The sequence below is a fragment of the Danio rerio genome, chromosome 7 (genome assembly GCF_049306965.1).
Source record: "Danio rerio strain Tuebingen ecotype United States chromosome 7, GRCz12tu, whole genome shotgun sequence".
Lineage (NCBI taxonomy): Eukaryota > Metazoa > Chordata > Actinopteri > Cypriniformes > Danionidae > Danio > Danio rerio.
In genome coordinates this window covers 3339816-3411356 of record NC_133182.1, presented here as the reverse complement: position 1 = coordinate 3411356, position 71541 = coordinate 3339816, and the positions used below count along the sequence as shown (strand labels likewise).

Here is a 71541-nt window from a genome sequence, read left to right as displayed (position 1 = left end):
TTCAAGACAATTCTGGAGGGAATAATACTAGAAGAATAACAATACTGAAGCACTGTGATGACAGACTAACAGCTGAGGCCTTCTACAATGAGGAAAACAGCATTTCAGTTATTATTTTATAATGCTGTCGGTCTGCTAGCATTCCAAAAATGTTGTCGCATGAAGTGTATTTTTGTTATCACATGATCTGTCACATGACTTTTTGATTTGCATGCAAAATGTACATATAGATAGGTGAATGGAAACAGCTATTGTTGTATGAGTTTTCATTTTTGGAGGAAGAATACATTTAAAATTTTATTTTTGGGGTGACATTAAATAACATTGCAATGACCAGTACACTGACCATCGCAAACCTTAGTAAATGCTGCTTGTGTCATTTCAGTGCTGTCCTGCCATAAATCTTTCACTTTCACTTCATGTCTTTAGAAAACCCTGTTTGTTTGTTTTTTTAAGACATGTCTGATCTGGGAGGGACTACAACCAGTTAGACTTGTTAAAGCAGCACTTCTTTTGGTGGATTTTGATCTTCAACCGGACTCTTGACAGAGCAAAGGCTGGAGTGTAAGAATTTATATTTAAAAGCAAAACTTCATTTGTCAATGAATAATATTTTTGGTCAAGTCAACATGTATTTCTAGAGCTCTTTATGCAATACAGATTTTGTTCAAGAAACAACAGAAGAATAGTCAAATTAATTATGTAATATATAATTAAAGACCTTTTTTTTTAAATACAGTGCTACTATTAATGTAAGGCATTGTTTTGCAGACTGGAGAGAGACAGTCAAGTTCTTCTGCTGAGGTCTTGCAGGCTACCATGAGTTCCAGGTGAGTTGGCACTTATGTATCTTCTACTGGATGATAATTTGTTATACAGTGCTCTACAATAATGCTTGTCTGCTTATTTGGGACAAATGAATCTTTGTGACATTGTGAAACATTTACTTGACCAATTGGACGAATTACTTGAATACAGTGATGTTTTTTTTTTTCTTTTTTCTTTTTTAAATGCTGGGTCCAATTAAAAAAATTCTAAATGCACTCAGCTGAAAGTCATTTTTTAAATCTTAATACTAGCCATGAAAGAACAGTAATACTACATTGAAAAAAAATATTCAAAGATGATTCCTTGGATTTACTAATTTTTTCTTTGGTTAAGAGGTTGTAAACAATTTAATTGTGTTGAATTTAAACAAACAAATTAAGTTGAACATTAAATATTTTAATTTGTTTGTTTAAATTCAACACAAATAAATAGTTTGCAACAGTTTTGCATGCAACACTTTTTTCAGTGTATATTATAAGCAGCAGAAACAAGTATAACACAGAAATGTCCTGTTGATGTATTATTTGAAGACGCTCTGCTTTTCTGGTTATGTTTTGTGCTTATGCAAACCTATCTGTAGTGACAGATAGCATCATAAAAAAAACAAACAAAAACATGGGTTGACATTTCCTCATGTTGGTTTAAAGTTGTCACACCGGTTTTGTTGTCATTCTGGAATGTATTATGCCAGGGTTGTAAACCTACACTCTTCTCGACTGAAACCTGTGAAAGATTGGTAATGTTTGTAGACAAATGATGTCCTGTGAAAGTCTAATGAAGTCTTCAGAGAAACTAGTGGTGTCCTTTTAGAGACTATTGAAAGTTTTTGAGAGAATAGTTATGTACAGTGAGAGACTAGTGATGTCCTGAGTTGGGGATTTGGGGGGAGGCCTAAATCTGCCACCTGCAGTGGGTGACTACAAATGCTCTGTGAGAGACTAATGATAACCTGATGAAGACTAGAGATGTCCTGAAAGAGACCGGTGATGTCTTCTGTGAGACTATTTATGTCCAGTGAGAAACTAGTGATGTCTTCTAAAATACTAGTGATGTCTTATGGGAGACTAGTGTTGTATGGTTGTCATGTGGTAGACTAGTGATGTCCAAGTGAGAGACAATATGAAGGGGTTTGTTGATCATGTCTTCAGAGAAACTAGTGATGTCCTGAGAGAGACTAACGATGACCTGTTAGAGACTACAGATGTTTTCTGAGAGACTAGTTATGTCTAGTAAGAGAGTAGTGATGTTCTTTCAGAGTTTGGTGATATCCCATGGGAGACTATTAATGTCTTCTTCGAGACTAGTGATGTGTTGTGGGAAATTGGTGATGTCCTTTGAGGGACTAGTGCTGCAAGGTTGTCATGTGGTAGACTAGTGATGCCCAAGTGAAAGACAATATAAAGGGGTTTTGTTAAAGATGTCTTCAGAAAAACCAGTAATATTCTGAGAGAGACTAACAATGACCTGTTAAGAGACTACAGACGTTTTCTGAAAGACTAGTTGTGTCTAGTAAGGGAGTAGTGATGTCTTTTCAGAGATTGGTGATGTCCAGTGGGAGACTATTGATGTCTTTTCCAAGACTAGAGATTTGTTGTGACAAAATAGGGATGTCCTTTAAAAGACTAGTGTTGTGAGGTTGTTATGTGGTAGACTAGTAATGTCCAACTGAGAGACAAAACAAAGGGGTTTTGTTGATGATGTCTTTAGAGAAACTAGTGATGTCCTGAGAGAGACTAACGATGACCTGTTAGACACTAAAGACGTTTTCTGAGAGACTAGTTCAATTAAATTAAATTCAGCTTTATTTGTATAGCGCTTTTACAATGTAGATTGTGTCAAAGCAGCTTCACATAAATGGTCATAGTAACTGGAACAGTGTGGTTCAGTTTTTAGTGTTTAAGTTCAGTTCAGTTCAGTTTAGCTCAGTTCAGTGTGATTTAATCATTACTGAGAGTTCAAACACTGAAGAGCAAATTCATCGATGCGTAGCTCCACCAATCCTGAACCATGAGAGCCAGTGGCGACAGCGGAGAGGGAAAAATAACTTCACCTGATGGGAGTGAAGAAAAAAAACCTTGAGAGAACCAGACTCAGTTGGGCACGACCATTTTAATTTCTCCGCTGGCCAAAAGTCTCGTGTAGAGCTTCAGTCGCCGTGGTGGAGGATGGAAGATAGCCTCAACGAAGACTCGTCTGTCCCTGGAGCGTCGCTGGTATCAGACACATGTTCTCAACTCCGCATGACCATCAGCGCAGCAGCAGCTCAGGATACGGCCTGGTCCCGGATATGGAATCCTTGGGATCATCTAGTCGCTGGTCTTGGATCCAATAAGTGACTCCGCATAATCTGAGGACCTCGGGATGAGTATCCCCAGGTGAAAATAGAGAATAAAGAGAATAATTAGCGTAGCTGCTGTTCATAGTGTACATAAACAAGATGCAGAAGCCTGTGTGGAACCCGCTAGGTGATGCATTGAGTGTATGCTTTACTAAACAGATAGGTCTTTAATCTAGTTTTGAACTGGGAGAGTGTGTCTGAGCCTCGGACGTTATCAGGAAGGCTATTCCAGAGTGTAGGAGCCATGAAAGAGAAGCCTCGACCTCCTTTACTTGATTTTGCTATTCTAGGTACTACCAGAAGCCCTGAGTTTTGAGATCTTAAAGTTATGTCTAGTAAGAGAGTAGTGATGTCCTTTCAGAGATTAGTGATGTCCAGTGGGAGACGATTGATGTCTTTTCCAAGACTAGAGAAATTGGAGATGTCCTTTGAGAGACTAGTGCTGTGGGGTTGCCATGTGGTAGAATAATGATGTTCACGTAAGAGAGAAAATAAAGGGTTTTTGTTGATGAAGTCTTCAGAGAAACTAGTGATGTCCTGAGAGAAACTAATGATGACCTGTTAGAGACTACATATGTTTTCTGAGAGAGACTAGTTATGTCCAGTAAGAGAGTAGAGATGTTCTTTCAGAGATTGGTGATGTCCAGTGGGAGACAATTGATGTCTTCTGTGAGACTAGTGATGTGTTGTGGGAAAATAGTGATGTCTTTTAAGAGACTAGTGTTGTGCGGTTGTCATGTGGTAGACTAGTGATGTCCGGTGAGAGACTACTGATGTCCTGAGATATACTATTGATACACCAGTGATGTCCAGTGGGTAACTAGAGATGTCCTTTGAGAGACTAGTGCAGGGGTGGCGAACCCTGTTCCTGGAGAGTCACCTTCCTGCAGATTTCAGTTGCTACCCATATCAAACACACCTGCCTGTAAGTATCATGTGGTGTTCAGGTCCTAATTAATTGGTTCAGGTGTGTTTGATATGGGTAGCAACTGAAATCTGCAGGAAGATGGCTCTCCAAGAACAGGGTTGGCCACCTTTGGACTAGTGATATTATAAACAGGTGATGTCCTGAGAGACTGTTTATGTCAAGTGAGAGACTAGTAGGGTTGTCATTTGGTAAACTAGGGATGTCGAAGCAAGAGACAAAATGAGGTGTTTTGTTGATGATGTCTTCAGAGAAACTAGTGATGTCTTGAGAGAGACTAATGATGTCCGTTAGAGCATAGGTCTCAATTCCTGGCAAGTTGTCTTTAACACACTGGTTAGTTGGATTAGCTGTGTTTGATTAGGGTTGGAGCAAAACTGTGCAAAGCTGCAGCTCTCCAGTAATTGATTTTCAGACCTCTGTGTTAGAGACTAATGGTGTTTTCTTAGAGACTAATGATGTGCTGTGAGAAAATAGTGATGCCCTGTCAGAGGCTAGTGATGTGGGGTTGTTATGAGGTAAACTAATGATGTCTAAGTGAGAGCAAATAAAGGTTTTTTGTTGAAGTGCCTTTGTTAATATCTATAATTCTATTAATCAATCATGTTCTCTTGTTTTACATTAAAATATTGTTTTAATATGTTCATCATGCAGATCAACTCTGATTAATCAAGGTCCTCCAAAACGATTCCGTCTACATACAGAGAGGAAAATACTTGATGATAATGGTAAAGTCAGAATATGGAGGTATGGTACAAAAGACGCCAGAAAACAAAACAAAATTATTCTGCTGGTGGGAGAGACCGGTGCTGGAAAGACCACCCTCATCAACTCTTTAGTGAACTACATACTGGGAGTGAAGTTTGAAGATGAAACATGGAATGAAATCACAGAAGAAGAAGGAGGAGATCAAACAGAATCCCAAACCTCTGAAATCACCATGTATGAGGTGTTTCCAGAGGACAGTGCCATTTCTCTCACCATCATTGATACTCCAGGTTACGGAGACACTAGAGGACTGGAGAAAGATCTGGAGGTTGCTGAAAATTTAGCTTATTTGTTTCAGAGCAATGATGGAGTTCGAGAAGTCGATGCTGTGTGTTTTGTGATTAAAGCATCTAATAATCGTCTCTCAGACAGACAACACTACATTATCAGCTCAGTTCTGTCTCTGTTTGGGAAAGACATTGTGAACAACATTGTGTTTTTAATCACACACTCTGATGGTCTTCCTCCTAAAAATGTCCTCGGTGCCATTAATAAAGCTAAAATCCCCTGCAGACGAGACAGAGGTGGCCAACCTGTTCATTTCATATTCAACAATCGTCAAGCTGATGCCCGTCACAATGAGAAGCGCTACATTCGTGCTCAAAGAGACGCCTGGGAAGACTGTATGGAAGAGACAAAGCAGTTCCTTCAATCTTTGAAAGCAAAGAACAGATGTAGTTTAGAGCTGACTTCAGATGTCTTGATTCAACGCATTCAGCTAGAAGCTTCCATCAGCAACTTAAAACTGAGAATTCAAGAAAAAGAGTCGAAGAAGTCTGAAAAAATTCAGATTCAGGAGGCAATGAGAAAAAACAAGGATAGGATTGAAAGAAGCACAAACTTTAGCATTAGATACAAAACGACTATCAAAACAAAGGTGCCCATTGTAAGTGCATCATGGAAGAACAGAAAAGCAACAACCTGCACGGTCTGTGAGGAAAACTGCCATGAGCTTGACTGCTGGTGGGTTTCCAGTCCCAAAAATTGTGAAGTCATGAGAGACGGCTTCTGCACCGTGTGCACAAGGAAGTGCCACTACAGCAAACACGTCAAAGACAACAAGAAATATGTTATTGACACTTCAGACGTTGTGACTAATTATAACGAATTAAAAAAAGGTTATGAAATCCCACAGAATAAGAGGTTTTCAGTTGCAATGGATGATCTTGATAAAGACCTGAAGGAGATTGAAGATCAAAAGTATGTGATTGTGTTCAAAGCTTACAAAACCATCAAGAATCTGTCTCAGGTGGCACTAAAACCAGACTCCGCCTTCACCCTCCAGCATCTGGACTTCTTCATCCCCAGAGTCAGGGAGGCTGGGAAAGAAGACTGGGCTCAGGAGCTGGAGGAAATGAGGAGACAAGCAACAGCCGAAGAAGCCAATAAAGACGTTCTGAGTTACCTGAAAGCTGGACTCATGAAACTGTTTCTTGGTGACAAATGAACAAATGCAGACCAGATTAATCAATGAGGATGAAGAACATTGTTCAAGATGAGATGAAATGGAGCAGGGGCTGATTTATATAAGTCAAATTAAGAAAATTATTTTAATCATTTTATCAAATAGTTCAAGTTTTCATTTTAAAGGCAAGCCACTCCGGACTAAACCACTGTTTGTAACACTTTGGGTCACTGGATGGTAGTTTGTAACAAAAAAATAAATGCTGCATCTGTGCATGTTGATGTGTTTTTTCTGGTGTTCATTCTGGCCGAAGGCTTCTACATGTTATCTTCAATTGTCTTTCAGTCTTTTTTTAATCAACTTGCACTATACATTATTTTCGGCTGATAATCTAATATTGTATTCTCCACACCAAACTTATTGTTGCATACCTTATATATGCATATAATCCCATCAAACCATCTACATCAAATGTATACAATTCTATGTGTTATATTTTACATATGTAAAAGAAAATAGTAATTGGATTATGCATTTCAACAATTAAACCATGATATTCTCATTCTCTCTTCTGCACATTCCTAACTTCTGCACCCTACTATACATAAACCTAATAAGTGCACACTACAAGAAAGTTCCAAACAACGTTCACACCCCTTCCACCTGTTTTATGAAAAAGTATATATATATATATATATATATATATATATATATATATATATATATATATATATATATATATACATACATACATACATATATATATATATATATATATATATATATATATATATATATATATACATACATACATATGTATATATATATATATATATATATATATATATATATATATATATATATATATATATATATATATACATACATACATACATACATATATATATATATATATATATATATATATATATTTTTTTTTTTTTTTTTTTTTGCATATTATTATTTGTTGTTAAGCCATCAGTGGCTAAAGTGTGCAATAGTACCTGGATGCAGCCTTTATGATGCAAGCTGAGATTGCATCACTCAGCGATGCAATGTCAGACACAATGCACTTAATGGAGTGAGTGACGTCAGAGGTGGGGTTAGGTGAGCGCATTAAAAATCATTGGATGCAGCTGAGATTGCACTGCAATTGAATTGACATGAGAATTCAGGTGCGGCAAGAACAGGTGCACAAGTAAGCAACAACTTAATGTTCTCAAAAGCCTGCTGGCATGCATCAGACCATACAAAATCAGCTTTTGGACTCAACAAGCTAGTCAAGGGACAAACAACAGACGGATAATTATGACAAAAACTCCTGTAATAGCAAGACATTCCTAAAAAGCGACGCAACTCGTGTCTTGTTGTAGGAACAGGAAGCTTAGGGTAGCTGTCACTTTTGCACTAACATGGCAAACTTGACCTTGACCTACTTCTTTGCCCAAATAAACCGCCCTGCTGCTTTACTGTAATGGACTCCTCACTGGCCTTCCCAAAAAGACAGTTAGACAGTTGCAGCTCATCCAGAATGCTGCAGCCAGAATTCTGACTAGAAGCAGGAAATCAGAGCACATCACACCTGTCCTCAGGTCTTTACACTGGCTGCCAGTTACATTCAGAATAGAGTTTAAAGTATTATTACTGGTCTATAAATCACTAAATGGCCTAGGACCTCAATACATTACAGATATGCTCACTGAATACAAACCTAACAGATCACTCAGATCTTTAGGATCATAAAAACTAGAAGTTCCAAGAGTCCAGTCAAAGCAGGGTGAATCGGCGTTTAGCCACTATGCCCCTCGCTGCTGGAATCAGCTTCCAGAAATGATCAGATGTGCTCCAACATTAGGCACATTCAAATCAAGACTGAAAACACATCTGTTTAGCTGTGCCTTTACTGAATGAGCACTGTGCTGCGTCCGACAGATTGCACTATCATGTTTTTCGTTTTCTTTTTCATTCTTTTATAACCTATTTTAACACATTTTAAATTGTTTTTATCTGTTTTTAATCATTTTTATTGTCTGCATTTTATGTCCTAAACTTGTCTTTTTTATTCCTGTTTATGTAAAGCACTTTGAATTGCCACTGTGTATGAAATGTGCTATATAAATAAACTTGCCTCACCTTGCCAAATAGGTAATTGTTGCTTTCCCAAGTTCACACTTGGCTAAACAAATAGTCAATGAAGTGTCAGATAACCATTTAAAACAGTATGAAGTGCAGACAAATGCTCCTCCCAGTCACAGGAATAAATTACCAAATCTTCGAGGTATGCATTGCAGTTTGGAACACCAGACAATACGATGTTTACGAGGCACTGGAAGGTTGCAGGAGCGTTTCCTAACCCGAAAGCCATTACCTTGTATTGTAGGAAGTTATCTGGTGTAGCGAACGCTGAAATTTGTGCAGCTCGCAGCGTTAATGGTATTTGCCAATATCCCTTGAGAAGATCTAATTTCGTGACAATTTTCGCCGAACCCAAATTTTTAATGCAGACTTCCATTCTGGGCAATGGATACCTATCTGGCACTGTTACGGAATTTACCTTTCGATAATACATTTCTTAGAAAACAGTATCTACACATTGTAAGCATGCACAATAGTCAACTCATTCTACAAAATGTGTGGAAACATTGAACAGAAGCAAGCAAGATATTAGCATTTCCTTGACATTATCCAATGCCATATTCAAATACATATTGTAATCTTTGTCAGAGGAGCACTGCTGGTTGCTGAAGCCATAAAAATCAAATGAGGAGAGATAATCATGTTGTTTCTGTTAACATTAAGCAGGTCTGGATATTTTCAAATGTATTCTAGTTGAATGATACTTGTGTACCTTCATATGCGCCAGACACTTTCTTATCCACACTTCATATTTCAGAAAAAAAACATCTTCCAATTCTGAGTGTGCTCCACACAGGTGAGTGGGCTTGACAAACCACCTGTAGGACAAACTCCTCTTCTTATGCTTAAGGGGGGAAAAGGACTTGTCATCTTAGCATTTCTATACCGCAGCTCTTTGATGAATTTAACTGCTTCTTTTATCCTCACTTGTAAAGTACTTTGGATAAAAGCATCCTCATCAAGCTTGAGCGCCTCCTACATATGTAAAGTTATTTGGATGTATGGAAATTCACAATAAATGTGCAATGTAAATGTGCATTACTTCCAAATGTTTTTTTATTTATATATATATATATATATATATATATATATATATATATATATATATATATATGTATTTTTTTCATCACTGACCCCATCCTACCCTAACACACAATCACTTAAGGTTGTTGTTTAGTTTCGCATATATGCAATTTTTATGGAAACACTTGACAGGCTCGTTCAAATAATATTTGTAATATTTAATGGAATATGGCAAGCTACTGCCCTTTAAATACAACCCTATTTAGAAAAAAAGTTGGGACAAGGCAAATGAATACTTTGACTTGTATTTTATTCCAGAAAATACAACAAACATTATTTAGGCCCAATCCCAATTCTATCCCTTAGGAAGCCCTTACTACTACCCCTTGTTTTGGTGGGGGAGTGGTAAGGGGAAGGGCTAGTGGTGTAATGGTGTCCCAATTCTCTTTAGATTGAAGGCGTAGAGCTAAGGTCAAGGGGTATACACCCCTTCAAACAAAGATTTTTCAGGACCACACTCAAAACCAAGGGGTAAGAAAAATATCCCAGAATACACCAGCTACAGCTGCACCTGGAAGTACGGAGATCCACTGATTATTATTTTTTTTTTTTTTGTGATTATTACGAATTTTTACAACAAATAAACACTTTTTAATATATTCATAACCTTGCTCGTGTTTTACCATCATGCTTTTTAAAAAAACGCTAAAGTACAAACCGCTAAATTTCTATTCGCGATCAATAATCCCTAATAATAATTTCTGTTCAGCAGTCCCACAACATTCTGACACTCAATGACACTGGAATACCCTGTCAGAAAAGTCAATTGGCTGGGAATGGGCTTTTTACAGTGTCTGCTATAATGTTATTGTTGTTTTTGGTGTGTTTACATTACTGAATATGGTGACTGTGTAAATGCACAGAATTACGATCTTATTGACACATTAGATCCTTATGATAACATAATATATGTCTTCAGTGATTTCCTGAAGATAAATACCAAAAAATAACACAACTGGATTCACTACAGCAGTCGCGATCATCTGAACTTACATGAAGCAAGAGATTGCGAGGACATATAAATATTAAAGCCCTTCATCTTAACCCTCGGTTGCAAGGGCTAAGGGGTAGGGGTACAGAAGTAGAATTGGGATCGGACCTTAATGTGTTCCTAATGATTTTTATTGTTTTTTTTCTAAATAAACAAATATTTCAGTGGTGGTTCTTGCAACACATTTCAGTAAAGCATTTATCACTTTGTAATGTTGCCAATCCTTTTTACAACAGGGACTGAAGACACCAAGTGATGAAGTGTTTCAGCTGTAATTAGGGGCCGAGCATCTATGGTGGGTAGGCCCTATTGGAACGAGCACCTACGGTGCGTAGGCCCTATTGGATTTTCTCTGTTTCTTTCTTATTATCACATGCAACAGTTCTGCAAAGCGTATAAATAAATAAAACCCATGCCTGAATGTATTGTCATACCAAGGGAATCATTGTTGAGCAGACAGGGGAAGGGTCCAGGGTGCAGCAGATGCTGAAGGACAGGGCCAGTAAAGACTCTGGAGATATAGAAGACCTGAACAGGACCAGCGTTTTTTGCTGTGTATTTTTCCAGAGAAGCTACTATGGAAATTCTTTATTATCAAACATACAGGCGTACTGATCTTTAACCACATTCAAATGATCACACTTGTAAACATGACAACATCAAAGATAAAGACAATACCTGAATGAGGAAAAAAGTTGGAATAATCACAGTCTGAAGCTGCAGACAGAAACATCAGACTGAGGACAGAAACACACCACCTCTGAGGTAAGAACAACTCACATATACATTACCCACACACAAACACACTTCTGACATCTGTTGATGAGCTTATTGATTGTTTACTCTGCATTTGTTCTTATTTACTACCTAAAACAAATCCAGAGATAATCTGATAGTTTGTCTTTATTCTCTTTATCAGAAATGGCTCAAACTCTATATTCCTCTCTTCTCCTCATTGGTGAGTGTGTTTGTAGTTTTATTCATGGTTTATAGTTTCATTAGATTTGACTCTGTACTAAAAAGCATTAAAGCAAAGTGTCTCTCTCACAGCTCTCTGCTCCATATCTGAATGTGTTCAGCGTCAATATTATTATATAAATGTGAACAAGACCTGGACTGAAGCTCAGCGATACTGCAGAGAGAATTACACAGATCTGGCTACCATTGACAACATGAATGAATTAAACAACATGAACAAGCTGGTGAAGAGTGAGAATAATGGAGCTACTAAATATGTCTGGACTGGTCTTCAGAGGATGAGTGTTTATAAATGGCATTGGTCTTCAGGTGATCCTGCGCTCTTTCTGAACTGGGCATCTGGACAACCAGCCGGCAGTGATGATTGTGCTGTTATGAGAAATGGACAGTTGTTTGTTGAGCCATGTAGTAAAACTTGGATGTTTATCTGCTATAACAGTGAGTACAAACACCTTAGAAACAAACAAACAAAAAATGTATATATAAATTACACAATAACTCCCATTTATGGTAAAGTAGAAAATTGGGGGGGTATATAAGTTCTTAGGGTTAGATTTATGCTAAAAGCATAAGAAGGAAGAAAACTGGGAAAATATGCTTTATTTAAATTATGAATTGATGTTTGATTAGTAACGTAAAACATTTAGATGTGTTTGTTCAATTAAATAACAAGTTACATGCTGTATCAGACAATATAAAATTATTGTGATCACAACATGTTTTGGGGTGACACAGTGGCTCAGGGGTTTGCACTCTGGCCGAGATATATCCAGCTGCAGGCCCGCAGCACACACGTTTTAGGCACACACAATCTAGGACACACGATTTAGGCAAACCATATATGGTCGCCACCTATTGAATTTCACAAATATGGTTTCCCATTTCAGTCATTATTATTATTATATCGTTACGATCATTTTAACATCTCTGCAGTTTCTAAACTCAAATTATGTAAATAAAACTAATTGGTTAAAGACAATTATGACTTTATTCATGTGTCCACAGACACAAAGAAATCATAGACCGTCTAATTGTAGGATTAAGTGTAATAAATTAATTCAAGATCTTAATCTTATCATACTTGGTTAAAATCACTTTGTTGTAAAATATAAAAAGCAAACAATAATATGTCACTTTAAAATAAATTAGCCTACTACAGTTAATCATTTAAACAATATATATATATATATATATATATATATATATATATATATATATATATATATATATATATATATATATATATATATATATATATAGTTATAAACTGATTATCTTATCTGACTATATATATAAACTATCTTTTACCAAACTGTCACAGCTGTTGGTTATATATATATATATATATATATATATATATATATATATATATATATATATATATATATATATATATATATATGTATATATATATATATATATATATATATATACTTATTATTTTTTTATTATTAATAGTTAATTTGTTCCTATAGCAAAATTTTGGTTTAAAAACAATTTATTGCTTACTGTAAATTACTACAGTATTAAATGTGGGAAATCATTAATTAAAAGATTATTAGAAAGTTAAGCAAATAAATAAACACTATTAAATCGCTTGAGTAAAATAATATAGTGTTATACATTTGTTACATGTAAAAATATTTTTACTACATATAATGTATTATTGCCTATATTAACTTGCTATTATTTCTTTCATCATAAATTAATGCATTATATAAATTAAATCTGTCCAAATTAGATCGTTCAGCAAGGCCAGCAAACGAGTATCTGCTATATTATTGTCAGATAATAATGACTGATCAGCTATCATGACTGATTAAAAACTGTTCAGTCTATTATATTGAATGGCGATTGGAAACAATGCTCCCCATTCGGCCGTCTCGATCGCAATGTTTGTGAAATAAAGTAAAGTAAACGCTATTGTTTATTGTGTACAATATTTATTAACCACATATCTCAAAATATATCGATGACGATGTTCAAAAAGACGTTAATAACATTAGCATCTGTCGTAACCATACATGGTTTGCCTAGATTGTACGTCCTAGATTGTGTGTGCCTAAAACGTGTGTGGTTCTGCGGGCCTGCAGCTGGATATTATTGCTCTGGCCTCACAGCAAGAAGGTCACTGGTTCAAGCCTCGGCTGGGTGAGTTGGTGTTTCTGTGTGGAGTTTGCATGTTCTCCGGGTGTTTGTGTGGGTTGTGGGGTGCTCCAGTTTCCCTCAAAGTCCAAACACATGCTATGGGGGAATTTGCAGGCTAAATTGTCCGTAGTGTATGTGTGTGAATGTGTGTGTGGATGTTTCCCAGTGATGGGTTGCAGCTGGAAACGAATACCCTGCGTAAAACATATGCTGGATGAGTTGCCTGTTCATTCCGGTGTGGCGACCCCTGATTTTCTTTTCTGACTAAGCCGAAAAGAAAATGAATGAATTATGTTCAATAGCACAATATATTGAACATGTTTATGATAGAGCAGATCTCATCTCACTTGTTTGTAACTATGAACAGAAGTAGAGGGGGAGATGTAACTATAATGTCTAGTTTAATGTAAGATCTTATAGTGATATTCACAAATATGTCACATCCAAAGTTTAAATCATAGGTATAGAATGATAAAAAAGATCATTCACTCATTTGTTCATTCATTCATTCTCAAGCAAACACAGGACTGATGTTCGTTGATCAGCTGATGAACTGGAGAGCCGCTCAGAGTTACTGCAGACAGAATCACATTGATCTGGTCAGTGTGAGGAACCAGAATGAGAATCAACAGCTGGAGAAGTTCATTAATGACAGAAACTCATCTGGATCTGCAGTCTGGATCGGTCTGTTCAGAGACACATGGCAGTGGTCAGATCAGAGCAACTCCTCATTCAGATACTGGAGAACTGCTGAACCAAACAATGCTGGAGGTATTCAAAACTGCGTCGGAATGAATCAGAATGCACAGGGACGATGGCATGACATCTCGTGCACCGGCTCATTTCCTTTTGTGTGTCATGAAGGTGAGCAGATCCTCCAAACACACTCAATCCATCATCAGCTCCAGATCTCTTAAAGTTGACTCAACATGTCTGACATGACAAATTCCTCCACAGTGTTTGTTCTGCATGTTGTTGTTGATCAGTCTCTCTCTAGTTTCTGCTTTGTTTTGTGTCCAGATAAACTGATTTTATCTGATCCAGCAGAATCTGTCGTGGTCTGAAGCTCTGAGATACTGCAGACAGAATCATGTGGATCTGGTCTCGGTTCAGTCAGTGGAGATGCAGCGTCGTGTGATGAACGTGGTTAAACTGGCGTCTACTGAGGCGGTGTGGTTGGGTTTACACAACTACTGCAGCATGAACATGTGGCTCTGGGTCAGTGGAGACATGGTGTGCTATCAGAACTGGGCTCCAGGGAACACAACACACACCAGCACACCCGAAAACTGCAAACTGGAGAAGAGAAGAGGAGCAGTTCAGTCTGGAGGAGATTATTGCTGGATCAGCCTTCCTGAATCCCACAGACTCAACTTCATCTGCACTAACTAGCAGAGAAAAGACCTGTAGTTACGTTCAGTGCTTAATTTGAGCTGGATCCTGTTTTGGGAAATGTCAGATATTCTTGTTTTTTTATTTTAATTGATCCAACTTGTGTGCAGTGAATTCCTGCATGTGTGTGTGTGAAAGAGAATTTGAATGAGTGCGAGCGAAGACTATGTGGTTTGTGTATGCGCACAATAGTCACCATGCGCATTACAGCAAAAGCCACATTTAACTATACAACAATTTTTTCAACCATCTTTCTTTTCATCTTTCTTAGGTTTACAATCAGTCTCATTGGTTGGTGATTATTGTTTCATACGCAGTGAGCAGTGAAAATAAATAATGCCATAGTGGCCTGCCTAAATAATATTAGCATGTTCAAAATGGCAAAGAGGCAGGCAAGCTTATTTTCATTTTATTAAAATCACAAGTACAATCATGATTTTATAGTTTACAGTTAAGTTAAAACACAAAGAAATAAACAGTAATTTAATGCTGTCACATATACAATAGGCTGTTCGTAATTTCATATAATATATAACCACAATTTGTTCAATCATTATAAATATAATCATGTTTATATAAACACTATAAATGAAGAGGACTTCTCTCCTCCTGAATCCTGGCTCTGAATGCAGACAACATGGATAGCAGTGCTGCAGGTCTCTTTTCCTATCTATTCCAACCATTAGCCCTGCCGGTAAACATAGGCAAACACAGCAGTACGGCTATAGGGGATAGTGTCTGAATGGTAACGAACTCAACCGATAAAAGACATAGTCTACTATTCTCCAATTCTCATATAGCGCTCTGACAAGAATGCTTGATGCACAGAAACAAGTTGGCTGTAAAGCCATGCAACAAAGCCCATAGATCATGGAAACAAACACATCCAAGCCTTTATATACAGCTAAATAATGTGGGTCATGTGCTGTTTTACAGCTTGGCGGGTCTGTGGTCTGTCCATATTAGTCTGTCATGAGAAATTGCGTGCTCTCATGAATAATTAAGAAGCAGGCTCTTCTTATAGGAGAAGAAAACTCTGCTATGAATAATCATAAGAAACTGATTTTGATCCCGCACCAAACATTATTTTAAACCTGGAAGATAAAATTAACTGACAAAAGCTCAAAATTGTTTAGTTTTCCCACAATTAAAGCTGACATGGGCTAATAATGTGTTAAATGATGCTCAACACACACAAATCTGTTAAAATCTAAATAAAAATTTAAAAAAAAGTACTCCAGGGTGTGTAAGGATGCTAAGTCTCTCTATAACAATAAACCCTGAGAACAGTTCTGGAACTTCACATGAGACAAGGCTCTGAGAATAGTCAGGCACTAAAACAATAAACTTTCTAATCTGTGAAGAAGATCAGCTAGAAAACCAGTTGTTTAGGTCAGTGGTTCCCAACCTTTTTCTTAGGGGCCCCCCATGAGCATATACAAACATTGGAGCCCCCCCACCATTAAAATACACACTCACGCACACACATATGTACTATATATATATATATATATATATATATATATATATATATATATATATATATATATATATATATATATATATATATATACTGTATGTGTGTGTTTGTGTAATATTAATATATAATATGTATAGAAAATATAAATTAATTAGTTTTAACTTGTCTTGGCCTTCAATAAAACCAAAATTTAGGTTGGCTTTGCCATACTGTTTAATCTTTTTCTTCGCCTCTGAAGAATCACTGCATTTACGTCTCTCTTTTGTTTTGATTTTGCCTTTACGACACGTTGACAAACACATTGCGTGAGTGAGCAAAATTTAAATAATTATTTAAAGTTATTTATTTTAATTATTTTTACTATTATGTTGGAATTGTAAGCATATGTTTTGATATATATATATATATATATATATATATATATATATATATATATATATATATATATATATATATATATATATATATATATATATATTTGGTACTTAAAAATACATATATAATAGTAGGGCTGCTCAATTTTGGGTAAAATCATAATCACGATTATTTTGGTCATAATTGTAATCACGATTATTTAAAACGATTATCAGTTAAAGTCAAAATTGTTAGTGCTCCTGAGAATTTTTTTAATATAAATATTTCCCAAATTATTTTTAACAGAGCAAGGAATTTTAACAGTGTTTCCTATAATATTTTTTCTTCTAGGCTTATTTGTTTTATTTTAGCTAGAATAAAAGCAGGTTTAAATATTTAATTTAAGGTCAATATTATTAGCCCCCTTAAGCAATAAATATTTTTGATTGTCTGCAGAAGAAACTACTGTTATAAAATGATTTGCCTAATTACCCTAATTAAGCCTTTGAACTGCACTTTAATCTAAATGCTTGTATTTTAAAAAATACCTAGTGAAATATTATGTGCTGTCATCATAGCAAAGATAAAAGAAATCCGTTATTAGAAATGAGATTTTAAAATTATTATGTTCAGGAAAAAAAAAAAAAAACTTCTTTCCATGAAACAGAAATTGGGAGGAAAAGGGTTGCTAATATTTAGGAAGGCTAATAATTCTGACTTCAAGTGTATAAATACAGTTATTATCCACTCTGCAAAGGAAAGAGAAATAAATACAATAGAATAAAAATATTAAACAAACTGTGCTTTAAGCATCTTCACTGTAAGAAAAACACTTTATCTACAAAAGTCCTTCAGTCAAGACTAGTGAGGGATTTTCTAGTTGTTTGATTAATAATCATAGAAATTTGACACATGTCACCCACTGCAGAAAATTCTAACTGGCAGGCCCATGTCATATTCAGTAAAGATACTTAATAAATAACCTACTATAAATTAAAAGAATTACCGTATGCTTTTTTTTCAAAAGATTTGGAGAAGTAACATAAATCCCGCTTTTAAATAGTAGCTTTCGCCATGAGGCTGTGTTCAAAATGACATCAATGTTTTCAAAGTGCACTGCGAAGAGAGCACAACTGTAAACATGAAGATCGCTAAAACTGAACTGTAAAAATAGTTTGAAAGCAAATTACACCTAAAAGAGATGACCTTAATGCTTGTTTACTTTTAATAATACCAACTTTGAATGTTGGAATGTTCTAAATGAATAGGGCATATAGGGGGGATAAGTGGGAATAGGACACAGCCAGGAACGTTTGAGGTTACTAAAGTAAAGTAACCAAAAAGCATCCTCAAAATCCTCTGCATTTACGGTGTTCATTGCGTTTCGTCTTCATCTTCTGAGGCGTTGTCACGATCACCAGTGATCTAGCAAGGTCGCTGCTTCGAGTCCTGACTAGGCCAGTTGGCATTTCTGTGGAAGAAAACTCCATACACACTCATTCACACACACACACACACAAATTTTGAAGTTTTATACTTAATCATTTATATTATTTATTCTCCAACATAAATCTTAACATGCACCGAGTTTAAAATGTTTGCATCCCTGACAATAAAATGGCTGATATCAAAACTTACTAGTGATGAATGAGCTTGAGAATGCACGTCAAGTGTGTTTGTATATTTATTTGTGTGTTGTAACCTAAATGAAGAGAGAGTGGCTGTATATTTACGTCTCTGTGTGTGTGTGTTAAAAGTTGTGATGAATTTTGCCATTATTAATTTGAGACGAAGAAGATCTAAACGCAAACCTCTCCAATACTCTTACATTCCAATACTTCAGAGCTCAACTTTATCTGAATCAGTCAAGTGTAAGCTAAGATCACGACATGACCAGAAGAGGGCGCGCAAGACTAATGAACAGAGAGAGAGGAAAATGTTACCTTTCTCTGACCCTCATCTGCTCTTACCTTCCCCTGACCTCTTTTTCTCTGAATGCATACGGCTAGCACTGCTGACCCTGAAGGCCTGAGACTCTCTGTCCATGGGACAGGGAACTCCCTGGCAATAGACCGATGACACTCTCTGGGCATGGAAGCCGGGAGCCTCAGTAGTCGTGGGTACCTCGGCAAGCGCTTTAATGGCTTAAACTGTCTAAATAATGTGCATGTAGTTGTTTGTATGTTGATTTGTGTTCTTAAATACACCTAGGGACAACTATAAATTTGTTTACATAAGACATGAACTATATGTTTTGCTGACTATTAGAATTCTTGACTGAGTGGTCAGACACATTATACCGTTGGTCTTCAGTGATTTATAAATTGTGCTTTGATGTAATAGGTAATACCCAAATGGTGTATGAGTACTTGTATCCCTGAGCATTAGAGATGCGCGGATGGGCTATTATTTCATCCGCAACCGCATGACAAAAATCATCATCCGTCCGCCATCCATCCGCACTAACATTTTTGACCAATTTTTAAAACCGCACCCGCCCGCCATCTGCTGATTGGGCTCTTTATTTGAATGGCTTATTCCTTTTTATTATTAAGTAAATGTTTCTTTATTGATCATTATAGAATAGAGAATGACTTTAATGTAGACATGCAGTTAATCCAAACGTGCAAGTCATTAATTGACGCTTTGAAGTGACGCTAAAGATACGAGGACGTGTCTTTTCACTTAATTCGATTCCTCAGTCCTTGAGTCTTTTCCTTGCGTCCTTCCCTCGTATCCCGGTGGGGTGGAAACACGAGGAAAGAAAGCAAGGAAAGGAAACGAGGATGCACAAATAAGAAATGAGAAGCACCCGAGCTCTCAGAATATCAGCAGTGAACTCTGTCTCCAATCGTCGCACAGGGAAAAAAATAAATAAATAGCCTAAATTAAACGCACTGTACTGTACAACGTTTTTTATTGTAGCCTAATAGAAAACGCATTGACACATCATTTCAACATGCTGCTATTTAGCCTACTACTAAATGCCTATTTCACTTTATTTTTTTAGTAAATAGATAGTATAATAAGTCATTTACATTATAGCCTAATAATGTTTATTTATAGTTGTCCATAGCAACCCCAAAAACGTAACTGCTTGCCTTGCACATCTAATTAATGGGCACAGTTTTTCGACTATTTATTTATTTAGGCTATTTATTTATTTTTTGCTGTGGATGTTATTGAGCTTGTAGAAATCGGAAGCAACACCAGTTCTGCGACACAGATGAACCTTTATTGATATCCCTATTAGACAATGCCTATTTTATATGCCAAAAGAAACAACAGGCAGTAAAAAAATCTTAACATAAATATCTTAATGTAGGCATAGGCTATAGTCGCATGCTTTGGCAAACAGTTGAAAAATTTTTTAATAAAAACGCCATATCGTGCCTCAGCCTTGTAGTCTCAGTCACCCCTACAATTAGAAATTAAATTAGAAAAATAGATATTCCATCCCTCTTTGAGTGAACATAAAGTCTGACCAGGCTAAAGTGCATGTATGACAAGTGCCCCAATAACCCATGGACTTAGAATCATCCCCATTCCCTTCACACTTGAAGCTTAACGAAATACTACGCCATTACAGTTGCGACAAAGAAATTCTGGCAAAATAACCTTAGCCTCGGAACGTAAAAGCGAGGCCAACATGTCTAGAATAGGCTAAACCAATATGAACCTAAAATTATCAGCTGAGAGCTGACCGAACTTAAAAGTTTATATTGAACATATGTGTAGCCTAAATAACATAGGCTAATTGGTTTAATATGCCTGACCTTAGGTCTAGTTTGATTTTTTTCTTGGCACAATGCAGGAATAAAATAGCATCTACAGTGTCAGGATTCAGACGGGAGCGCCTGCATATAGCCACTATAATGCGCCCTGCTGCACTGAAGGAGCGCTCGCTCGCAGCACTTGTTGCTGAAATGCATAGAATTCTCTTTGAAAGGTGCTGTAGTTGTGGGAATGACTGGCCTTATTTCTCCCAAAAGGAAAGTAGATTTTCCTCTGCTGATCCGTCTATACGGAAGTTTGTAGAGGAATACTTCTGTACTTCATCCAGAATTAGTGTATCCGATTCCTCCTCCCATTCTGTGAAGTCAGCTAGGCTTTTTTGTTGGTGCGCCAGCTATGCCTATAAAAACAGTACAACCGCCCGCCACCCGCCCGAATTTAATTAAAATATTATTTTTTCGTAACGTCATCCGCCCGATCCGCGGTTTATCCGCGGAGTCCGCGGCTATAACCGCCAACCGCGCATCTCTACTAAGCATAATTCAATATGTCAAGTCCTCATTGATGTGTGAGGTGTATCTGTGCATGACCTGATTTTGGAAGTATTATAGTTGGGCCATACTGGGGTGCGTTTTCCAAAACCATCATTAGCCAACTAAGGTCGCAAGTTTCGTCGTTACAAGCATAGTTTGTTGATATGCCGTTTCCCAAATCCATTGCTTCAACAAACATTCGCAAACTGCGTCGCAAACTTGAGCTCTCACAGCTACACCTCTGGAACTGTAGTTAGAAACATAGTTCCCCTTCGGGAGGAACTCCAGCACTATAAGTGGATTTGATGTTCTAAATCCACGTATAAGAGGATTCGGTTCAGAAGCCGCTCATCTGAAAGAGTATTGAACGGGCCAATTAAGAATGAATTGGCAGCGCAAGCCTGCGCAGGTGTGCTGCATAGCCAAATAACTGAGCATATAAGCACACCTGGCGCCAGCAGACGCTATCCTTTATAAGCTGAAGAGATTTTTAACAGCTAAGGGACAGTCATTATGGCGACAGAGTATAGTGCTTCCGTTCCCCTCCTCGGGGAACGAAGGGTTACTTTAGTAACCTCGAACGTTCCCCTTCGGGGGGAACTCCAGCACTATAAGTGGATTTGATGTTCTAAATCCACGTATGGGAGCCCATTGAAAGCGCCATAATGACTACACCTTACCAACACCCACCATGAGAGGGCAGACAGGCAAGCGTGACGCACCCAGATCATGAGAGGCGAGGTCCTCCAACGTGCCCTTGGCCCTAACTTATCCCACTTCAAAAGAAGCTTTACGGAATAGGTATATTTTTTTGGGAGTCGCTAGCGTCTAGATAATTCTAGGAATATACAACAGTACGTTGGGAAGCGTGCCATCCCAGTAGGGAGGACGCTGCGGAGACCATCCGCACCCAATAGGGAAACAAATGGAATTACATATGGACTAACCCTGAGAAGGGGGAGTGCGCATAACAAGGTGGTTAGCGGATAGGGAAAGCACGGGTCCACCCAGGGGGGGGAACTTAACCGTGGCGGAAAAGCATATGGGGATCACCAGCGGGTTCCAGAGGTGTAGCTGTGAGAGCTCAAGTTTGCGACGCAGTTTGCGAATGTTTGTTGAGGCAATGGATTTGGGAAACGGCATATCAACAAACTATGCTTGTAACGACGAAACTTGCGACCTTAGTTGGCTAATGATGGTTTTGGAAAACGCACCCCAGTATGGCCCAACTATAATACTTCCAAAATCAGGTCATGCACAGATACACCTCACACATCAATGAGGACTTGACATATTGAATTATGCTCAGGGATACAAGTACTCATACACCATTTGGGCATTACCTATTACATCAAAGCACAATTTATAAATCACTGAAGACCAACGGTATAATGTGTCTGACCACTCAGTCAAGAATTCTAATAGTCAGCAAAACATATAGTTCATGTCTTATGTAAACAAATTTATAGTTGTCCCTAGGTGTATTTAAGAACACAAATCAACATACAAACAACTACATGCACATTATTTAGACAGTTTAAGCCATTAAAGCGCTTGCCGAGGTACCCACGACTACTGAGGCTCCCGGCTTCCATGCCCAGAGAGTGTCATTGGTCTATTGCCAGGGAGTTCCCTGTCCCATGGACAGAGAGTCTCAGGCCTTCAGGGTCAGCAGTGCTAGCCGTATGCATTCAGAGAAAAAGAGGTCAGGGGAAGGTAAGAGCAGATGAGGGTCAGAGAAAGGTAACATTTTCCTCTCTCTCTGTTCATTAGTCTTGCGCGCCCTCTTCTGGTCATGTCGTGATCTTAGCTTACACTTGACTGATTCAGATAAAGTTGAGCTCTGAAGTATTGGAATGTAAGAGTATTGGAGAGGTTTGCGTTTAGATCTTCTTCGTCTCAAATTAATAATGGCAAAATTCATCACAACTTTTAACACACACACACACACAGACGTAAATATACAGCCACTCTCTCTTCATTTAGGTTACAACACACAAATAAATATACAAACACACTTGACGTGCATTCTCAAGCTCATTCATCACTAGTAAGTTTTGATATCAGCCATTTTATTGTCAGGGATGCAAACATTTTAAACTCGGTGCATGTTAAGATTTATGTTGGAGAATAAATAATATAAATGATTAAGTATAAAACTTCAAAATTTGTGTGTGTGTGTGTGTGAATGAGTGTGTATGGAGTTTTCTTCCACAGAAATGCCAACTTGCCTAGTCAGGACTCGAAGCAGCGACCTTGCTAGATCACTGGTGATCGTGACAACGCCTCAGAAGATGAAGACGAAACGCAATGAACACGGTAAATGCAGTGGATTTTGAAGATGCTTTTTGATAGCGCAGACTGATGCTCAAGACAATTCTGGAGGGAATGATACTAGAAGAACAACAATACTTAAGCACTGTGATGACAGACTAACAGCTGAAGCCTTCTACAATGAGGAAAACAGCATTTCAGTTATTATTTTATAATGTTGTCGGTCTGCTAGCATTCCAAAAATGTTCTCGCATGGAGTGTATTTTTATTATCACATGATCTGTCACATGACTTTTTGATTCATATGCAAAATGTGCATATAAATAGGTGAATGGAAACAGCTATTGTTGTATGAGTTTTCATTTTTGGTGGAAGAATACATTTAAAAATGCATTTTTGGGGTGGCATTAAATAACATTGCAATGACCAGTACACTGACCATCGCAAACCTTAGTAAATGCTGCTTGTGTCATTTCAGTGCTGTCCTGCCATAAATCTTTCACTTTCACTTCATGTCTTTAGAAAACCCTGTTTGTTTTTTTAAGACATGTCTGATCTGGGAGGGACTACAACCAGTTAGACTTGTTAAAGCAGCATTTCTTTTGGTGGATTTTGCTCTTCAACCGGACTCTTGACAGAGCAAAGGCTGGAGTGTAAGAATTTATATTTAAAAGCAAAACTTCATTTGTCAATGATTAATATTTTTGGTCAAGTCAACATTTATTTCTAGAGGTCTTTATGCAATACAGATTTTGTTCAAGAAACAACAGAAAAATAGTCAAATTAATGATGTAAATGTATAATTAAAGACCTTTATTTTAAATACAGTGCTACCAATACTGTAAGGCATTGTTTTGCAGACTGGAGAGAGACAGTCAAGTTCTTCTGCTGAGGTTTTGCAGGCTACCATGAGTTCCAGGTGAGTTGGCACTTATGTTTCTTCTACTGGATGATAATTTGTTATACAGTGCTCTACAATAATGCTTGTCTGCTTATTTGGGACAAATGAATCTTTGTGACATTGTGAAACATTTACTTGACCAATTGGACGAATTACTTGAATACAGTGATGTTTTTTTTTTTTTTTCTTTTTTAAATGCTGGGTCCAATTAAAAAATTCTAAATGCACTCAGCTGAAAGTCATTTTTTAAATCTTAATACTTGCCATGACAGAACAGTAATACTACACTGAAAAAAAAATTATTCAAAGATGATTCCTTGGATTTACTAAATTTTTCTTTGGTTAAGAGGTTGTAAACAATTTAATTGTGTTGAATTTTACCAAACAAATTAAGTTAAACATTAATTATTTTAATTTGTTTGTTTAAATTCAACACAAATAAATTGTTTGCAACAGTTTTGCATGCAACACTTTTTTTCAGTTTATATTATAAGCAGCAGAAACAAGCATAACACAGAAATGTCCTGTTGATGTATTATTTGAAGACGCTCTGCTTTTCTGGTTATGTTTTGTGCTTATGCAAACCTATCTGTAGTGACAGATGGCATCATAATAAAACAAACAAAAACATGGGTTGACATTTCCTCATGTTGGTTTAAAGTTGTCACACCGGTTTTGTTGTCATTCTGGAATGTATTATGTCAGGGTTGTAAACCTACACTCTTCTCGACTGAAACCTGTGAAAGATTGGTGATGTTTGTCTAAAAGACAAATGAAGTCCTGTGAAAGTCTAATGAAGTCTTCAGAGAAACTAGTGGTGTCCTTTTAGAGACTATTGAAAGTTTTTGAGAGAATAGTTATGTAGACTAGTGATGTCCTGAGTTGGGGATTTGGGGGGAGGCTTAAATCTGCCACCTGCAGTGGGTGACTACAAATGTTCTGTGAGAGACTAATGATAACCTGATGAGGACTAGAGATGTCCTGAAAGAGACCGGTGATGTCTTCTGTGAGACTATTTATGTCCAGTGAGAAACTAGTGATGTCTTCTAAAATATTAGTGATGTGTTGTGGGAGACTAGTGATGTCCAAGTGAGAGACAATATGAAGGGGTTTGTTGATCATGTCTTTAGAGAAACTAGTGATGTCCTGAGAGGGACTAATGATGACCTGTTAGAGACTACAGATGTTTTCTGAGAGACTAGTTATGTGTAGTAAGAGAGTAGTGATGTCCTTTCAGAGTTTGGTGATATTCCATGGGAGACTATTAATGTCTTCTTCGAGACTAGTAATGTGTTGTGGGAAATTGGTAAAGTACTTTGAGGGACTAGTGCTGCCAGGTCATCATGTGGTAGACTAGTGATGCCCAAGTGAAAGACAATATAAAGGGTTTGTTGAAGATGTCTTCAGAATAACTAGTGATATTCTGAGTGAGACTAACAATGACCTGTTAAGAGACTACAGACGTTTTCTGAAAGACTAGTTGTGTCTAGTAAAGGAGTAGTGATGTCCTTTTAGAGATTGGTGATGTCCAGTGGGAGACTATTGATGTCTTTTCCAAGACTAGAGATTTGTTGTGACAAAATAGTGATGTCCTTTAAAAGACTAGTGTTGTGAGGTTGTTATGTGGTAGACTAGTAATGTCCAACTGAGAGACAAAACAAAGGGGTTTTGTTGATGATGTCTTCAGAGAAACTAGTGATGTCCTGAGAGAGACTAACGATGACCTGTTAGACACTACAGACATTTTCTGAGAGACTAGTTATGTCTAGTAAGAGAGTAGTGATGTATTTTCAGAGATTAGTGATGTCCAGTGGGAGACTATTGATGTCTTCTCCAAGACTAGAGAAATTGGAGATGTCCTTTGAGAGACTAGTGCTGTGGGGTTGCCATGTGGTAGACTAATGATGTTCAAGTAAGAGAAAATAAAAGGTATTTGTTGATGAAGTCTTCAGAGAAACTAGTGATGTCCTGAGAGACTAATGATGACCTGTTAGAGACTACATATGTTTTCTGAGGGACTAGTTATGTCCAGTAAGAGAGTAGTGATGTTCTTTCAGAGATTGGTGGTGTCCAGTGGGAGACAATTGATGTCTTCTGTGTGACTATTGATGTGTTGTGGGAAAATAGTGATGCCTTTTGAGAGACTAGTGTTGTGCGGTTGTCATGTGGTAGACTAGTGATGTCCGGTGGGTAACTAGAGATGTCCTTTGAGAGACTAGTGCAGGGGTAGTCAACCCTGTTCCTGGAGAGCTACCTTCCTGCAGATTTCAGTTGCAACTCATATCAAACACACCTGCCTGTAATTATCACATGGTGTTCAGGTCCTAATTAATTGGTTCCCCTTTGGACTAGTGATATTCCGATATAAACAGGTGATGTCCTGAGAGACTGTTTATGTCAAGTGAGAGACTAGTAGGGTTGTCATTTGGTAAACTAATGATGTCAAAGTAAGAGACAAAATGAGGTGTTTTGTTGATGATGTCTCCAGAGGAACTAGTGATGTCCTGAGAGAGACTAATGATGTCCTGTTAGAGCATAGGTCTCAATTCCTGGCTATTTGTCTATAACACACTGGCTTGTTGGATTAGCTGTGTTTGATTAGGGTTGGAGCAAAACTGTGCAAAGCTGCAGCTCTCTAGGACTTGATTTTCAAACCTCTGTGTTAGAGACTAGTGGTGTTTTCATAGAGACTAGTGATGTGCCGTGAGAAAATAGTGATGCCCTGTCAGAGGCTAGTGATGTGGGGTTGTCATGAGGTAAACTAATGATGTCTAAGTGAGAAGAAATAAAGTTTTTTTGTTCAAGTGCCTTTGTTATTATCCAGAACACTGTTAATCTATCATGTTCTCCTGTTTTACCTTAAAATATTGTTTTAATATGTTCATCATGCAGGTCAACTCAGATTAATCAAGGTCCTCCAAGACGATACCGTCTACATACAGAGAGGAAAATACTTGATGATAATGGTAAAGTCAGAATATGGAGGTATGGTACAAAAGATGCCAGTAAACAAAACAAAATTATTCTGCTGGTGGGAGAGACCGGTGCTGGAAAGACCACCCTCATCAACTCTTTAGTGAACTACATACTGGGAGTGAAGTTTGAAGATGAAACATGGAATGAAATCACAGAAGAAGAAGGAGGAGATCAAACAGAATCCCAAACCTCTGAAATCACCATGTATGAGGTCTTTCCAGAGGACAGTGCCATTTCTCTCACCATCATTGATACTCCAGGTTACGGAGACACTAGAGGACTGGAGAAAGATCTGGAAGTTGCTGAAAATTTAGCATCTTTGTTTCAGAGCAGTGATGGAGTTCGAGAAGTTGATGCTGTGTGTTTTGTAATTAAAGCATCTAATAATCGTCTCTCAGACAGACAACACTACATTATCAGCTCAGTTCTGTCATTGTTTGGGAAAGACATTGTGAACAACATTGTGTTTTTAATCACACACTCTCATGGTCTTCCTCCGAAAAATGTCCTCAGTGCCATTAATAAAGCTAAAATCCCCTGCAGAAGAGACAGAGGTGGCCAACCTGTTCATTTCATATTCAACAATCGTCAAGCTGATGCCCGTCACAATGAGAAGCGCTACATTCGTGCTCAAAGAGACGCCTGGGAAGACTGTATGGAAGAGACAAAGCAGTTCCTTCAATCTTTGAAAGAAAAGAACAGATGTAGTTTAGAGCGGACTTCAAATGTCTTGATTCAACGCATTCAGCTAGAAGCTTCCATCAGCAACTTACAACTGAGAATTCAAGAAAAAGAGTCGAAGAAGTCTGAAAAAATTCAGATTCAGGAGGCAATGAGAAAAAACAAGGATAGAATTGAAAGAAGCACAAACTTTAGCATTAGATACAAAACGACTATCAAAACAAAGGTGCCCATTGTAAGTGCATCATGGAAGAACAGAAAGGCAACAACCTGCACTGTCTGTGAGGAAAACTGCCATGAGTTTGACTGTTGGTGGGTTTCCAGTCCCAAAAATTGTGAAGTCATGAGAGACGGCTTCTGCACCGTGTGCACAAGGAAGTGCCACTACAGCAAACACGTCAAAGACAACAAGAAATATGTTATTGACACTTCAGACGTTGTGACTAATTATAAGGAATTAAATAAAAATTATGAAATCCCTCAGATTAAGAGGTTTTCAGTTGCAATGGATGATCTTGACAAAGACCTGAAGCAGATTGAAGATCAAAAGTTAATGATGGTGTTCAAAGCTTACAAAACCATCAAGAATCTGTCTCAGGTGGCACTAAAACCAGACTCCGCCTTCACCCTCCAGCATCTGGACTTCTTCATCCCCAGAGTCAGGGAGGCTGGGAAAGAAGACTGGGCTCAGGAGCTGGAGGAAATGAGGAGACAAGCAACAGCCGAAGAAGCCAATAAAGACACTCTGAGTTACCTGAAAGCTGGACTTATAAAACTGTTTCTTGGTGACAAATGAACAAATGCAGACCAGATTAATCAATGAGGATGAAGAACATTGTTCAAGATGAGATGAAATGGAGCAGGGGCTGATTTATATAAGTCAAATTAAGAAAATTATTTTAATCATTTTATCAAATATTTCAAGTGTTCATTTTAAAGGCAAGCCACTCCAGACTAAACCACTGTTTGTAACACTTTGGGTCACTGGATGGTAGTTTGTAACAAAAAAAAAAAAAAAAAAAATATGCTGCATCTGTGCATGTTGTTGTGTTTTTCGGGTGTTCATTCTGGCCGAAGGCTTCTACATCTATCTACATCTACATACATCTACATCATCTATCTTCAATTGTCTTTCAGTCTTTTTTTAATCAACTTGCACTATACATTATTTTCCGCTGATAATCTAATATTGTATTCTCCACACCAAACTTATTGTTGCATACCTTATATATGCATATAATCCCATCAAACTATCTACATCAAATGTATACAATTCTATGTGTTATATTTTACATATGTAAAAGAAAATAGTAATTGAATTATGCATTTCAACAATTAAACCATGATATTCTCATTCTCTCTTCTGCACATTTCCAACTTCTGCACCCTACTATACATTAGTAAGTAGTAGTAGTAGTAGTAGTAAAAACTTTATTGTCCTTGACAGGAGATTTGTTATGGGCATCGCCATGTTGCTGCAAACATTCACTAAAACAAGCAACAAAAACAATAGAAAATACAACAATTACAAAATTTATAGAGCTAATTAAGATATACTCTTATTAAATGACACAGATACAAAGGATTTCTTATAGCGGTTTAACCTACACTTTGGTACTCTATTATCTTCTACCAGAGGGAAGCAGTTTGTACTGTGGAAACAAAAATGAGTTGGACCGTTTACAATCCTTTCCACCTGATTGAGGACACAGTTCTCATATAAAACTTGAGGATTTAAATATTCATCGTGCCCAACAAATTTCCATGCTGTCTTTAAGAGATGCATCAGTTTAGATTTGCACTGAACAGATAGGTTACCAAACCACACTGTGATACCATACCTGACAATGCTTTCCAGAACTGCTTTATAAAACTTCATCATTAGCTTTTTGTTAACTCCAAAAAGATGCAACCTCCGTAAAAAATACAATCTCTGGTGTAATCGAGAACAAACCCACTCAATGTGTGTTTTTCATGTGAAAGAATTGTCGATGTAAATGCCCAAGTACTTATAGGTTTCTGACTGAGTAATAGGATGGTCATGTACAACCACTTGACGATGGTCACCTATTCACTTTGGGTCAAATACCATCTCTTCTGTTTTCTTACTATTTATTAATTTCTGACAGATAGATAACACCAATATCATCATTCTCATAAAGTAAACTTAGTATGGCTGTGTCATCAGAGTATTTAAAAATAAAATTCTGTCAATGCTTGCTTACATTCATTTGTAAAAAGTGTAAAAAGAATAGGCGAACTGACACAGCCTTGTGTAACCCCAGTGCTACTGTACTTTTCATCTCAACAGATGTTTTTAACCTTTACAACCTGAGTTCTGTTTGTTAAAAACGAGAAATACCATTTGCATATGAATGGGTTTATATTCAGCTGTTCCATCTTTTCAGTGAACAAATGTGGTTGGATCGTATTAAAAGCGGAACTAAAATCAATAAAAAGCAGTCGAGCATAAGCTTTAGGATTGTCTAAGTGCTTAAGAATCAAGTGCAAAATACATTAACCTAATAAGTGCGCACTACAAGAAAGTTCCAAACAAGATTATACCCCTTCTACCTGTTTTATGAAAAAGAAAATATATTATTATTATGATTATGATTATTTTGCATGTTCTTATTTGTTGTTAAGCCATCAGTGGCTAAAGTGTGCAATAATATCTGGATGCAGCCTTTATGATGCAAGCTGAGATTGCATCACTCAGCGTTGCAATGTCAGACACAATGCACTTAATGGAGTGAGTGACGTCAGAGGTGGGGTTAGGTGAGCGCATTAAAAAGCATTGGATGCAGCTGAGATTGCACTGCACCAGGGGCCTCATGTACGAAGACTTGCGTGGAAATCTTACTAAAACATTGCGTACGCACAAAGCTGTAAATGTGCGTACGCAGAAAAAAATTCAGATGTATGAAACACTGCGTACGCCGAATCTCACGCATATTCTTTTGTACATCCGAATGAACGTGAAACTGAGCGCAACATGCACGAGCACAAAACCCCTCCCTGCCTCCTCCCCCGTATGAATATGCTAATGACTATGCTAATGGCAAAACCCAACGAAAAAGCAACGGCAAAATCAAGCAAAAAGAGAAACTTTGAACAGAATGTGAATTGGAGGTGCTGCTTTCGGAGGTAGACCGAAGAAAAGCGGTGTTATTTGCAAGTTTGTTCTCCGGAATTAACAACAAAAGAAAAAAATAGAGTGGGAGAGTTTAGCTGATATGGTTAACACAGTTGGGTCTGAACATCGCACTGAGTGCATTTAAAAAAGAAATAGTGTGGTTTATATCTGTGAAATGTTGCAGTACCCTTAATAGTCTCAGTGGCGCACCTCATAAGAAGCATGTGATCATGTACTGACACGTTCGAGCATAAACTCGGCTCGAATCCAGCGTCTGATGAACTCTTCTTTTTTTCCCCGCTACATATCAGATTTTGCCCACTATTTATCACGAGAAAGACAAGTAGGAATCATCAATAAGTTTGTGCATCATATTTTATTTGCACATTTATTGAATGGAAATGTTTCTGACTCACGCATGCAAATTCATCTTCAGATAGTGTCTTTATAGCAATGTGCGTGCAGTAGATTGCTCAGATTACATTGGGAAAACAGGCGACTGCTGCAAATTGTGCTTTAATGTTTGGCTGGTCAACTGTATGGTATGGAAATCTTACATACCTACTATATGAACCCGTCTCATACAGACGCCATTGCAAGGATCAGACACTTTGTAGAGAAGAATTTAACACAACTGCCTCTAGGAGTCGCCAATGGAAATAAAACACCCACGCACAAAAAATGTGCGTACGCCTGCCAGAAAGCTGCCGTGAACCTGCGCACATTCCCACGTTCAGTTCATTGTTAGTAAATCCAAACGTGAGCGATTCTGAGCGTGAAACCTGGCGTACGCAAAGTTTTTGTGCGTACGCAGCGTTGATACATGAGGCCCCAGGTCTGCATCCAGACCCCTCTCAAAGTGTGACATGGAGATGATTCGGGAAGCTTCGAGGTTTCTGAATAAATACTAATGAGAAGGATTAAATAAATAAGAATCAAACTGCAGCGACAAAAATTAAACAAACTTTGAGCTAAAATAAAAAATTGGATCGGTAGCCTCTGTAGTAAAGAAAAGTTAGCATGAAGAATCTTAGTACCAATTGGAACCTCTGAATATATAAGTTTAGCATTATTATACTACATCATTTGTCATTGGTCATTTGGCATTATAAGATGCATAATATAAGTTCTGTTTTGTTTTATTTTCCAACAAACTACTGTCATGTTCTTTTAGATGTTAATGTTAAACTAAGAGTATGTGACATAACATACAATAGTTTAATGTGTGTGACAAGCGAATGGAGAAAGAAATGAACTGAAAACCAAATGTCACTGCTATTGCCCATTTATCCAGTGAAAATATATTGCACAGTGAAATAAAAATATTTACAATAAATAAATGATGATTTACCTGGGGGAGAGGAAGAAGTTAGATGTGCTTAAATCAAAGAAATAAATATAACAAACCTCAGTTATTGTTTTCAACAAACTAAACTAAATATGAAAAGAAAAGCATGAAAAAAAAACATCTTCAACGTATCAAACATCTTAACTAAACTACTCAACCAGCGATTGGTGGCGCAAACCCAGCGTCAGCAGCCAACGTCATTAACACGAAATGCGGATCGTCCAATGTCGTTCATGAAACGACACACCCACATACAAACAAACGCATACACGTATCCAAAATACGTTCTGCAAGTGCACATAACACTCACCAACATTAAGCTCTAGATAAAGTGTCAGCAATGACATTTTCAGATCCTTTCGTATGTTTTGTGTTTAAGTTATAATTTTGTACAATCAACAACCAACACATAAGGCATTGATTGTGAATGTACATTCTGAACAAAAACACTAGAGCAGGGGTCACCAATCTTGTTCCTGGAGGGCTGGTGTCCCTGCAGGGTTTAGCTCCAACTTGCCTCAACACACCTGCCTGGGTGTTTCAAGTATACCTATTAAGAGCTTGATGAGCTTGTTCAGGTGTGTTTGATTAGGGTTGGAGCTAAACTCTCCAGGACACCGGCCCTCCAGGAACAAGTTTGGTGATTCCTGCACTAGAGGATTGTGGTCAGTGTATACTGTAACTGGCAAAACTGATAAACGCACGTAGACTTCAAAGCAAACAACTGCAGCGCTAAAATCAAAGCCAAAGCTTCTTTTTATTGGTGGAATAGTTACGTTGGTGTCGATTAAACTTACGTGAAAAGTAACAGATTGGGTGATCAAAGCCAACATCACCTTCTTGAACAAGCACAGTGCCAACACTTAAAGAACTGGTATCATCTTCTATTTTGAATTGAAGTGAGAATTCAGGTGCGGCAAGAACAGGTGCACAAGTAAGCAACAACTTAACGTTCTCAAAAGCCTGCTGGCATGCATCAGACCATACAAAATCAGCTTTTGGACTCAACAAGCTAGTCAAGGGATAAACAACAGACGGATAATTATGACAGAAACTCCTGCAATAGCAAGACATTCCTAAAAAGCGACGCAACTCGTGTCTTGTTGTAGGAACAGGAAACTTAGGGTAGATGTCACTTTTGCACTAACATGGCAAACTTGACCTTGACCTACTTCTTTCCTCAAATAGGTAATTGTTGCTTTCCCAAATTCACACTTGGCTAAATTAATAGTCAATGAAGTGTCAGATAACCATTTAAAAACAGTATGAAGTGCAGACGAATGGTCCTCCCAGTCACAGGAATAAATTACCAAATCTTCGAGGTATGCATTGCAGTTTGGAACACCAGACAATACAATGTTTACGAGGCACTGGAAGGTTGCAGGAGCGTTTCCTAACCCGAAAGCCATTACCTTGTATTGTAGGAAGTTATCTGGTGTAGCGAACGCTGAAATTTGTGCAGCTCACAGCGTTAATGGTATTTGCCAATATCCCTTGAGAAGATCTAATTTCGTGACCATTTTTTGCTGAACCCAAATTGTCAATGCAGACTTCCATTCTGGGCAATGGATACCTATCTGGCACTGTTAAGGAATTTACCTTTCGATAATACATTTGTTAGAAAACAGTATCTACACATTGTAAGCATGCACAATAGTCAACTCATTCTACAAAATGTGTGGAAACATTGAACAGAAGCAAGCAAGATATTAGCATTTCCTTGACATTATCCAATGTCATATTCAAATACATATTGTAAACTTTGTCACAGGAGCACTGCTGGTTGCTGAAGCCATAAAAATCAAATGAGGAGAGATAATCATGTTGTTTCTGTTAACATTAAGCAGGTCTGGATATTTTCAAATGTATTCTAGTTGAATGATACTTGTGTACCTTCATATGCGCCAGACACTTTCTTATCCACACTTCATGTTTCAGGAAAAACATCTTCCAATTCTGAGTGTGCTCCACACAGGTGAGTGGGCTTGACAAACCACCTGTAGGACAAACTCCTCTTCTTATGCTTAGAGGGGGAAAAGGACTTGTCATCTTAGCATTTCTATACTGCAGCTCTTTGATGAATTTAACTGTTTCTTTTATCCTCACTTGTAAAGTACTTTGGATAAAAGCATCCTCATCAAGCTTGAGCGCCTCCTACATATGTAAAGTTATTTAGATGTATGGAAACTCACAATAAAAGTGCAATGTAAATGTGCATTACTTCCAAATGTTTTTTATTTATTTATTTATATATATATATATATATATATATATATATATATATATATATATATATATATATATATATATATATATATATACACATGTATTTATTTTTTTCATCACTGACCCCATCCTACCCTAACACACAATCACTTAAGGTTGTTGTTTAGTTTCGCATAAATGCAATTTTTATGGAAACACTTGACAGGCTCGTTCAAATAATATTTGTAATATTTGATGGAATATGGCAAGCTACTGCCCTTTAAATACAACCCTATTTAGAACAAAAGTTGGGACAATGCAAATGAATACTTTGACTTGTATTTTATTCCAGACAATACAACAAACATTATTTAGGCCCAATCCCAATTCTATCCCTTAGGAAGCCCTTACTACTACCCCTTGTTTTGGTGGAGGAGTGGTAAGGGGAAGGGCTAGTGGTGTAATGGTGTCCCAATTCTCTTTAGATTGAAGGCGTAGAGCTAAGGGCAAGGGCTATACACCCCTACAAACAAAGATTTTTCAGGACCACACTCAAAACCAAGGGGTAAGAAAAATATCCCAGAATACACCAGCCACAGCTGCACCTGGAAGTCAGGAGATCCACTGATTTTTTTTTTTTTTTTTTTTTTTTGTAATTATTAAGAATTTTTACAACAAACAAACACTTTTTAATATATTCATAACCTTGCTCGTGTTTTAACATCATGCTTTTTAAAAAAAACGCTAAAGTACAAACCGCTAAATTTCTATTCGCGATCAATAATCCCTAATAAAAATTTCTGTTCAGCAGTCCTACAACATTCTGACACTCGATGACACTGGAATACCCTGTCAGAAAAGTCAATTGGCTGGGAATGGACTTTTTACAGTGTCTGCTATAATGTTATTGTTGTTTTTTGGTGTTTTTACATTAATGAATATGGTGACTGTGTAAATGCACAGAATTACGATCTTATTGACACATTAGATCCTTATGATAACATAATATATGCCTTCAGTGATTTCCTGAAGATAAATACCAAAAAATAACACAACTGGATTCACTACAGCAGTCGCGATCATCTGAACTCACATAAAGCAAGAGATTGCGAGGACATATAAATATTAAAGCCCTTCGTCTTAACCCTCGGTTGCAAGGGCTAAGGGGTAGGGGTACAAAAATAGAATTGGGATCGGACCTTAATGTGTTCCTAATGATTTTTATTGTTTTTTTCTAAATAAACAAATATTTCAGTGTTGGTTCTTGCAACACATTTCAGTAAAGCATTTGTCACTTTGTAATGTTGCCAATCCTTTTCACAACAGGGACTGAAGACACCAAGTGATGAAGTGTTTCAGGTGTAATTAGGGGCCGAGCATCTATGGTGGGTAGGCCCTATTGGAACGAGCACCTACGGTGCGTAGGCCCTATTGGATTTGCTCTGTTTCTTTCTTATTATCACATGCAACAGTTCTGCATAGCGTATAAATAAATAAAACCCATGCCTGAATGTATTGTCATACCAAGGGAATCATTGTTGAGCAGACAGGGGAAGGGTCCAGGGTGCAGCAGATGCTGAAGGACAGGGCCAGTAGAGACTCTGGAGATATAGAAGACCTGGACAGGACCAGCTTTTTTGCTGTGTAATTTTCCAGAGAAGCTGCTATGGAAATTCTTTATTATCAAACATACAGGCGTACTGATCTTTAACCACATTCAAATGATCACACTTGTAAACATGACAACATCAAAGATAAAGACAATACCTGAATGAGGAAAAAAGTTCTTTGATTACAGTAATAAACATGCTGTGACGTGCTGAATGATGGATGAGAACAGATATGGAATAATCACAGAGTCTGAAGCTGCAGACAGAAACATCAGACTGAGGACAGAAACACACCACCTCTGAGGTAAGAACAACTCACATATACATTACCCACACACACACACTTCTGACATCTGTTGATGAGCTTATTGATTGTTTACTCTGAATTTGTTCTTATTTACTAGCTAAAACGAATCCAGAAATAATCTGATAGTTTGTCTATATTCTCTTCATCAGAAATGGCTCAAACTCTATATTCCTCTCTTCTCCTCATTGGTGAGTGTGTTTGTAGTTTTATTCATGGTTTATAGTTTCATTAGGTTTGACTCAGTTCTGAAAAGCATTAAAGAAAAGTGTCTCTTTCACAGCTCTCTGCTCCATATCTGAATGTGTTCAGCATCAATATTACTATATAAATGTGAACAAGACCTGGACTGAAGCTCAGAGATACTGCAGAGAGAAATACACAGATCTGGCTACCATTGACAACATGAATGAATTAAACAACATGAACAAGCTGGTGAAGAGTGAGAATAATGGAGCTACTGAATATGTCTGGACTGGTCTTCAGAGGATGAGTGTTTATAAATGGCATTGGTCTTCAGGTGATCCTGCGCTCCTTCTGAACTGGGCATCTGGACAACCAGCCGGCAGTGATGATTGCGCTGTTATGAGAAATGGACAGTGGTTTGATGAGCCATGTAGTAAAACTTGGATTTTTATCTGCTATAACAGTGAGTACAAACCCTTTTGAAACAAAGAAACTGTATAAAAAAATGTGTATATAAATCACACAACAATTTTCATGTATGGAAACATAGAAAATAGGGTGGTATGTAAGTTCCTAGGGTTAGATGTATGCTAAAAGCATAGGAAAGAAGAAAACTGGGAAAATATGCTTTATTTAAATGATGAATTGATGTTTGATTAGTAATGTAAAACATTTAGATGTGTTTGTTCAATTAAATAACAAGTTACATGCTGTATCAGACAATATAAAATTATTGTGATCACAACATGTTTTGGGGTGGCACAGTGGCTCAGGGGTTAGCACTCTGGCCTCACAGCAAGAAGGTCAATGGTTCAAGCCTTGGCTGGGTGAGTTGGTGTTTCTGTGTGGAGTTTGCATGTACTCCGGGTGTTCGTGTGGGTTGTGGGGTGCTCCAGTTTCCCTCAAAGTCCAAACACATGCTATGGGGGAATTTGCAGGCTAAATTGTCCGTAGTGTATGTGTGTGAATGTGTGTGTGGATGTTTCACAGTGATGGGTTGCAGCTGGAAACGAATACCCTGTGTAAAACATATGCTGGATGAGTTACCTGTTCATTCCGCTGTGGCGACCCCTGATTTTCTTTTCTGACTAAGCCGAAAAGAAAATGAATGAATTATGTTCAATAGCACAATATATTGAACATGTTTATGATAGAGCAGATCTCATCTTACTTGTTTGTAACTATGAACAGAAGTAGAGGGGGAGATGTAATTATAATGTCTAGTTTAATGGAAGATCTTATAGTGATATTCACAAATATGTCACATCCAAAGTTTAAATCATAGGTATAGAATGATAAAAAAGATCATTCACTCATTTGTTCAATCATTCATTCTCAAGCAAACACAGGACTGGTGTTCGTTGATCAGCTGATGAACTGGAGAGCCGCTCAGAGTTACTGCAGACAGAATCACATTGATCTGGTCAGTGTGAGGAACCAGAATGAGAGTCAACAGCTGGAGAAGTTCATTAATGACAGAAACTCATCTGGATCTGCAGTCTGGATCGGTCTGTTCAGAGACACATGGCAGTGGTCAGATCAGAGCAACTCCTCATTCAGATACTGGAACACTGCTGAACCAAACAATGCTGGAGGTATTCAAAACTGCATCGGAATGAATCAGAATGCACAGGGACGATGGCATGACATCTCGTGCACCGGCTCATTTCCTTTTGTGTGTCATGAAGGTGAGCAGATCCTCCAAACACACTCAATCCATCATCAGCTCCAGATCTCTTAAAGTTGACTCTACATGTCTGACATGTCAAATTCCTCCACAGTGTTTGTTCTGCATGTTGTTGTTGATCAGTCTCTCTCTAGTTTCTGCTTTGTTTTGTGTCCAGATAAACTGATTGTGATCCAGCAGAATCTGTCGTGGTCTGAAGCTCTGAGATACTGCAGACAGAATCATGTGGATCTGGTCTCGGTTCAGTCAGTGGAGATGCAGCGTCGTGTGATGAACGTGGTTAAACTGGCGTCTACTGAGGCGGTGTGGTTGGGTTTACACAACTACTGCAGCATGAACATGTGGCTCTGGGTGAATGGAGACATGGTGTGCTATCAGAACTGGGCTCCAGGGAACGGCAGCACACCGGAAAACTGCAAACTGGAGAACAGAAAAGGAGCAGTTCAGTCTGGAGGAGATCAGACCTGGATCAGCCTTCCTGAATCGCACAGACTCAACTTCATCTGCACTAACTACTGAGAGTGAAAAAAATATGAGATTATCAGTGTCCAGTTCTGTGTTGTTGTGTTTCACGTGCTTGTTTTGGTCATGTGATTCCCTTGTCGTCTGTTTCATGAGTTTCCCCTGTATGTAATTAGTTTAATCATGTCCCTTGTATTTATATTCCTGAGTTTGTTTAATTCCTTGTTCAGTATTGAATTGTCTACACCCTTGATGTCACTCCATGTTCCGAAGCCTGTAGTAAGTGTTTTGTTAATAACTACTTGTTTTTAAAACTCCAGCGATCCAATGCGTCTCTTTATAGAGTGAAAATGTGACAAAATAACGGACCTAAACAATTAAGTACGGCTTCTCTCCCACTGAAGCAGGGGGGAGAGAAGCCTTGAGGACCATACAAGACAGCTTCTACTACTGGTTAACATCACCACCAGCTATCTGGAAGAGTGCTCTGCGGGTTCTACAATGCAAGCGTTAACGCTGCCTGCAGAGCATGCTCGTCCAAACATGGTCCTCAAGGCAATTTTGAAAACTACTAGGAGTGCCACTCCAGACCCTGTGACCAGCCAAACACCCCCATCTGCAGGGAGCACTTGCCAGAGCCCACCGCAGACAGAGAGCCACCAGCGGTGCACAAGCCATCGCCAACAGGAGCGACAGTGCCAGATACCACCATCAGGGGAAGAGCTCAATAAAATGTCTGACCAGGTGTATGAGCCGGCAACATCCCCCATTTTGGGAATACTGGTGTAATTAGACCAGCTGGGAGAGAGTCCTGTCCACCTCCCCACCACAGAGGGTGAGCTACAGCTGGACACTGGAATGTTGCTTATCGACTTCTGGAGAGAAGTCATCCCTTTCCCGTTGTTTCCAGGCAGCAAAGGTGTTCTCCATGTCAACTGTGTCAATTCAATTCCTGGTCCCCCTGGTTCCCGAAGAGATAAGCTTCAGAGTCATGAGTGACATCCCACCCTACCCACCCTCGCCTCCTTCACTGATAATTGCTTCAGCAACCAACCAACCAGCTCCAGCGTTTTGGCAGTCAGTCAGCCCCCCAGCTCGCCCTCAAGCTCCAGAGGGGGAGATCGCTTTGGGAAACTGCCCTCTGGGAGGTGTTGCCCAGCGTCAGCTCCTTCAGCCTCCGAGCTGCAGACTCCACCTTGACCAACCGACCCTACGGCTCCATGGTGGCTCTTTCCTCCCTCGCCTCGTCCCATCAGCCCACCAGCTCCGCCGGGCTCCCTTGTTTTTCCGGCTCCACCTTGGTCAGTCATCGCCCTGCCTTTGCCTCCGGACTCCACTCCTCTGGCTGTGCCTTATCTCTCCGTCCTGCCGGCTACATTGAGCTCCTCCCTCCAGCTACTTCTTGGTCCTCTGTCGCTCTGGCTCCATCCCGGGCTTCCATCCCATCGTCATCTCCTTGCTCGGATGAGCCGTTCACTCCAACTTGGCCCTCTGGGACCTCGACGTCACCCTTGCTCTACAGCTCTCTTTCTCCTCCTTGGGCTCCACCTCCATCAGTCGGTGTAAATTCAAGTGTACATTGCTACTGGCCAGATTACCATCTGCAGAGAAGGTTGGGTCAATCAGTCTCTGAATATCAGCAGCCCTAACAGGGAGCTTATCCATCTGTCCAAGGTAGAATAAATCTACTGCATTCATTTTCTTGCTGTGGATCACTTATAATGGTAAGCGGCATGAGCCATCAGCATTGGCATGATGTTCTGCCATTTTATACTCAATATATATTCATGCACCTATGCATTCGAGGAGCTGCTATAAGCAGGAATTATTTTTGTGCACCAAAAGTTGTGGTGAGTGGACAATGATCTATGAGAGGCATGAATTTACATCCATAGAGGTACTGATAAAATTTCCATACTTATTGCCAAAGCTTCACACTCAATTTGTGCATCATGCCTGGCATTCATTCCAAAGAGTTCAATTTTAGTCTCATCAAACCACAGAAGTTAGTTTCTTATGGTCTGAGAGTCCATCAGGTGCCTTTTGGCAAATTCCAGGCTAAGGAGTGTCTTCCGTCTGGCCCCTCTACCTTACAGGCCTGATTGATGGATTGCTGCACAGATGGTTGTCTTTCTGTAAGGTTCTTCTCTCTCCACAGAAGAATGCTGAAGCTCAGAGTGACCATCGGGTTGTTGATCACCTCCTTGACTAAGGCCCTTCTGCCTTGATTACTCAGCTAAGATAGCCGGCCAGCTCTAGGAAGAGTCCCGGTGGTTCCAAACATCTTCAACTTACGGATGATGGAGGCCACTATGCTGATTGGAACATTCAGAGCAGCAGAATTTTTTTTTCTGTAACCATCTCCAGCCTTTTGCCTCCAGAGAATTCTGTCTCTGAGGTCTACAGACAATTCCTTTGTCTTTACGATTGGTTTGTGCTTTAACATGCACTGTCAACCCTGGGACCTTATATAGACAGGTGTACGTCTTTTCAAATGATGTCCCATAAACTGAATTTGAGCACAGGTAAACTCCAATTATGCTGCTGAAACATCTCAAGAATGATCAGTGGAGACAGAATGTACCTGAGCTCAATTTAGAGCTTCATGGCAAAGGCTGAGAATACTGATGTACATGTGATTTTTCAGATTTTTCATTACTTTTTAATAAATCTGCAACAATTTCAAAAACTTTTCACATTGTCATTATGTTTTATTGTGCGTAGAATGTTGAGGAAATAAATGAATTTAATCCATTTTGGAATAAGGCTGTAACATAAAAATGTAGAAAAGTGAAGCGCTATCAATACTTTCCAGATGCACTGTATGAGCCAATTATCAAACTATCTTTTTAATGGTCCGGTCTTCTTTCAGTAGGTCAGTAGTTAATTGAAACGTATTACAGATGTAGAAGCAGACATCAAGGTGTGTTTCTTATTTGATCTAGATTGTCTTTTAAACTCACTCAAGAGCTCAGCAACAACTGTGTTTTTGTGGCCAGTGGCATTTATCCATTTTAACCTGAACTGCCTCTGTTGGGGTAGTTTTATGTGCATAATCTGAATGCCTGATATTGCCACCTATCTAACTGAATTTAAAGGGCACCTATTTTACTCCGTTTTAAAGATTTACTATTAATATTATGGTTCTTCTGAGTGTGCCAGTTTAGGTTCAGTTCAAAACACAGTTCAGATATTTTTATTATAATGTGTTAAAAAGTGTTATTTTGGGGGCATGTACACGGGTTGTTGTTTTAAGGGTGTGTTGCTTTACATGACAATTAGTTTCGACTTCCCGCCCAACTTTTAACAAGGGTGTATGGCAACAGACAAGCAGACAGAGAGAAGCAATATGAGTGAGAGGACAAGCATTCAGCCGTACATGTACGACCCGGACACGGACACAAACCAAGCAGAAACAACTGTTGAGAAATCAAAATATCTCCATATCGCTATATCTCCCTGCAGCCCAAGACCGGTTACTCACTGAAGCTAAGCAGGGCTGAGCCTGGTCAGTACCTGGATGGGAGACCACTTGGGAAAAACTAGGTTGCTGTTGGAAGTGGTGTTAGTGAGGCCAGCAGGGGGTGCTCAACCTGTGGTCTGCGTGAGTCCTAATGCCCCAGTAAAAGTGAAGGGGACACTACACTGTCAGTGGGCGCCGTCTTTTGGATAAGACGTTAAACTGAGGTCCTGACTCTCTGTGGTCAAAAAAAAAATCCCATGGCACTTCTCGTGAAAGAGCAGGGGTGTAACCCCAAGTGTCCTGGCCAAAGTCCCTCTATCGACCCTTACGATCATGGCCTCCCAATCATCCCCTTCCACCGAATTGGCTCTATCACTGTCTCTCCACTCCACCAATAGCTGGTGTGTGGTGAGCGCACTGGCGCCGTTGTCCTGTGGCAGCCGTCGCATCATCCAAGTGGATGCTCCACACTAGTGGTGGTGTGGAGAGACCCCCCCCCATGATTGTGAAGCACTTTGGGTGTATGGCCATATACAATAAATGCACTATATAAACACACATTACATTACATTTACATTACATAATGTGCCAGAAAATGTCAGAGTGGTGGTTACAAAATCATTTGTGCCTTTGTATGGTTTTACAGCTGCTACGATGCATGCTTCATCCGTATAGGGATGCAACGATTAACCGGTTTCACTATTAACAGGGCTTTAATCCGTCATGGTTAAATAATCATAAAGGCTTCTCAACATCATGTTTCTACACAGAATAAAACTGCGGCAACTAAATAAAGTGATGCCAACTGTGTGCTAGTTCACAGTTCCGAGCTTGTACACCGAGACTGATAACCACGCACACTAGATTGACTTTGAATGAGGCTTTAACTAAGACAAGTTCATTATTTCCAATGGAGCGACGTGCTCACACTTTACAGCCGCAACTAGTTGAGATGACAGGAACGTCTTTGACCGCAGGAAACACAAACGGCTGAAGTTTAAGGAAGATGTGATAAAAAGTACACAGGTTTGTAAACCCACCTAAAGTTACAAACAATGGCGCTAATGAGAGTGATCATGAATGTTGATTCGCCAGCCGAGATCAATCGGGTGTTTTTGGAGAGAGTGCTGAAAGACTCTCTGTGGATCAGCTGTTTTTAATGGCCTAAATCTTGATCGGCAAGTTCAGTGCAAATGGCTGATAAATGTAAAGTCTCTGTTGCTCATTCGCAGGAAGACGATGAAGGCTCTTGTTTTGAGCCCAATGAGCCTTACATCTAAAAGTAGTGCAAGGGTTTTCCTTTAGTGACATGACTCAAATGGCAGACGTGAAACAACAAACTGAGGATGTGGTAATGCGGGCCTGTTAATCAATATTGGTGGGCGGAGGGACCGTACTCCTACATCAAGTTGTGGTCGGTCTTAAAACCGCTCCAATTGGTCCACCATTTTCATGTTGTTAAATTGAAGGACTAGTTGTGTTGATATCAACCCAATATGATGGTCTTTACACTATTATATGTCTGTCCAAACAGATTGAAAAATAGATTTTTCCCCATATGTGCCCTTTAAAGCCATTCTGTTTGCCCCCCATTCACTTCCAACTGACACTGACAAGAGACAGTAGGAACTTGAGGGTTGTAAAATACACAAAGACTACTGGTTAATGTACACTCTTATATAATGCAAAGCAAAACTAGTAAATACATGACAAGAAAAAAATGAGTGAAAATATGACTAGAGCTCGTAGAATCACATGATTATGGAAAACATATGACAAGGAAAACTGTTGGTCACAAGCAACATCCAAGGTGAAAATTGATTAGGAAAATACAATGCAAATTGCTGTGTATTTTTCCTGAGAAGCTGTTATGGAAATCCGTTATTATCAAACACAGGCCTACTGAATTCTCACCACATTCAAATGAACAAGCTTGTAAAAAAAGACAACATCAAAGATAAAGACATGCATGGGTTACAGTACCTGATTAAGAAAGAAAATGAAAAAGGCCTTTGATTAGAGTAATAAACCTGATGGGACGTGCTGAATGATTGGTAAAAGCAGACAAAGTCTGAAGCTGCAGACAGAAACATCAGACTGAGGACAGAAACACACCAGCTCTGAGGTAAGAACTACTCACATCTACATTATATACACATAAACACACTTCTGACATCTGTTGATGTTCATCTTGTTTATTCTACATTTGTTTCTCTTTTACCTGCTCAAATGTTTTACTCTAGAATGAATTTGACTGTTCATCTATATTTCTTCTCCTCAGAAATGGCTCAAACTCAACACTTCCTCCTCTTCCTCATTGGTGAGTGTGTTTGTAGTTTTATTGATGGTTTATAGTTTTATTATGTTTACTCTGTTCTGAATAGCATTAAACCAAGTGTCTCTTTCACAGCTCTTTGCTCCATATCTGAATGTGTTCAGCGTCGATATTTGTTTATAAATGAGAAGAAGAACTGGACTGAAGCTCAGAGATACTGCAGAGAGAATTACACAGATTTGGCCACTGTTGACAACATGAATGACATGAACCAGCTGAAGAATTGTGTGAATAATGGAGGTAATCAGAACATCTGGATTGGTCTTCACAAGACGAGTGTTTATAATTGGCATTGGTCTTCAGGTGATCCTGCGCTCTTTCTGAACTGGACATCTGGACAACCAGCCGGCAGTGATGATTGTGCTTATATAATAAATGGACAGTGGTGTGTTTGGAAATGTAATGTGTTCTTGCCCTTCATCTGCTACGACAGTGAGTACAAACTATTAAATAAATCTTCAACTAGACATTTATGTTTGACAAGGTTAAACATTCAACAAACAAACACAAACCCTATTCATGTTAAGTATTGGTAATGCTGTGGCTGATATATTCGCTCATATTTCAATAGCCGTCTCTCAGTAAATGAGCTTTAGTGGAGTTGCTCTTCAGTGGATCTGCCTTTAACAATAACAGTTATACTAATCTGAACTGAATCAGTTTTATTTTACTAGAACTATTCTAGCATTTTACTACACTACTGCTGTGTCTGATTTTTAGCAACGAAATTTGGATTACATTGAACTGAACTGTGAAAACTGAACTAAAGCAGTTTTAATTTATTGGAACGTCATCTATGTTAAGCTGGTTTGGCAATCTACATAGCGAAAAGTGCTATAAAGATTCCAGTTGCAACCCATCACTGGGAATCTTCCATACACACTCATTCGCACACATACACTATGGACAATTTAACTTACCTATTACGCCCCAAGTCTAGGGGAAACAAAAAGGGCATAATAAACGAAGAAAAAACAAATGTGTTGGGGTGGTGGATTTCCCAAACTAAACAAAACTTAAAGCAAAAGATTCCCTTCGGTCGACATCCAAACTCACACACTCAGTTGAGAGTATATATGAAGATATTTATTATAGAAAAATAGGGTTTATATAAATGAGCATTTCGTCAGGGTGACCACAGGCCAAAATAACAAACAAAAGAATCGATAAAATAAATCCACTAAATTACCTATTACTATTTAAAGAAAAATACAAGAATCTTACCTTACTCCCTAACATAAACACAGTCAAAAGTAATCAAATAAATAGACAGGTCACCCCTACACGCTCAAACTCTCAAAAATATTGAAACATATGATGGTCATCAATACAAAGTTGGTTGTTGTTGGTTGTCGGCCGAAGGGGTAAGGGAAACCCAGGAGCTCCACTCCAAAGACCGAACGCACATAAATGAGCTCTTCGAACCCTGCCGGAAGCTCCTTTTTATATGTAGGAGCAGCCAATCAGAATAGGGAATCAAGCCGGTATGGGGAGCCTATGAAACAACAGAAAAACAACAAGAAGGCGGGACAAAAGAAAAAGACAGGACAATCCGCAATAATAAATAAATAAATAAACTCCAGTCGTAACATTACCCAATCCACCTATATCACGTTTTTGGACTTGTGGGGAAAAACGGAGGACTTGGAGAAAACCCACGCCAACACGGGCAGAACATGCAAACTCCACACAGAAATGCCAACTGACACAGCCGAGGTTCGAACCAGCGACCTTCTTGCTGTGAGTCGATTGTGCTACACACTGCGCCAAAGTGATGCCCAAAAAAAAGACCAGCTGAAATTAATTTCCCCAATCCTAAATATTGTTGTGGCTTTTTATTCTCTTATCTTCACCTTTGATAGAACCTACATCGTAAAAAGAGCTATAGAAATCATAATGAAAATCTTTTGAATAGTTTAGATTTGATTTGAAGACATCTGCATCACCATATGGGGTATAAGACATGCAGTAAACGCAGAAGTTTACATACACTGTATAAAAAGGGCAAATAACCACTTTAAAAAGTCAGATGTTAATGCGACTAAACCTTTTCTCTTTTATGTAAGTGAGGATTGTCATATTTGTGTCTGTTCTGCTTAATAGCAGAATAATGAGAGAGAGATTTTTTGAAAAAAACTATAGACTTTTTTTCTTGAAAGTCAAGTTTACATACAATACGATTATTCTGCCTCTGTAAAAGCTCAGATGATGGTGTCAAGGTTTTGGAAGTTTCTAATTGACAACATTTGAGTTAACTGGAGGCACAACTGTAGAATAGTATTTTAGAAAAAACCTCAAACACACTGCTTCCTTGTGTGACAACATGGCAAAATCAACAAGCTAGAATCAACAAAAAAGCCAGATTACAATTTGCTAAATGACACTGGGAAAAAGACTAATTTTTGGCGACATGTCCTGTGGTCTGATGAAACTAAAGCCCCTTTCACACATACAGACCTTTCCGGAAAATTACCGGCAATTTTCCGGAAAGGTTGTATGTGTGAACAGGTCCTTTTTGAAAATACCGGTAAATTCGTTCTGGCTATTTTCCAGAAAGAGAAGTTGTAACATTACCGGCAATTTGCCGGAATGCTGCGCTGTGTGAACGCAGAAAGAAGATTTCCGGAATAAGCGTGTGCACGTCTAGAACGTGCTGACGTAAGACGTCTGCTTTAGCCAATCAGAACAGTCAGACGCATTTACGTCCGCGCGGTTTGTGAGAATAAAAGCCTTTGAATATTTTCCAGACACATTTAGCTGCTAGAAGTTAGTCAGATCACGTTTATATGTTCTTCTTAATGCCAACTGTGTAAATAATCATCGATGAGATGCTTATGATAAGCCGTTGTTTGTTTACCTTCAAGCTTTGCGTGTGCCCATGAAACAGCCTGTGAGCGCCTGCACACACACATATCATGAACATCTCGACATGCGAAAGTGATCCTGCGAAAGTTGTTCACAATATTGATCATCCACAGAGTTTGTAATTTAGTCAAATGTTTACAAATACAAGCGCAGCCGTTTAAAGCTCATTTGTGGTGAATGATGTCAGAATTTACCGGCATTTTGGAATGGATGTGTGAATGCTCTTTTCCGGAAAAATTCCGTAACGTCCTCGCCTGTGTGAACAGCGCTTTTTTGAATATACCGGTAGAGTCGTTCCGGAAATTTTCCGGATATTTACCGGTATCACTGTGTGAAAGGGGCTTAAGATTGAACTGTTTGGCCATAATGAGCAGTGTTACATTTGGAGGACAAAGGAGAAAGTTTACAAGCCTAGCAACACCATCTCAACTGTGAAGTATGGGGGCGGCAGCCTCATGTTCTTGGGCTGTTTTTCTGCAGGAGGGACTGGTCCAATTCACAGCATAGATGGCATCATGAAGAAAGAACATTATGTAGAAATACTGAAGCAACATCTGAAGACATCAGCCAGAAAATTAAAACTTAGCCACAAATGTGTCTTTCAAACAGACCATGACCATTAGCATACTGCCAAATTAGTAAAAATGTGCTTTAAAGACAACAGAGTGAATGTTTTGGAGTGACCATCACAAAGCCCTGACCTTAATCCTATAGAACATTTGTGGGCAGAGTTGAAAACGTTTGTGTGAGCAAGACAGCCTACACATCAGACTCAGTTACACCAATTCTGTTTGGAGGAATGGGCCAAAATTCCTGCAAACTTTTGTGAGAAGCTTGTGGAAGGAGACCCAAAACATTTGACCAAATTTATACAGTTTAAGAGCAAAGCTAAAAAAATAATAATAATAATAATAAAAAAAAAACCATGGAAATGTGTGTAAACTTTTGACTGTCTAGAAATTAATAAGAAAATTCTCAAAATTCTCTCATTATTCTGGCACCATTGCTCAAAATGCATCCAGAACTTATTAAGAGAATAAGCACAACCCTGTTAGACCATGCGCCCTGGTACAAAGCATATGTTTCCATGCTTAAAATAGCAGAAGTGTATTCGGACATGCCCTTAATTGTTTTGTGGCATGCGCTTTAGACTTTGAGCCTAGATCGTTGAAACAGAGCCCTTAGAATGTCTTTAGAGACATAAAAATATGAACGTTTTGTGTAATATGAGCATTTCTGATGCTATAATAGTTCACATCTAAACTATAAAGCAGAAGTGTAATGAAGAATAAACTGATAAAAAAAACTTTGACATTTCATTTTCTTAAAGTGAGCACAGGACAGGTGTTTGTCTATCAGCTAGTGAACTGGAGAGATGCTCAGAGTTACTGCAGACAGAATCACATTGATCTGGTCAGTGTGAGGAACCAGAATGAGAGTCAACAGCTGGAGAAGTTCATTAATGACAGAAACTCAGCTGGATCTGCAGTCTGGATCGGTCTGTTCAGAGACACATGGCAGTGGTCAGATCAGAGCAACTCCTCATTCAGATACTGGGATACTGTTGAACCAAATAATAAAGGAGGTCATGAAGACTGTGCAGTGATATATCCGGATGATCCAAGACAATGGAATGACGTCCCTTGCGACCGTCAGTATGCTTTTGTGTGTCATGAAGGTGAGCAGATCCTCCAAACACACTCAATCCATCATCAGCTTCAGATCTCTTAAAGTTGACTCTACATGTCTGACATGTGAAATTCCTCCACAGTGTTTGTTCTGCATGTTGTTGTTGATCAGTCTCTCTCTAGTTTCTGCTTTGTTTTGTGTCCAGATAAACTGATTGTGATCCAGCAGAATCTGTCGTGGTCTGAAGCTCTGAGATACTGCAGACAGAATCATGTGGATCTGGTCTCGGTTCAGTCAGTGGAGATGCAGCGTCGTGTGATGAACGTGGTTAAACTGGCGTCTACTGAGGCGGTGTGGTTGGGTTTACACAACTACTGCAGCATGAACATGTGGCTCTGGCTGAGTGGAGACATGGTGTGCTATCAGAACTGGGCTCCAGGGAACGGCAGCACACCGGAAAACTGCCAACTGGAGAACAGAAAAGGAGCAGTTCTGTCTGGAGGAGATCAGACCTGGATCAGCCTTCCTGAATCTCACAGACTCAACTTCATCTGCACTAACTAGCAGACAAAAGACCTGTTTGTGTGTTTACTTACATTCATTGCTTAATTTGAGCCGTTGTCATGAGAGATCGAGACCCTACTAATCATTCGGTCCTCTTATAGAACCCTGAGTGATCCTATTGTTTTATTGAAGTTGTTATGGGTACAGTTTGTAGTGCCTTAATAAAAACTAAAAAAATTAAAAATCACATTTATAATTTATATATGGTAAAGCTTGACTATTTCATTTCACTACTAAAATAACATGTATACCCTGCTGAAAAATCCAGCCCAGTTTTGGCTACTTCCAGGCTGGTTTCCAGCCATTTCCAGCCTGGACTTAGCTGGTCAGGATGGGAGATGAGCAGCTAAAACCAGCTTGACCAGCCTAGCCAAGCTTGGAAGTCCAGCCAAAACCAGCTATATCCAGCTTAAACCAGGCTGGTCAAGCTGGTTTTAGCTGGATTTGGCTGGTCATTTTCCAGCCTGATCAGCTAAGACCAGACTGGAAATAGCTGGAAACCAGCCTGGAAATGGCCAAAACCCCTCTAAAACCAGCCTGGTCGACCAGCTAAAACCAGCCAACCAGCCAAGGCTGGTTTAGGCTGGATTTTTCAGCAGGGTAAGCATTATATTGATCATTTCCTATAGTTATGTATAATTAAAGGCATGCATGGATTATTAAATTGACTCTTCGATAAGCCACACCCAAAAAATGCCACCCACCAGTTGTGGCTTAGCAACCATAGCTGTGCACAGGGGCTCTGTCAAGCTTTTAAGCTAGGGAAATAAGCCAAAGCCTTGTGCATATGGATTGTGCAAATCTTATACCTGGAATCCTTAAAGTTTGGACAGGGTTTTCAAAACCTAAAACCCAAGAGTGGATCAAGCTCTGTAAGGGGCTCTGTAAGAGGCACTAAAGGAGCGGACAAAAGTTGGTTTAGTTTTTCGATAATCCTGACACATTCAGTGACAGACCGACAGCAATAACTCACACATCTCTTACCCTAAACAGATCTAAACTGTGTTTCCTACAAAAATACAAAGCAGGTTCTGTTTCCCATCAGTCTTTTTCTTTTTTTTTTCTCTCGGTATTATGAGCACTGCGTGGTTTAAGCCCTCACCATAGTAGTCATACTAATAGCAGTCATATTTTCATAATCATATTGACAGATATAGATTCTGTACATTGTTATGGGTCAATGATGCTAATATTTGGCTCATCAATCTCCCCTTTCTGGCTGTTCTTCTATAAATGAATGATGTAGAAGCACAGTCCATGCGTGTTTCCTAGTCGGTTAGTCACGGTTCAGTTTGTTATTATTAGCTTATTTTTTTATTTCACCATTCTGTTGAATGGTTATCATATGAGGCGACTAGGCCAAACTAGCTTCAATTTTGATTAAATTATTGGTAACGCAAACATTATGCTTTGTTCTTTTGCAATTTAAAGAAAAGTACACCGTTATTTCACTGTACTTACGTGGTACTTTTCATGCTCAATATCTGGTTGTTACCCCCTTATTACCCAAGCATTACAGTTTGTTCCCTTATACCTACGTAAATGTTATTTATACTTACACTATTCGTACAGAAAAGTACACCGTTATTTCACTGTACTTACGCAGTAATTTTCATGTTGAATATCTGGTTGTTACCCCCTTTTTACCCCAGCATTACGGTTTGTTCCCTTATACCTACACATACGTTCATTATACTTACACAGTACGTACAGAAAAGTACACTGTAATTTCACTGTACGTACGCTGTACTTTGCGGGTTGTAAAAGAAAGCGTTACCAAATTATTTTCTAATCAGTTGCCTATTATACTGTGAATATACCCACTGTAACGCACACTGCAGTACTTTTTTGTCTGGCTCTCTCAGATATCTCACCTTTTCGCCAAAAATGACAAATTTTATCCCTGGCAATGTCTGACACCGGCACATACATATTGTAATAGACATGCCAGGCACGAAAGCTTGACAGGCTTGGCAACAGTAACTTAAGTGGGCGGGGCTTAGCTAAGGGTCAATTGTTACCTGTTAAATTAGCCCAGTTAGCTTATGTGGTAGCATAATCGTACCTCTACCCTTAGCCTCCTGGCTACGATAAGCTAACACAGCTCTGATTAGCCACACAACAGGATATCACAATGATAACTTTTGATCAGGCATTTACCACAGACAGTCCCTTAGGGGTCCTAATCGGGCTGGATTGCAGAGGAGACTCAGGCTGCATCCAAAACCGCATATTTCCATACTATACAGTACGCTAAAATCAGTATGCGAGCTGAGTAGTATGTCCGAATTCATATAATTCGAAAATTAGTATGCGAGAAGTACCCGGATGACTTACTACTTCCGGCAAGACTCTGGAAGTGAAGCGACACAACTGACGCAGGTAGGTCACGTGACCATGACAAAATGACGGATGTAGTACGTCCAAATTCCATTCATACTTTTCATGTTCATACTGTATAGAGCGTACTTTTCTAACGGCCGAGTAGTACGTTTAAATTCAAATCCAGTACCTACTGAGTAGGCGGTTTCGGACGCAGCCTCAATTTCTCACCACAACGGTGCTTGCCGGATCCTGTTCCAGAACAACTAAACTGTATTTTTACATTGATTTTCTATGAATTTTATATTATATCAGTCATGTATTGTGGATCTCTTGGCCAGGTCACCCTTGTAAATGAGATCTTGATTTCAATGGGTTTTTATCTGGTTTAATAAAGAAAAAAAAAAAAAAAAAAAAAAATATATATATATATATATATATATATATATATATATATATATATATATATATATATATATATTATAATAACAACACCATATTCAGTTGGTTATTGTAAACTTTGTCACAGGAGTACTTCTGGTCACTGATGCCATAAAAAGAAATGAGGAGAGATAATCATAAATTGTTTTTAAACCCGGAAGTTGAAATCAGCTGACAAAAGCTCAAAATTATCCAGTTTTCTCCACAATTAAAGCTGACAGCTGCTTGCTAACATTGTCTTAACTGGTGCTGAACACACACAAATCTGTTAAAATCTAAAAAAAAAAAAAAACTTGAGGGTTTCGTGAACATTTAATAAAGCAACATATATATGAAATAAATACGTACATAAAATAATAATAATTCCCATCAGGGTGAAGTCATTACAGGTTCTCCAATGTGAGCTGTCAATTTAATTACTAAACATAGTCTATTAAACCTTTTTTTTAATTAAATAATTTTAAAATATTAAGATAGTCACTGCAAAAAACATTGTGAATATCCCTGCTATCAGCAAATTTCATTGTTTTAAATGTTCTGGTCTTCTGTCAGATAGAAGCAGGCAAAAAACAATAGGGTCAGTAATTACTGGATATTTATTCACAAATGTAGAAGCAGACATCATGGTTTTATTGTGTGTTCCTTACTGGAACTGGATTGTGCCCCTGTAAACTGACTCAATAACTCAGCAACAACTCTGAACTGCCTCTGTTTGGGTAGTTTTATGTGCATAAACCGAATGCCCGATATATTGCAGCCGATCTAATTGGATTTAAAGCCATTCTGTCTGCCCCCATTCACTTCTAAATGACAAGAGAAAACAGGAACATGAGGGCTATAAATGCTACAAAGACTACTGACTAGTACACTTGAAAATAATACAAAGCAAAACTAATCAATACATGACAATACTAATCACCTAATCCCAATTGCCTCTCTGGATATACCACTAAGTGAAGTTTATTCATAAACTAATTTCGAGAGGATCATGTGCTTATGATTTATCACGGCCAGTTTCGCATTTGCTAATCAGTATCTTCCAATCATATGAGCCCTAAGCTACTATAAATAGCCTCAGTTTTCAGTTCACTTTATCTTCGTTTGGAAGAAACCCCCCTCCTCCCCTATTCTCCTCCTTTACCTGTGATTGGGCGGCACGGCGGTCCAGTGGTTAGCTCTGTGAGCCCCACAGCAAGAACACTGCCGGCCCTGGTTCCACAGGATCGGTGGGTGTTTCTGTGAGGAGTTTGTATGTCCTCCCCGTGTCCGCGTGGGTTTTCCCCGGGTTCTCCGGTTTCCTCCCACCATACAAAGACATTCAACATGCATAACAATCAAGCTTGTCTAATCCCTTGTGTTCCCTTAGCTACAGCAGCAGGGGAGTTCTGAGATCCACCGAGCTCAGGCTCCTCTCTTGCTCTGCCAACGGGAGGAAGCCCCGGGCTCGAGGAGCCCTTGAGCTTGGGGCTCTCTCCCGGGACAGCATGCCAAACAAGCTTTGTAAATCATCAGCTAAGTGTGAACTCTTGAACTGTACTCAAAAAAGAAAACAAAAAAAAAAACAATTACTAAATTTCTAAAATATTACTAATACTTTCCTTCTTAGACTGTACAGACCTAAAACTTGTCTACAGCACTTATTCATTGTTGCTCTTATAGTTGTGTAAATTGCTTCCTTGTCCTCATTTGTAAGTCGCTTTGGATAAAAGCGTCTGCTAAATGACTAAATGTAAATGACAAGACCAATGAGTGAAAACATGACCTGAGCTCATAAAATCACATGATGATGGAAAACAGATGACAAGGAAAACTGAATGTTGGTCACAAACAAAATCCAACGTGAACTCAACTAAGAAAGTACAATGCAAATCGCTGTGTAGTTTTCCAGAGAAGCTGTTATGGAAATTCTTTATTACTAAACACAGGCCTACTGCATTTTACCACATTCAAATGAACATGCTTTTAAAAAGTACATCACCATAGATAAAGACATGCATAGATTACAATACCTGAATGAGGAAAGAAATGAAAAAGGCCTTTGATTAGATGTTGTTAAATGATATGACAGAAAGATATAGAATAATCACACAGTCTGAAGCTGCCGACTAAAACATCAGACTGAGGACAGAAACACACCAGCGCTGAGGTAAGAACAACTTACATCTACATTATATACACACGAACACACTTCTGACATCTGTTGATGCTCTTATTGATTGTTTATTCTGCATTTATGTTTCACTTTTACCTGCTCAAATGTTTTACTCTAGAAAGAATCTGACTGTTTTTATATATTTCTCTTCCTCAGAAATGGCTCAATCTCTATATTTCTCTCTTCTCCTCATTGGTGAGTGTGTTTGTAGTTTGATTTATAGTTTCATTAGGTTTGACTCTGTTCTGAAAAGTATTAAAGCAAAATGTCTCTCTCACAGCTCTCTGCTCCATATCTGAATGTGTTCAGCATCAATATTACTATATAAATGTGAACAAGAACTGGACTGAAGCTCAGAGATACTGCAGAGAGAAATACACAGATCTGGCCACTGTTGACAACATGAATGACATGATCCAGCTGAACAAGATTGTAAATAATGTACGTGTCTGGATTGGTCTTCAAGAGACGAGGGTTTATAATTGGCATTGGTCTTCAGGTGATCCTGCGCTCTTTCTGAACTGGGCATCTGGACAACCAGTTGGCAATGATGAATGTACTTTTATGAGAAACGAGCAGTGGATTGTTGGGCCATGTAAAAACACTTGTTTCTTCATCTGCTACAACAGTGAGTACAAACCCCAAAATTAACATAATTGTATTTATTACAATTTAATTGGGTATTTTAATGTGACAGCAGTAAACACATTAGTATAAATGAAAAACAAAAAACTTCAACAAATCAATTTTACAGATTTTGGATAAAGAAAAGAACATAAAAAGTGAAATTGAATGATGTTCTCGAAGTATAGAGTAGTATAGTAATAGAAGCATGTGTAGTGGCTATTTCTCTAAGGAGGCTCTCTCAGTGGTCAAGAAACAAAGTCTTACCCGGGATGTCTTTTACAAGTTTTATTCTTTATAAAGAAGATCACAGTCATACAGCAACAACAGTTTCTGCAGAGTGAGATACTGAAGTCAAGTGTGTTCACCCTTTTATCTGGTTTGTACTGCTTACGAGGTCAACTCCCAATAAGGCCTCATCTACAATTACGTCAGGCGTCTTCTGCTGTTCGTGCGATATGCTCATAACAACCACACATCCTTCTTAGGATAATAAAAAAGCTTTCACCTAAAGAAATATAGTTATCTATAAAAATGTACACACATAGGTTTTATGATGAACATATGGAGAACACAGATACACACACATGTAATAATGAGTCTTAGACAAGTTTCTAACATATAAAGCTCATCTAAAAATGAATTTCCATTACACATGTTTGAAGCTTCCACCATTGCTTATGTCCACATCTAAATACCAAAGCAGAAAAAGAATAAAGAAAATACAGAAAAAAAATATGTTTCTGCTTTATTTTCTTAAAGTGAGCCCAGGACTGGTGTTTGTCAATCAGACGATGAACTGGAGAGATGCTCAGAGTTACTGCAGACAGAATCACATTGATCTGGTCAGTGTGAGGAACCAGAATGAGAGTCAACAGCTGGAGAAGTTCATTGATGACAGAAACTCATCTGGATCTGCAGTCTGGATCGGTCTGTTCAGAGACACATGGCAGTGGTCAGATCAGAGCAGCTCCTCATTCAGATACTGGAAAACCAGTGAACCAAATAATTATGCAGGTCCGGAAAACTGTACAGTGATTGAACGGAATGCTCAGGGCCGATGGTCAGACTACCTTTGTCACCACCAGTTTCCTTTTGTGTGTCATGAAGGTGAGCAGATCCTCCAAACACACCATCATCAGCTCCAGATCTGTTAAGGCAGGACACACCAAGTAGATGGTCGGCTGTTAGGTAGCATCAGGCTGTTTGTTGTGGGTCTGTCAGGCTAGTTTGTTTGATGTGTTCTAGAGAACTACATTGGGTTTGGACTCTCATTAGACCCAATGCAAATCACACTGAAATTGGCAGCTTTACCTTAACTGTGGACAGGAGTGGGTGGTTAGAAAATCTTGTTGCAGACCCACAGGTGGGATTTGACATGCAATAGTCAACACTAGAGTTAAGAAGAAAAAAAGTTAAAGGGTGCTTTCCTGTCATGTCAATATGTGTGCATTTTGTTTTGAGCATTACCACATCTACTGAGATACTCAGAAAAAGCATTTAATGTGTGTGTGTGGGCAAATCTTGGAAGAAAGACGCACAAGTCTGGGACTCTGGTCAGTCAGCAATATATATTTCCTTCATTGTAGGCTATAATATAGTCGGCTAAAGTACTTCTTCTCTTCATATGAAGTGAGCAATGCAGTGCCCGTCTCAGTCGCTTGTTTGTTGGCTTCGTTATTTTGTTTGTTTTATTTTTAGTAGGCTATTATATATTTTCTTATTTTGTTGTAATAGCCTTTGAGGCAAGTAGGTCTATTGGATATGTTTCAAACTCGATTCCTAGAGGGCCGCAGCTCTACACAGTTTTACTCTAACCAAAATCAAACACAGTTGACCCAACATATCAAAGTGTTCAAGAATACTAGAGACTATTTAGCAGGTGTGAGTTGGTGGAGGTTAAAGCTAAACTTGGCAGAGCTGTGGTCCTACAGGAACTGAGTTAGAGACCATTGGTCTATTGTGAATAGGACATCTATGAGATTTTTGGGACATTCTTTTTATTTTATTTACTTTTTTTAGCCGGCTAAATCTAAATTATAGCTAGCAGTATTTCCTAAGTTCTGTGTGTTTATTTAACAATTTAAAGGTTTGTCATATTGTGTTTAAGCCTTCACAGCCTAAACAATTTCCTATCGGTTAAACTGTGCGTATCATGCAGTATGTTTAAAAACTGATGTCAGCGGCAGTGGTGTAGTGGTTAGTGTGTCGACACATGCACTCCGGTTCTCACAGTGACCCAAGATCGATTCCTGCCTTACGATCCTATGCCAGTCCTTCCCACAAACTATTAAAACACAATCACTAACTATTAAAACAAGCATAATTAGATTCTTAAAGTTTGAGGACAAACTTTGAGGCTGGCCTGTGAACGCCTGATGGTAATAGCTTTTTTAGTTTAAACAGTTTTTAAAAGTATGAAAAGATAGATCGGCAGATAGATAATAGATAGAAAGATTACCATGTTACTAGCATGATTCTAGCATAAATTAGCATGTTAGTAGCATGATTCTAGTATGAATTAGCATGTTACTAGCATAATTCTAGTATGAATTAGCATGTTACTAGCATGATTCTAGCATGAATTAGCATGATTCTAACATAAATTAGCATGTTACTAGCATGATTCTAGTATGAATTTGCATGTTACTAGCACGATTCTAGCATGAATTAGCATGTTAGCATGATTCTAGCATGAATTAGCATGCTACTAGCATAATTCTAGCATGACTTAGCATGTTATTAGCATGATTCTAGCATGAATTAGCATGCTACTAGCTTAATTCTAGCATGAATTAGCATGTTATTAGCATGATTCTAACATGAATTAGCATATTACTAGCATGATTCTAGCATGAATTAGCATGTTGTAAACATGATTCTAGCATGAATTAGCATGTTACTAGCATGATAGATAGATAGATAGATAGATAGATAGATAGATAGATAGATAGATAGATAGATAGATAGATAGATAGATAGATGGTGTGCTAGCATGAGTCAAACAAGCCAACCCCCACTTCTCTAGGATATTCTGAAACTGAGATTTAGCTGCTATTATATTGTTGCTAGGTTAGTCTGTTTTGTTGCTATGGAGTTGATTGACAGCTTAGACTGATGATGTATCAAAGCTTCTTGCCAGTATGAACAGTTAAAAGCAACACACATGTCTATCACACTGCAGCATGACGATATCAATCTGGACCTCTATAATGGCAGTCTATGGGACCATTGCTAGGGTGCCGTATCTGGTTTTTAGGGGTGTGGCTAGAAATGTAAAAGTTCATCAGTTATTGGTAGTTTGGTAGTCTGAGTTAAATGAGCCCAGTTAGAAGTCTGTGCGACAGTCTGATGTAGAGTTATGAGCTCACAAAGTTTGGTGCAATGTTAGGTCAATGGGATTTTTCTGACGGTCCCGGGACGTTTTTCGGAAAACCGAAAGTCGGATCAGTCCGAAAAGATATAGCAACCCTAGTCAGACCAGTTTGGAGGTCTGGTGTGAGTTTGGTGGTCAAAGCTCGAAAGCTGTAGGAGGAGATAGAGTTTAATTTTTAGACTCAGAAGAAAAATAGGATAACAATAGTCTGGCTTGCTACACAAGCCAGCCTAATTTCTGTATTTACTTTGTTAACGAGACAGAAAATACATCTAAATACACACACAAAGCTTGACTTTGTAAACAATGCAGGGACTCACTTTGTGTGTGTTTGTGCATATGTGTTTGAATGTGTGTGCATGAATGTTTGTTTGAGTGAGTGAGTGCATGTGCGTAAAATAGTGTGTTTAATGTATGTGTTTGTGTGTGTGTGTTGCATTTTTCTTTGTGTAGGTGTGTGCTAGTTGATTGTGTGTGTGTGTGTGTGTGCTGCGTTTGGACGACAGTGAGTTGTTTCTTCTATAGTTTAACCAGAAGTGATCAATCGCACAGAAGCCCTCGTCTCTCTCTCTCTCTCTCTTTCTTAATTCAATTCAATTCAATAAATGCTTTATTGTCATGACAAATGTTACAAATGTATTGCCAAAGCAGTTATAAAGTAACATACATTTATAATAAAACAGTACACAATAAATAGTAGTAGTAAAATAGTAAAAAATAAATAAATAATAATAAAAAATAAAGAATAAAAGATGATATTTTTATAGAATAATTAAATAATATATCAACAATGCACCATATTATTCAATATATCACATTAATATTCAATATATTATATTATTATTAAACATATCTCTATTACCTATCCAATGAAGGTGAAAACCTTGAAAAAAATAATAATAAAAAAACTGATGTGCCTAGATTTTTTTATAACGTTAATAAATAAATACCTATTAATTGTGACAATTGTTGCTCTTAGTTTATCGATCAATCTACGTACCTACTCTACTGCCGTCTTTCGGATGAGACGTTAAACCGAGGTCCTGACTCTCTGTGGTCATTAAAAATCCCATGGCACTTCTCGTGAAAGAGCAGGGGTGTAACCCCGGTGTCATGGCCAAAGTCCCTCTATCGGCTCTTACGATCATGGCCTCCCAATCATCCCTTTCCACCGAATTGGCTCTATCACTGTCCCTCCACTCCACAAATAGCTGGTGTGTGGTGAGCACATTGGCGCTGTTGTCCTGTGGCAGCCATCGCATCATCCAAGTGGATGCTGCACACTGGTGGTGGTGTGGAGAGTCCCTCCTCATGATTGTGAAGCGCTTTGGGTGTATGACCATACATAATAAATGCGCTATATAAATACACATTACATAACATTACATTACACCTATGGTCATGAGCTTTGGGTCATGATTGAAAAAACAAGATGGGGTGAAGTGAGGAGCTCGGAGTAAAGCCGCTGCTCCTCCATATCGAGACAATTCAGCTGAGATGGCTCAGGCTAATGTTTTGGATGCCTCCTGGACGCCTACCTAGGGAGGTGTTCCAGGCATGTCTCTCACCATGAGGAAGCTTCGGGAAAACCCAGGAGACACTGGTGGGACTATGTCTCCCGCCTGGCCTTGGAATGCCTCGGGATCCCCCTAGAGGAGGTAGAGAAAATATCTGGGGAGATTGAAGTGTGGGGTTCTCTTTAAAGACTGCTGCCTCTTGACCCGGCCCCAGGAAAGCAGACGAAAACGAGATGAGATGAGAATTGTCACATGCGATTCTTTGGTTTTTCAATAGGCTAATTTAATCAGGTTTAAATCCTGTTCTGTGTTAACTTGAATTAATATTTAGTTAGAGTATTTGTGTACATTATTGATAAGCTCCGAGTTGGTTCACAAGAGCGAGCGGGAGTGGGCACAAACAATTCAGGTGTAAGTGGGAGTGGAAATCCTGAAAATTCAGCAGGGGCTGATTTTTAAAACAGGACCATGCAGATCTCTAGTGAGTCCACACAATGCATCTTGTTGGGTTCAGGTAGGAGGCAGTTCACCAGATTCAAAAGCATTCTGATTGGTTGTTCAGCTATGAATCAGAGCACAAAACCAAAACTTGACGCATCAAAATGAAGCAAATGATGCAAGTTAAGAAGGAACACAAAAGCCGGCTGACATTCTGTCAGATATATTGAATATTTAAAAATGATATGGATTATCAAAGATCAAAGCCTATCTCTCAGTGGTAAGTACTGCCACAAAATCAGTTTTTGTCGCAGACTTTTTTTTTCTTTTTTCTTGGTGTGTCCTGAGTTTTAAGACTCTACATGTCTGACATGACAAATTCCTCCACAGTGTTTGTTCTGCATGTTGTTGTTGATCAGTCTCTCTCTAGTTTCTGCTTTGTTTTGTGTCCAGATAAACTGATTGTGATCCAGCAGAATCTGTCGTGGTCTGAAGCTCTGAGATACTGCAGACAGAATCATGTGGATCTGGTCTCGGTTCAGTCAGTGGAGATGCAGCGTCGTGTGATGAACGTGGTTAAACTGGCGTCTACTGAGGCGGTGTGGTTGGGTTTACACAACTACTGCAGCATGAACATGTGGCTCTGGGTCAGTGGAGACATTCTCTGCTATCAGAACTGGGCTCCAGGAAACACAACACACAGCAGCACACCGGAAAACTGCAAAATGGAGAACAGAAGAGGAGCAGTTCAGTCTGGAGGAGATTATTGTTGGATCAGCCTTCCTGAATCTCACAGACTCAACTTCATCTGCACTAACTAGCAGAGAAAAGACCTGTACTTACATTCGGTGCCTAATTTAATCCGGATCCTGTTTCGGGAAATGTCAGATATTCTTGTTTTTATTTTAATTGATCCAGCATTAACTTGTGTGCAGTTAATTCCTTGCGTGTGTACGTGAAAAAGAGAGAGAATGTGAATGAGTGCGAGCGAAGACTATGTGGTTTGTGTATGCGCACAGCAGTCATCATGCGCAAGATACAGCAAAAGCCACATTTAACTGTACAACAATATTTTCAACCATTTTTCTTTTCATCTTTCTTAGGTTTACAATCATTCACATTGGTTGGGGATTATTGTTTCACACTCAGTGAGCAGTGAAAATAAATAATGGCATAGTGGCCTGCCTAAATAATATTTGCATGTTCAAAATAACAAAGAGGCAGGCAAGCTTATTTTCATTTCTTTAAAACCACGAGGACAATCATAATTTTATAGTTTACAACGTTAAAATGCAAATAAATAAACAGTGCATAATGTAATGCCATATTGAGATGCTGATTGGTTGCCTGAGTCAAATAAGCCCACCCTCAAGTCTGTATGACACTGCTATGTAATGTGATTGACATGTGAGTCAAGAAATGAATGGGAGTCAATGGGGCCCATGTAAGTCAATGGGAAAACTTTGGGACGTCCTAGAGCCCCAGGGGTACAACTCATACCCCCATGCGGGGTATGTTCTCACTTAGGCTGCAACCCCCTACAGCTGTTGTGAATCCCATATTTCTAAGAAAATTTACAGTCTGTGCGTGATTCGTCAAAGTTTGGCTCAATGTTAAGTCTATGGGATTTTGGGGGAAAAGTCATAGCACACCATTCCAGATAAAACTGGACGATTTGACCCCACTTTCAAGGGTCTGGGACGAAAGCTGCGGGACTAGTTACGTGTCGAAAAACGCACGGAAGAAGAAAAAAATAATAATAAGCAGAAAGAGCATAGTAATAATGGGCTTTGCCTATGGCAAAAAATAAACAGTAAATCTGCAGTCACACTGGACTTTTCTCTCCGTAGACTTCCATTCATACACATGTAAATGCGTCAGACCGAAAACGCAAGCTTGTGCGTCAAGTTTCCCAGATTGCTGTGTTGGAAAGTTCAAACTTGGTGAACTCTGACCTGTGAAATCGCATCACTTGACTACGAGTGACCAATCGAAACATGACCTCTCTGCACAGAAATTAAAAAATGTAATAATAATAACAATTCCTTACATTTATATAGCACTTTTCTGGGCACTCAAAGTGTTTTACACATAGGGGAGAATCTCCTCATCCACCACCAGTGTGCAGCATCCACCTGGATGACGCGATGGCAGCCATTTTGCGCCAGACCACACACCAGCCAATTATGATAGGGGAGGGTTAGGAGGCCATGATGGACAGAGGCCAGTGGGCAGATTTGGCCAGGATGCCGGGGTGAAACCCCTACTCTTTTTTGAAGTACATCCTGGGATTTTTAACAACCACAGAGAGTCGGACCTCGGTTTAACGTCTCATCCAAAAGACGGCGCTCACTGAACAGTATAGAGTCTCCGTCACTATACTGGGGCATTAGGACCCACACAGAGCGCAGGTTGAGCGCCCCCTGCTGGCCTCACTAACACCACTTCCGGCAGCAACCTAGCTTTTCCATGTGGTCTCCCCTCTAGGTACAGACCAGGCGCAGCCCTGCTTAGCTTCAGTGGGGGACCATGTGAGAGTTGCAGAGAGCTAGCAAAATATGAACAATCACTTGCTTTTGTTAATCTCTAACCATCTTGTTTAATCCAGGCCCTTTTCACAGCGCCTTATGACAGAATTTCACAAGGTCAAACTCTAGTGTGACCGCAGCTGAAGGGTGAAAAACCTCATCCTGAGTCATCCTTTAAAGGCACTATGGAAATATATATTTGATTTGATTATATTAGACACGCTCTCTCAGCTCTCTAGCACATTCAAATGAACACACTTCCAAAGAAGTACAGGAACAAAGACTGACACAGAGAAACACGCAGGTGCATGTGTAAATAATGACAATGAAAAAGGCCTTTGTTTAGAGCAATAAGCAAATGATGTAATGAGCTGAATGACAAATGAGTGCAGATATAAAATAATCACAGTCTGAAGCTGCAGACAGAAACATCAGACTGAGGACAGAAACTTAAAACCTCTTGAGGTAAGAACAATTCACGTCTACATTATTCACACACGTTCTGACAATTTTGTTTATATTCTTAGTGATTTGTACACTGCATTATTGCTTCTATTTTACTGCTCTCAAATGTCTAACTCCAGAAACAATCTGATTGTTTATCTATATTTCTCTTCCTCAGAAATGAGTCAAGCTCAATACATCCTCCTCCTCATTGGTGAGTGTGTTTGTAGTTTTATTGATGGTTTATAGTTTCATTAGGTTTGACTCTGTTCTGAAAAGCATTAAAGCAAAGTGTCTCTTTCACAGCTCTCTGCTCCATATCTGAATGTGTTCAGCGTCAGTATCACTTTATAAATGAGAAGAAGAACTTGACTGAAGCTCAGAGATACTGCAGAGAGAATTACACAGATCTGGCCACTGTTGACAACATGAACAACATGATCCAGCTGAACAAGAGTGTGAATGATGAACGTGTCTGGATTGGTCTTCAGAGGACGAGTGTTTATAAATGGCATTGGTCTTCAGGTGATCCTGCGCTCTTTCTGAACTGGGCATCTGGACAACCAGTTGGCAGTGATAATTGTACTTATATGACAAATGGACAGTGGATTGTTGGGCCATGTAGTGCCATCTCACCCTTCATCTGTTACAACAGTGAGTACAAACATCTAAATAAAAAAAATTGACATGAAATTAAGCTTTTAATTGGAATTAAAATGTGACGGTATTAACCATTAGGGGTGTCAAAATTAATCGTTTCTTCGGTGCACTGCGATGCAGACACGGACAATTCGGTATCGGTTCAGTAATAATCATAACCGGTTATTACTGACATCATCGCGATCGCGAGTATTTACAACGCTCTAACTACTTAAAACTCATAAACTGTGCACAATTTGACTGTGTGTGTTTGCTGGATCAGTCTTTCACTGACATATACTACAATAGCCCCTATTTCACTGAGATCGAGAGAATAAAAGTAGCCTACTCCATTTCTCTCTCTCTCTCTTTCTCACACACACACAATGGCCCATTTGACCTGCTGGGGTGGCTTTTCTTCTCCTCTCGGCTGTTTTACAGCATTACTTTTGGATACAGAAACGAGCGCGTGTCTGCAGAGTTTTCTCCACCGTGTCTATCATGCATCAGCTGTGAGATCGCCGCCTGCTGCCTGCCGCTTATCAGTGTCACTCATATGTGAAGAGCGCAGCGCGCAAGAGCCAATCGCAACCATTTTTGTTGAGGGTGTGACCAATCAAAGGGGTGTAAGAGAACTAGACAAGGATCAGAAATTGAGCTGGATGTTTATATTTGTTTATATTATTTGCTAAATGCTCTTTTTGTTTAAAGTTACAGTTTATATATCTGACTGTTTGTATTAAATGACAAAATTGTATTACAAATAATATATAAATATAAATATATTCATACATTTTAATACAAGAACTGCTGCTGTGAAGAAAATATAAAACTGTGTATGGAAAGAATCGTCAATGCACCGTGATGCACTGAAATATCGAATTGAACCGAATCGATGGCATGATAATCGTAACCGAACCAAACCGTGAGACTAGTGTAGGTTCACAGCTATATTAATCATTCTACTTTATTATAAGTAAAAAACAAAACCTTACATTGTTAAGAGTCAAACTTGCTAATTTTACAGCAAAGACATTTACATTAGAAGATAAAGAGAAATTAGGCGTCAAGGTGGAGCAGTGGGTAGAATGATCGCCTTACAGCAACAAGGTCGCTGGTTTGAGCCTCGGGTGGGTCAGTTGGTGTTTTTGTCTAGAGTTTGCATGTTCTCCCCGTGCTGGCTTTGGTTTCATGCGCTATAGGTGAATTGTGTATGCTAAATTGTCTATAGTGTATGTGTGTGATGAGGGTGTATGGATGTTTCCCAGAGATGGGTTCCAGCTGGAAAGGCATCTGCTGTGCAAAACATGTGTTAAATAAGTTGGCGGTTCATTCCGCTGTGGCAACCCCGAATTAATAAATGGACTAAGCCGAAAATAAAATAAATGAAAGAATAAAGAGAAATTAAATTGTTCTTAAAGTCAGTTGTTTAGAGACCTTAAATCTTTTAGTACTACTTAGATACAGATTAATGTTTTTGGTAATACAAACATGTATTATGCTTCAACTTCAAATTCTGTTCATATTCATACCATAAAGCAGAAGAATAATAAAAAAAAACTAATTGAAAACCAATGTTTCCATTTTATTTTCTCAAAGTGAGCAGAGGACTGGTGTTTGTCAATCAGACAGTGAACTGGAGAGCCGCTCAGAGTTACTGCAGACAGAATCACACTGATCTGGTCATTGTGAGGAACCAGAATGAGAGTCAACAGCTGGAGCAGTTCATTAATGACAGACAATTATCTGGAGGTGCAATCTGGATAGGTCTGTTCAGAGACCCATGGCAGTGGTCAGATCAGAGCAACTCCTCATTCAGATACTGGAAAACTACTGAACCTGATAATTATGGAGGAATTGAAAACTGTACCGTGATTGAAGAAAATGCTCAGGGAAGATGGGCAGACTACCCTTGTTACTGGAAGATGCCTTTTGTGTGTCATGAAGGTAAGCAGACCCTCCTAACACTAGTGATGGGAAGTTCGGATCATTTTACTGACTCGAATCTTAAGATCTCGTTCATCAAAATGAACAAATCTTTTTTCAATAGACTTCGTTCATTTGGTTCAATTTGCCAAAATATTATTAAAATGTTACGAATTGCTTCCAAACACATCTACAACTAGCCCAAAAGGTTAATTGCACGACAAATAAGTCAAAAGTAGAATACTATAAGAAGGAGAAAATAATAATTCAATGTTTACCTGCTCTTTTGTCAATGAAGGTGTTGTTGTCTCTTTGCTCAGCTCACCTCTTCATGTCTTTAAATGTCAGGGGTTCATTCACGTTACACTGACAGTCACATATAATCTTAGCTAATGCACAGTCTGCTGATAGGAGCCATGATTGTTCGTTCATCACGTGACAGAATGACTCAAACCCGAGGACTCGAGAGATGAGCGGATCAAATATTTTTCCGGCTCTAAACGCGTATGATTGACCCGTGATGAACGAGTGACTCAGACCCGATAGAGGACTCGAGAGATGAACGAATCAATTCTTTTTCCGGCTCTAAACGCGTATGATTGGCCCGTGATGAACGAGTGACTCAGACCCGATAGAGGACTCGAGAGATGAACCAATCAATTCTTTTTCCGGCTCTAAATGCATATGATTGGCTTCTGCCAATGTGATGAAGACTTGAAATTAACGATACTACCTGCACAAATGTGCGCACGCGCAGATGAACGAATCACTCCCTGAGAGGACTCGTAGTTCCCAAGTCATATTGAAGTTTAAAATGAACGAATCGTTCATGAACGACCCATCACTACCAAACACTCAATCCATCATCAGCTCCACACACCAAGTTGGGTTGAGTTGGCTGTTGGGTAGCAGCTGTTGTGGAAAAAAGATTCTGGTCTGCAAAACATTTTTAAGTTTCTAAGACAAAATCTGAGATCTCCGAAGTCTTTAGGCAAAGCAGTTTATTGTTACAGCATCAGCAGGCCCACACGGAATCTGCACGCGCATAATTCCGCAGAATTTCACATATTTCTGCAGATTTTTAGCCCATCATTATTCTGTTTATTCACTTGAGTAAATGTGTATATTTGAATTTATTCAGTTTCTATTCAGTAATTTATTTCTTTTTATTTCATTTATTAAGGTTTTAGTTCTGATACTCCGCTAGATACTCCCAAAATAATTCTGCAGAAATCCGCAGATTTTTACCAAAATTCTCTGCAGAAATAGCAAAAAACGTCCGCAGATTCCGTCTGACCCTGAGCATCAGTAACAACAGAGACAGGTCGTTCGAGTGCCTGATGAGTATAGGACAGCATAGTTTAAATACATTATTTTATCTCAATACTCCACCCAAATTTACACATTAACACCTCCATCAGCTCCTCCACTAATGGGATTTGAATCTCTCAGATGCCCACCACTAATAGTCTCAGGGTTCTTAGTGGTCCTACCCATGTCCAGTTAAGGTTTTTCCTTCCTGTTTCAAATGTGATGCCAAAAAACAATGCTCAACAATATAACCTGTTCAATGTCCACTGAGCTATCAACTGTAAGTTCAGCTGAAGTTCACAGGTGCTCATATTATTTGGAAGTCATTACAAATGAGTGTCTGCATATGTGCAGGTGTGCCTTATCATGAGTTACAGAATACAGGTTCCCTTATGGCCTTGATTTCATAAATCTACTCTTTTTGTGACATTTCATCCAGCTCTTCTAATTTCTCTTCTCATCTCTAACTGCATTTGCACAGGATGACTTTTTTATTTACCAAAGCACTTGATAATAATGCCAGAGGTATGAGTAATAAAACAATAGATAATAATAATAATAATAATAATAATAATACTGAAATCACTCAAATAAGCATATGAACGAGATTCATACATTCATCAGAAATTCATTAAGACACAACACAACACAATTCCCCATAACAGCGGGCCATCAGCAGTGTTCTCAAGAACTATATTGGGTTTGGGCTCCTGCAGGACCCAATGCAAATCACACGACAATGGTCAGTTTTACTATTATGTATGTAATGGTATGAAAAAGTTACTTTGTTTAATATATTTGTGGGCGGGTGGATTTAACGCCTAACAGCAAGAAGGTCACTGCTTCAAGCCTTGGCTGGGTCATTTGGCAATTCTGAGTGGAGTTTGCATGTTCTCCCCGTGTTGGTGTGGATTTACTCCAGGTGCTCTGGTTTCCCCCACAGTCCAAACACATGCGTTATAGGTAAAAGCTAAATTGACCATGGTGTATGTGTGTGTAAGAGTGTGTATGGGTGTTTCCCAGTGTTGAGTTGCAGCTGAAAGGGCATCCACTGCGTAAAACCCAGTGGTGTCGCAATTCTCTTTAGCCTAAAGGCGTAGGGCTAAGGGCAAGGCGTATACACCCTCTCAAACAAAGATTTTTCAGGACTACACTCAAAACCAAGGGGTAAGAAAAATATCCCAGAATACACCAGCCACAGCTGCACCCGGAAGTCAGGAGATCCACAAATTAGTAATTTTTGTCATTATTACAAACTTTTACAACAAACAAACTCATGTTTTAATATATTCATAACCACGTTCATGTTTTACTGTCATGTGAAAAAATAATCCCTAATAACAACTCCTGTTCAGGAGTCCCACAACATTCTGACACTCGATGACACTGGAATACCCTGTCAGAAAAGTCTAGTGGCTGGGAATGAGCTTTTTACAGTGTCTGCTTTAATGTTAATATTGTTTTTGGTGTGTTTACTAGGGGTGTCAAAATTAATTGTTTCTTCGGTGCACCGCGATGCAGATGCGGACAATTCGGTATCGGTTCAGTAATAATCATAACCGGTTATTACTGATGTCATTTACCTCATATGCGCTCTGTCGCGAGGGAGGCAATCGCGAGTATTTACAACGCTTTAACTACTTAAAACTCATAAACTGTGCACAATTTCACTGTGTTTGCTGGATCAGTCTTTCACTGACATATACAACAATAGCCCCTATTTCACTGAGATCGAGAGAATGAAAGTAGCCTACTCCATTTCTCTCTCTCTCTCTCTCTCTCGCTTTCGCTCTGTCTCTCTCTCTTTCTCACACACACACACACACACACAGTGGCCCATTTGTCCTGCTGGGGTGGCTTTTCTTCTCCTCTCGGCTGTTTTACAGCATTACTTTTGGATACAGAAACGAGCGCGTGTCTGCAGAGTTTTCTCCACCGTGTCTATCATACATCAGCTGTGAGATTGCCGCTGCCGCCTGCCGCTTATCAGTGTCACTTATCTGAAGAGCGCAGCGCGAGAGCCAATCGCAACCGTTTTTGTTGAGGGTGTGACCAATCAAAGAGGTGTAAGAGAACTAGACAAGGATCAGAAATTGAGCTGGATGTTTATATTTGTTTATATTATTTGCTAAATGCTCATTTCGTTTAAAATTACAGTTTATATCTCTGACTGTTTGTATTAAACGACAAAATTGTATTACAAATAATATATAAATAAATTCATACATTTTAATACAAGAACTGCTGCTGTGAAGAAAATATAAAACTGTGTATGGAAAGCATCGTCAATGCACCGTGATGCACCGAAATATCGAATTGAACCGAATCGATGGCATGATAATCGTAACCGAACCGAACCGTGAGACTAGTGTAGGTTCACAGCTCTAGTGTTTACATTGATGAATATGGCGACTGTGTTAAATACACAATACAATTATGATCTTATTGCCACATTATATCGTTATGATAACATGATATATGCCTTCAGTGATTTCCTGAAGATGATTACCAAAAAAAAACACAACTGGAATCACTACAGCAGCCGCCATCGTCTGATCTCACATGAAGCAAAAGATTGCGAGGACATATGATGACGTGTGCAGGTGCTGTAGTGCTGTCCCAATTCCTCTTTGTACATTTTGAAGAATTCCCCTTAACCCTCAGTTGCAAGGGGAAGGGGAAGGGGTACAAAAATAGAATTGAGATTGGGGTTTACTATCAGTAAGCTGTTGTCTATGTGGTGTGTTCATGTGCAGCTTTTTGGTTTAGACGGAACTATATGCAGCCGACCTTAGGTGAAAACAAATTAAGTTTTTGTCCCAGACTTTTCTTTGACATTGGCAAGGTGTGTCCTGGGCTTTAAGACTCTACATGTCTGACATGTCAAATTCCTCCACAGTGTTTGTTCTGCATGTTGTTGTTGATCAGTCTCTCTCTAGTTTCTGCTTTGTTTTGTGTCCAGATAAACTGATTGTGATCCAGCAGAATCTGTCGTGGTCTGAAGCTCTGAGATACTGCAGACAGAATCATGTGGATCTGGTCTCGGTTCAGTCAGTGGAGATGCAGCGTCGTGTGATGAACGTGGTTAAACTGGCGTCTACTGAGGCGGTGTGGTTGGGTTTACACCACTACTGCAGCATGAACATGTGGCTCTGGCTGACTGGAGACATGGTGTGCTATCAGAACTGGGCTCCAGGGAACGGCAGCACACCGGAAAACTGCAAACTGGAGAACAGAAAAGGAGCAGTTCAGTCTGGAGGAGATCAGACCTGGATCAGCCTTCCTGAATCTCACAGACTCAACTTCATCTGCACTAACTAGATGAGAAAAGACGGAAGATTGTTGGTGTGTTTACTCATGTTGACGGTTTCTTTACTTTTATTTTAGGCTTTATTCTTTAAAAAGTTTTTGAGTTAAACTGTTTAAGATTAAAAAGTCAAATATATCCGTTTCATTTCATTTATCATGACCCAATATGCTTCTTTTAACATCAATGTATAACATTATTATGTAAGATTGTTTAGATGTGATAAGTATATTTGAAATACTCTTTTTATACCTGGTGGCCTTTGGTCTCATATGATTTGCATGTATAAATGACTTGTTGAATGTGATTCTGTGAGCAGCAGCTCTGGAGAATAGCATCATCTGTCTCTCGGCAGATTAACTCTGGTTTATTTATTTGAGGCACAGCTAAGGGTTGATCCAAATTAATCTAAGAAAATTACGATAACAGAACATTAACTGAAATAAACTGATCTACAGCCAGTATTTTTGTCTCCTATATGCTCCTTTCCCATATTTCCAATATGAAACCAGAGTAACAGCCTTTTGTGCAGAGGTGTCAGCATTCAGCGAGTTTTGCAAGTCGACTAAACTAAAGTTTATATAATATGATGATGATGTTACTTTCACTAAGCATGGCTATAAAGCAGAAAGGAGGGATAAAGAGTTAGGGAGGTAAGACTACATAATTATCGGCCATAAGTCGGGTCTAAGACAACAGATAGTTCTATAAATTATATATATATATATATATATATATATATATATATATATATATATATATATATATATATATATATATATATATATATATATAT

At 38.8% G+C, this 71541-nt stretch overlaps 6 protein-coding genes and 1 pseudogene across 12 annotated transcripts; all 7 read left to right on the top strand.

Moving 5' to 3' along the window:
- Positions 1–525: 525 nt before the first annotated feature.
- si:ch211-282j17.13 lies at positions 526–6543 on the top strand. Its single transcript, XM_001334367.6, has 3 exons — positions 526–564; positions 772–830; positions 4746–6543. Exons 2-3 carry the CDS (start codon positions 820–822, stop codon positions 6304–6306), a joined length of 1572 nt encoding a protein of 523 aa, XP_001334403.2. The 5' UTR covers positions 526–564; positions 772–819; the 3' UTR covers positions 6307–6543.
- Positions 6544–11395: 4852 nt separating this feature from the next.
- On the top strand, positions 11396–16191 carry LOC137496087 (C-type mannose receptor 2-like; annotated as a pseudogene).
- A 7802-nt stretch (positions 16192–23993) lies between these two features.
- On the top strand, positions 23994–30504 carry si:ch211-282j17.12. Of its 2 annotated transcripts, none has more exons than XM_073907902.1 (3): positions 23994–24021; positions 24229–24287; positions 27162–30504. In XM_073907902.1, the coding sequence occupies exons 2-3, from the start codon at positions 24277–24279 to the stop codon at positions 28720–28722; spliced, it is 1572 nt and encodes a 523-aa protein (XP_073764003.1). In that variant the 5' UTR covers positions 23994–24021; positions 24229–24276; the 3' UTR covers positions 28723–30504. The 2 variants fall into 2 exon arrangements, with proteins under 2 accessions (XP_073764003.1, XP_073764004.1); XM_073907903.1 differs by having other exon boundaries at positions 24197–24287.
- A 4769-nt stretch (positions 30505–35273) lies between these two features.
- si:ch211-282j17.3 lies at positions 35274–41558 on the top strand. Of its 3 annotated transcripts, none has more exons than NM_001030222.1 (5): positions 36486–36529; positions 36682–36720; positions 36813–37178; positions 38056–38403; positions 38560–38970. In NM_001030222.1, the coding sequence occupies exons 2-5, from the start codon at positions 36684–36686 to the stop codon at positions 38919–38921; spliced, it is 1113 nt and encodes a 370-aa protein (NP_001025393.1). In that variant the 5' UTR covers positions 36486–36529; positions 36682–36683; the 3' UTR covers positions 38922–38970. The 3 variants fall into 3 exon arrangements, with proteins under 3 accessions (XP_009301106.1, NP_001025393.1, XP_073763051.1); XM_073906950.1 differs by having other exon boundaries at positions 36499–36529; positions 36630–36720; positions 38560–41558; XM_009302831.5 differs by having other exon boundaries at positions 35274–36720; positions 38560–41558.
- Positions 41559–43755: 2197 nt separating this feature from the next.
- On the top strand, positions 43756–51118 carry si:ch211-282j17.2. 4 transcript variants are annotated; one of them, XM_073906696.1, is made up of 6 exons: positions 43756–44452; positions 44609–44647; positions 44738–44902; positions 44966–45094; positions 48858–49205; positions 49362–49919. In XM_073906696.1, exons 2-6 carry the CDS (start codon positions 44611–44613, stop codon positions 49718–49720), a joined length of 1038 nt encoding a protein of 345 aa, XP_073762797.1. In that variant the 5' UTR covers positions 43756–44452; positions 44609–44610; the 3' UTR covers positions 49721–49919. The 4 variants fall into 4 exon arrangements, with proteins under 4 accessions (XP_073762797.1, XP_073762796.1, XP_073762795.1 ...); XM_073906695.1 differs by adding an exon at positions 50225–51118 and having other exon boundaries at positions 44125–44452; positions 44738–45094; positions 49362–49974; XM_073906694.1 differs by adding an exon at positions 50139–50763 and having other exon boundaries at positions 44125–44452; positions 44738–45094; positions 49362–50041.
- Positions 51119–54572: 3454 nt separating this feature from the next.
- Positions 54573–62596, top strand: LOC137496086 (C-type mannose receptor 2-like). Its single transcript, XM_068222463.2, has 5 exons — positions 54573–54629; positions 54792–54830; positions 54916–55263; positions 56022–56369; positions 61044–62596. Exons 2-5 carry the CDS (start codon positions 54794–54796, stop codon positions 61409–61411), a joined length of 1101 nt encoding a protein of 366 aa, XP_068078564.1. The 5' UTR covers positions 54573–54629; positions 54792–54793; the 3' UTR covers positions 61412–62596.
- A 784-nt stretch (positions 62597–63380) lies between these two features.
- si:dkey-192d15.3 lies at positions 63381–71208 on the top strand. The gene is made up of 5 exons (XM_068222462.2): positions 63381–63583; positions 63741–63776; positions 63869–64216; positions 65801–66148; positions 70401–71208. The coding sequence occupies exons 2-5, from the start codon at positions 63743–63745 to the stop codon at positions 70757–70759; spliced, it is 1089 nt and encodes a 362-aa protein (XP_068078563.1). The 5' UTR covers positions 63381–63583; positions 63741–63742; the 3' UTR covers positions 70760–71208.
- The last annotated feature ends 333 nt before the right edge of the window (positions 71209–71541 follow it).

Bases quoted from the DNA above. Each gene is read 5' to 3' on its own strand.
- si:ch211-282j17.3 (XM_009302831.5), top strand. From the start codon at position 36,684: ATGGCTCAAACTCTATATTCCTCTCTTCTCCTCATTG. The intron at 37,179-38,055 runs GTGAGTACAAAC...TTCATTCTCAAG, and splicing joins GATTTTTATCTGCTATAACA to CAAACACAGGACTGGTGTTC. The intron at 38,404-38,559 runs GTGAGCAGATCC...TTTTGTGTCCAG, and splicing joins TCCTTTTGTGTGTCATGAAG to ATAAACTGATTGTGATCCAG.
- si:ch211-282j17.2 (XM_073906695.1), top strand. From the start codon at position 44,611: ATGGCTCAAACTCAACACTTCCTCCTCTTCCTCATTG. The intron at 44,648-44,737 runs GTGAGTGTGTTT...TCTCTTTCACAG, and splicing joins CTTCCTCCTCTTCCTCATTG to CTCTTTGCTCCATATCTGAA. The intron at 45,095-48,857 runs GTGAGTACAAAC...ATTTTCTTAAAG, and splicing joins GCCCTTCATCTGCTACGACA to TGAGCACAGGACAGGTGTTT.
- LOC137496086 (XM_068222463.2), top strand. From the start codon at position 54,794: ATGGCTCAATCTCTATATTTCTCTCTTCTCCTCATTG. The intron at 54,831-54,915 runs GTGAGTGTGTTT...TCTCTCTCACAG, and splicing joins TTTCTCTCTTCTCCTCATTG to CTCTCTGCTCCATATCTGAA. The intron at 56,370-61,043 runs GTGAGCAGATCC...TTTTGTGTCCAG, and splicing joins TCCTTTTGTGTGTCATGAAG to ATAAACTGATTGTGATCCAG.
- si:dkey-192d15.3 (XM_068222462.2), top strand. From the start codon at position 63,743: ATGAGTCAAGCTCAATACATCCTCCTCCTCATTG. The intron at 63,777-63,868 runs GTGAGTGTGTTT...TCTCTTTCACAG, and splicing joins ATACATCCTCCTCCTCATTG to CTCTCTGCTCCATATCTGAA. The intron at 64,217-65,800 runs GTGAGTACAAAC...ATTTTCTCAAAG, and splicing joins ACCCTTCATCTGTTACAACA to TGAGCAGAGGACTGGTGTTT.